General features: G+C 45.3%; 4 protein-coding genes across 4 annotated transcripts in view; 2 read left to right on the top strand and 2 right to left on the bottom strand.

The window, feature by feature from the left end:
• Positions 1–2,612, bottom strand: part of LOC311311218 (glycine N-acyltransferase-like protein 3) — a 5,294-nt gene extending 2,682 nt beyond the window's left edge. Inside the window, exon 1 of the mRNA XM_084440896.1 lies at positions 2,439–2,612. Coding sequence (XP_084297022.1) covers positions 2,439–2,513 — 75 coding nt within the window. The 5' untranslated portion in view covers positions 2,514–2,612. The remainder of the gene's footprint in view (positions 1–2,438) is intronic.
• Positions 2,613–4,437: 1,825 nt separating this feature from the next.
• Positions 4,438–6,496, top strand: LOC311311220 (uncharacterized protein). Its single transcript, XM_084440898.1, has 4 exons — positions 4,438–4,763; positions 5,507–5,712; positions 6,061–6,180; positions 6,293–6,496. The coding sequence occupies exons 2-4, from the start codon at positions 5,527–5,529 to the stop codon at positions 6,371–6,373; spliced, it is 387 nt and encodes a 128-aa protein (XP_084297024.1). The 5' UTR covers positions 4,438–4,763; positions 5,507–5,526; the 3' UTR covers positions 6,374–6,496.
• A 14,789-nt stretch (positions 6,497–21,285) lies between these two features.
• LOC311311217 (nuclear distribution protein nudE homolog 1-A-like) lies at positions 21,286–30,773 on the top strand. The gene is made up of 9 exons (XM_084440895.1): positions 21,286–21,388; positions 21,717–21,835; positions 22,035–22,188; positions 23,303–23,451; positions 23,828–23,964; positions 24,987–25,166; positions 27,800–27,885; positions 28,046–28,191; positions 28,433–30,773. The coding sequence occupies exons 2-9, from the start codon at positions 21,753–21,755 to the stop codon at positions 28,524–28,526; spliced, it is 1,029 nt and encodes a 342-aa protein (XP_084297021.1). The 5' UTR covers positions 21,286–21,388; positions 21,717–21,752; the 3' UTR covers positions 28,527–30,773.
• Positions 30,774–31,447: 674 nt separating this feature from the next.
• Positions 31,448–60,063, bottom strand: myh11a (myosin, heavy chain 11a, smooth muscle; the record flags this gene model as incomplete). The annotated part of the gene is made up of 40 exons (XM_084440891.1): positions 31,448–32,101; positions 33,497–33,669; positions 34,112–34,220; positions 34,483–34,691; positions 34,821–34,944; positions 35,163–35,251; positions 35,462–35,590; positions 35,963–36,124; positions 36,290–36,502; positions 36,807–37,019; positions 37,277–37,525; positions 37,704–37,856; positions 38,058–38,162; positions 38,358–38,564; positions 38,794–38,938; positions 39,295–39,507; positions 39,841–40,012; positions 40,261–40,384; positions 40,543–40,680; positions 40,945–41,151; positions 41,524–41,655; positions 41,891–41,999; positions 42,337–42,497; positions 42,696–42,765; positions 42,925–43,046; positions 43,533–43,726; positions 44,003–44,117; positions 45,068–45,232; positions 46,071–46,244; positions 46,545–46,697; positions 47,024–47,142; positions 47,286–47,381; positions 47,955–48,098; positions 48,202–48,300; positions 49,006–49,069; positions 49,650–49,742; positions 52,191–52,290; positions 55,199–55,226; positions 59,360–59,516; positions 59,725–60,063. The coding sequence occupies 40 exons, from the start codon at positions 60,061–60,063 to the stop codon at positions 31,963–31,965; spliced, it is 5,907 nt and encodes a 1,968-aa protein (XP_084297017.1). The 3' UTR covers positions 31,448–31,962.
• Between the last annotated feature and the right edge of the window lie 885 nt (positions 60,064–60,948).

Consider the following 60,948-nt stretch of genomic DNA (forward strand, 5'->3'; position numbering starts at 1 on the left):
CAGGTGCATCTCAGAAAATTAGAATAAATAGTTTTGGAAGGTTCATTATTTTCCGTAAATTTAATTCAAACAGTGAAACATTCATGTAATCTAGATCCATTACACAAAGTGAAATATTTCACGCCTTTTTTGTTTTAATCTTTATGATTGTACAGTATGTTCATTTATACAGTCAATACTTGGTAGGGGCTCCTTTTACACAAATTACTGCATCAATGTGAACTGTGGCATGAAGGCAATCAGTCTTGAAATATTTCACTACATGTGTAATGAATCTATAATATGTGAAAGTTTCACTTTTTGAATTAAATGACAGAAAAGAATGAACTTTCCACAATATTCTAATTTGCTGAGAAGCACCTGTAGTCACTTGCACTTGTGAGTTATGGCAAGTAGCCTACAGAACACTGATTGCACATTAAATGCAATTATTGTGAGTCGCTTTGGATAAAAGTGTCTGCGAAATGACTGTAATGTAATGTACAGTAACGTAATAGGCAGTACAGACGACCTGTGTTAAAAGTGGGGTAGGTAGTTTGATGTCAACAAGACCTCCGATTGGTCGTCTTTTTCAAAAGAACCTGCCCCTCCCTCCTGTCAATCATGATGTAGTCCCTCCCTCCAAACATGACTGGTAGGTGTGGCGAGATGGAGACCCTGATTGGTCAATACATTCGGGCACGGTGCATTCTTTGAATCCAAAATACAGAGGCAGCAGTAAACACGGAGATCCAAGTTTATTCTCAGAGCACTTCTGTTACTGATAGCTGAAAGGATATTATGCCAATTTTACCAAATAAAGCCAAAAGCAAACTACGTATCCCACCTTTAATGCTAGAATGTCAATCTTGACACACAATAACTGGCCTCAAAAAGCATATTAAATGTCTTGTTAACAACTACAAAGCCATACACAGAGAAATACAGTAGGACCCCACTTATCCGAACCCAACGGGACCGAAGGTCGTTCATATCTCTGAAATGTCCGGATGACTGAAACATATGTTAAAATGCACCAAATTCAATAAGTGGTATACTTGTTTCATATAGACTCATAATAGACCGATACATACCCTTAATTACTTGTGAAAATGCATCAAAATTGCAATCAAATAGCTAGAATAAAATAAACGAATTTCCACTTGAGTGCGTGCTTTGATCTAATATAGTAGCCTACTTTATTCTCAAATGAGGCCTACGCTGCATCGATAGGCTACTGTATTCGCAGAACAAAATGGTATAGCCTAAAAACAACCCAACATTAGAACAATTTGAGCAAATGATAATCAATCAATAAATAAATGAAATGACAGACAAGTTGTCGTGTCTTAGGCTATTGCAGCCTAAAGGAAAGTCTCTAAAACCACCGATGTAGGCTAACGTGGCCTAGGCTGTAGGCTATTATTTAACAAATACAGTAGGCCTAGTAGGCTAATCTACATGCTCACAACACGTCTGTGTTCCTGAAGTCCATTAACTGGAAACGAAAAATGACTCGATACTCCTCTGCTTCAGGTTGCTGACGCGCTTTCTGTTTAACAAGGAATGCAGCTCTCGCGCAGCAGACTCGTTTGCGTTTTGCGCTCGACATTAAAGTAACAAAGAAATTAAACGTGACAGTAGGCTACAGCCTACAGGCAACATGTAGGTCTACATACAGTTCTGTTTTTATTCACAGTAGGATACAGTACGTGTTTATTATGACAGATTTAAATGCAAGTAGGCCTACAGCAGGGACGGACTGGGACAAAAATTCAGCCCTGGCATCTTGGCCCAGACCGGCCCACAGGACTGGACTGGGTGAATATTTCCTACCGGGAAATGTAGCCCCAGTCGGCCCACTAGCCGAGCCGACGCGTGAAATGGAACACCTTCAGTTTCGTTTTGTTGACGGGGGGGGGGGGGGGGGGGGGGTGCTGCTGCGCGATTTGTTGACGGGGGGGGGGGGGGGGGGGTGCTGCTGCGCGATTTGTTGACGGGGGGGGGGGGTGCTGCTGCGCGATTTGTTGCCGGGGGGGGGGGGGGGGTGGGTGCTGCTGCGCGATTTGTTGACGGGGGGGGGGGGGGGGGGGGTGCTGCTGAGGCTCTCTAGCGGCCCACGCAAATGACACCTGAAACTAACAGAGGGAGGGGTGGGGCCTACATATTATTGGGCCAGCCCTGTGTCAGTATAGAAAATGGACCAATGGGCTGCTGTCCCTGCTCTATGGGCCGTTCGTTAGCTCGTTTTTTTAGATCGGCCCACAAGTAGGTCCGGCCCACCGGGCATTTGCCCGGTACGCCACATGGCCAGTCCGGCCCTGGCCTACAGTACTATGAAAATCCCACCAGTAACCAGATAGCAGGCTCAAAAAAAGAAACGTTTTTTAAGCCTGTCCGGTAGACCGGGAGGTTCGTATCACTGAAGTTCGGATGAGTGGGGTCCTACTGTATATAACCTTGATTGCCTCAGGAAAGTACAGTCGAAGAGTATCTTCTGCCATCTTCATTTCCTCAGATCCCAGAACTAACATTGCAGTGGTTGCAGTGCTGCAGTTGTTATAGTGTTACATGTATAACTGCACAAAAAGCACACAGGAAAATCACTAAACTTAAACAATGTACGTAGTGGGCATGTAAAGTTATTAAATCAGGAAGTAGGTAAACTGACTAGTCTGCTTCCCTGTCTGACTCTATACATATCCAATGAGAGTAAAGGCGGTTCGTGAGGTAATAGGATACCTGGGGTGCATTCAAATGCAGTGAATATGGCAAACGTTTGTGAACATTTGCAAACTATTTTTTTCAGTTAGCTTTGTGTTTGCCACAAACGTTTGCTAACATAAGCAGCGGTCTGAAAAGGTTTTTGCAGTGAACAAAAATGGACGTTGGACTGAGGAAAATGTAATTGTATGATTGAATGAATGAATTGAATACCAGAGGCCCTTTGAGCCTACTTCTAACTAGCGTTAAATTAGATTGTACTAGCGGGACTACATCCAAAATACATACAGAAATTCATTGTTGATCACATTAGAGCCCACGAAAAGATCCTCGAGGTTCAAATATAACTGTTCAAAGAAAACTTTTGCCACGGACGTTTGCCTCTGTTCGCTGTTTGAACACACCCCTGCTGAATAGGCTACATGCCCCCCCCCCTGTTACCATGGTTGCCAACTACATGGGAGATCCACAACAACAGTCTAGTGTGTCTACTATCTTGAGGATTACATGATTTACTGGTTGCTTGAAAACACACAAAAAATAAATACATATTAAACTTTTGATAATTTAGTTAGTTATTGAGAGTATACTTGGAAAAATACAAATAATTACAGTTGCTGCACAGCACTGGATCGGGGCCAGGCGTTTTGAGGAAGAGGAATTATTTAAAATTTAAATAAACTCAAATGTAAAATTTAAAATGTAAAAGCTGCATACAGTACTGTTTAAAGTAAAACATTTTGATGCTCTGTGGGCTCAATTTTTGATATTTCAAAAATCAATGAAAATCGTTTGTAGAGGATACTCTGAAGGTGCAGTGTAGCAATTGGGTGTGGGAGGAGTAGGGTTTGATAGGTTTTACAGTTTTTGAGAAAAACAGAGTGATGGACTTCATAATTCCTGCCAGCTCAAAGCATAGCCTATAGAAGTTTCTGTTCACTTGGGCCTACATGTTGGTGATGGTTGCAAAGTGATAGCACTTAAGCCTTAAGCCTAATTTCTTATGATTTTTCTAGTTCTAGATTCTAGTTTTAGACTTTGAACAGTTGCTGTAGCGCCACCATCAGGACTATTGGCCCACAATGCCAGTTGAAGACTTTGGGAAAAGGACTGGCACCTATGTGCAAAGTTTGGTGATTTTTCATGCACCTCAGAATATTGCGAAATACAAGAGGGGCCGTCAGCTGAGGCTGCCCAGCCCCTAAATACAAAGCTGCTACACACTTGATGAAAACAATTGAAATTATCAGAAATATAGTACCTGATCAGTCATTTGAATTGCCCTAATAGCACAAGTTGGTCGACGAAGCGATCCCTGTAATACTCCTCTAGTTATGTTCTAAAAGCCAGATTTAAGTCCCTCTGTGAGTACAGGCTGATAATAGACCTGCTACATCCAGGAAGTCTGCTTCCAGATAAAACTAGCATTAAACAGTAACAGCAGTCATCAGGTGTTACAGTGTATTTCATCAAAGGCAATAAAGACAAATGTATTGGCAACATTTGTCGTGTAGCACACTTTCATTCAAAGCAATCCACAAGTCAAGAGAGGAAAAATGCACATCTTAGAAAGTGATAAACTACAGTAAGTGGTTAGATGACTCCTGAAATGACTCCTGTGGCATAATGAAACAGGGAATGTGTCAGCCTGCCCTCTCTGGGTCCTCACTAGACTGCAGGCAGATCACATGACCAGGATGTTGATCGTGTAGGTCTACAGAAACAAGTCGGATCAAGGCTTGTTGTAACCATAGGAATCACTCAACTCAATGTTTCAATTGTACTGTAGTCAGCAGAATTCAAGACAACTCACGATAGATTTGAAAATGATAGAGAATCTGATGCTATTCGGCTTGAGCAGAGAAGATTGAGCCATGCTAACCATTCTAAACAGAGTTATAGCCTTTTCATTTCATTTTACCTTTATTTAGCTAGGGGAGCCCATTGAGACCAAGTTCTCATTTATAATGGTGCCCTAGTTTCACTCTGACCATTGTAAACAGAGTTGTACCGTAGTTTCAGGATCAAGTAACGTCTAGAAGAAAACAGGCAGATTGTTGGTAAGCAGGTCTATCCTGATTTCATTCACAAAGAAAATATGCACATACTGTACTAATTCACCAACTGTTGTTGGCTATGAATGCTGACTTTGTAATATTGAAGTTTGTATGCAATGTACAGTATCAGCGTACCATTTTCTGAGCACAGGTAGGATAGAGTCCATGAGTTTATATCTTTAGAGACCTGTTATAATTACCTTTGCTTTGTGTTAAAATACATCATACAAGGTAGGCTACTACTGATATTAGAAATACTGTACATCATGCAATGTAGTGTACTACTGACACATTTTCAAATACAGCATACAAACTAGGCTACTACTAACAGAATGCTTACTTCTAAGATCTAGATTGGCATCATACTGTACTTAACAGAAATAGCGTTGTGACAGCAAAAACACATCCCACCTCCTTACTAAGCAAAATTGCCAGCGATATGTTGATAAGAGTTCACACTAATTCAAAACATTGCACGTTTCATACCTTATCATGAAGTTGCTTTATCAGAGAGCATGCTGAAAACAATGTATTCTTGAGGGATATCGTGCTGTTAAAAGGTCACTACCTGCTTTATCAAAGTGAGTGAGCGATATACCATTTAAAACCTGCAAGATTGCTAGCGTTGGCAACCAAAATGCATGTTAAGCTTTTTCTGTTATCTCGACGAATGTCAAATGGAAAAAATCTTGCTGATTAAAATCTTCCTATAAATATGCACTTATGTGTGTTGGTCTTTCTCGCAGACTTAACTCTTGTGGAGAAGATGGCAGCTTTGTGCAGAACTCTTACAGTCCTTGTCGTAATTGCTGGCGTGTTGGGGGCCAACTCTGAGCAGAACTACGGCTCAGATGTTACAGATGCTGCCAACTTCGCCATTGGCTTCCACAACCGCATAAGCCACTACACATATGCCTACAAGGTCACCGCCATCCTGTCCGACACACCACAGGTCTGTAGTCTTTACACTTGTCTATAGACTTCACACTTTGAAGTAGCGATTTGTTATTTGCTTACAAATAGCATGTATTTCCTTTAGCACACTTTTGGTTTTTATCAATCAACAAAAAGTTGTGTAAGTATAAATAAAGGTGTGTTGTATAAAGTATTTATTTACTGCATTCACTTCATTGTGTGTTTGTATATAGTATTTTCATACTTGGTGTCACCCAAGTTGTCACCAGGGCAAGTTCTTTTTTGTTCAAGAGTTCGCTATCACTTACAACATCCACACCATGAAGATTCAGACAAAAATTAATTCAAGACTAAATTAATTAGATCAAATTGTTTTGACCCCTAGATTTACACCCAAGGCCAGATTATGTATACCATGACTGTAGAAGTGGGAGAGACCATCTGCAAGAACACGCCCGATGTCAATTTGGCTGCTTGTAGCTTGCAGGATTCTGTGGATGCCAAGGTAATGCAAGAACATAATTGAACACAAATGTTCACTTTGGGATGGGCCATGAGCTTTTTACTTAAGACGTTTCTGATGGTGGTGTCTCTCTCTCTCTTCTCTCTGTTCTCAGACCATGACCTGCCATTTTGTTGTGCTGGCTGTCCCGCATTCTGAGGTGCCCAGCTATCTACTGGTGGACAAGTGTCACTGATGTTGGACAGTCGGATTTCCAACACTGAAATTGCTTTTTGAACACATATCAGTGCATTAGGTTAGACACTATTATTGAGCTAAACTAATACTGTATTGAATAAACACAATACTTACTCTCAAATTAAATTCCAATCTTTGAATCAGTCACCTTTTCTTGTTCATCTTCTTTTTCAGTTCATATTTGTATTATCCTGTTGCTATCAATCAGTTCCTGTTGATGAGTTAACTTCTGACCATTGTGGTACATTCACCCTGCTTCTGGCTCGGAAAGATGTCTGTTCTCAGAGTTTATTGTTCAAAGTGCAAATTCAGCCAATGAACAAAGAATTTCAGAGCACCCAGAGAGCTGCGTGTGACGAGCATGGATGTATTAAACTAGTTGGCGAGCCATTCAGAGACTCCTTACAGTATATCACAAGTTCGAGCCTCGCACCATGTGCCTGAACGGCAGTCACAGAGAGTACTGCTCTGCACTCTGACTAAACCCCACGGTTGGAAAACATACATATATGACCTAGCCATACTCTATCTCTGATCAATACAATTTGATCGAACGACCTAATTAAGAGCCACCGGACCTATGTTGACAATATAAGTACTATAGCTAATGATAATTGTACCCACAATGCACCTACTGTAACCCCGATACTAACCTATGAGAATACTAACATTTAGGAAAAGCACCAAAAGAGAGCCCATCTACTTTCTAAATCCACATAGCTCAGAGTGTGAGGTGTTTAGTAGTATAGCTCTTTTGGTGCTTGTTCTAAATCACTCTTCTTAGTTGCATCTGAAATGCTAACTGGCAGATGACACAACTTTGTTTTTGAAAAATGTAGAGCAGGTTCCAAATGTTAGGCTATTCAGATCATAGATTTATTTCTCAAAGCTTCTGTCCACTCCAGCGACAGTGCAGGGAGAGAGGTCATGTTTGTGGTGGTGTGTGTGCGTTCATTTGTTCATTTGTTAACTTGTTTGTTTGTTTGTTTGTTTGTTTGTCTGTTAGGAGACTTCCAGACCGATTTTCACGAAACTCGGTAGAAGGGTGTAGCATGGGCCAACTTAGAGTACATTAAATTATGGAGCAGCTGTTTCTTGGTTTGTTTGTTTGTTAGCAGAATTACGCAAAAAATACCAGATTTTCATGAAACTTGGTGGAGGGGTGTAGCATGGGTCAACTAACAACCCATTCAATTTAGGAGTGGATCCAAATCACTGGGTGGGTCCATGACAAACATGGCGGGCCATTCACCTCCATTCATTTTTTGGACTTAAAATGGACATATCTCAACATAGGAAGGTCACAGAGACACAAGGTCAAGTTTGGACTGGCATTAAGCTCTCGACCTAACGAATTAAGCAATATCAAACATATCCTGTCCGCATGCACACAGAGACACCAAATGCATTCATGGGCGGAGGTCTGTGCTTTCTGCGCACCATTTCTAGTTCACTGTCACCTTACAGCAAGAAGGGCCTGGGTTTGATTCCTGCTTGGGACAATGGATTCCTCCCAAGAATCCAATACAAAAAGCATGCAAAGGAACAGATGCTCTACAGTCCTGAACATGTTTTGTTTGCTAGTAGGTGGTATTCATTCTGTTCATAGCTGTCCACCCACAGACAGGATCTCTCGTTGTGGCATGAAGTTTGCAGCTATTGCGAAATGTCAAAATTTGGCAGGGCGCCATGGCAAGGGTGTTTGGTGAAAACTAATTTTTTTTGGATAACTTTTGATCACAAAGGTCTTAAGATGAAGCTGACCGAATATGAAGTTGATCGTTAAAGAGTTCGTTAAAGTACGAGGCATGGAAATGGTAAAAACAAGGAAAAATGGCACATTAAGAGCAAAATGTCTGACTTCCTGTTGGATGTTGGGTATAGCTCCAAAATACATTTTAGTGTGTCTCGATGAACTACATATGCCCACCGAATTTTGTTTGCCTACATCAAACTGAAAGGTGGGGCTCTCCATTTAAAATTTTCCAGGGGGCACTTGAGCCGTTTTGCCACGGCCATTTCCGTCACCCATGAAATATAATTTTTTCCCCGAGACTAATGTATCTGCAAAGTTTCATGCGTTTTCATCGATGTTTAGGCCGCCAAAAAGGCATTTGTTTGGGGAGAAGAAGAAGAAGGAAGAAGGTAGGAGAATAATTCTTCTCTCCCCCTCTTCTCTCCTCCTACCCTCCTCTCTTCCCCACGTCTCCTCTCCCTTCCTCTCCTCTCCCCCCATAGCAGCCCCAGCAGCCAGACCAACACAACACAACACATGCAACACTTTCTCCACAAGATGAACTCGCCATGCTGCTTTATCTCTGCTGTCCCAACACCAGGTTTCTCAAGACACATGTTCAGTCTCTCTCCTCTCCCCCTGATCCCCTCCTCTCCTTTCTCCTCCTCCTTTTCACCCTCCTCTCCTCTTCTCTACCTCTCCTCTACTGTACCTTTACTTTCTGCTCCTCATCCCTCTGTCCTCTCCTCTCATCTCTATTTCTCTCCTCTAATTCCCCCTCCTCACTTTGTCCTCACACACACACTCTTGATACACTCTGGTTTTGGTCATGACTTGGTCTCAGTTTAGGCGGTCTTGACTACAACACTACTCAGCAGTTCGCCTACAGAGTCAGCAGGTCTGTGGACGATGCAGGAACCTAGGCCAGGATCCTGTTTGTGGACCTCAGCTCCGCCTTCAACACCATCTTCCCAGCCTGGGGCCTCATTTATCATTGAGGTACGCCATATTTTACACGGTCTTTTTCGCGATTTCAGGCGTACGCCATTTTCCCCCCCCACATTGCGATCTATCAAGCCGAAAGGGCGAAAATTTAGTCTCCTTTCTACGCGCTTTTGTAGGACACCTCTCAACTTGTCCTACCGATTTACACGGTTTTCTACACCCTTTTTGAACACAGGGGGAACTGACGACGCAGGTGGTGCGTCGGTGAATTACAATGTTTGATGGAGAGAATAAGAGCGACAGTTCATGAACGCACAATCATGTAGGCTAATAGCCCAATTCAGCACCAACATATATCGCAATGCAAGATTAGACGTGTCCTCTAACCGGCTCATTAATGGTCCGATATGGATTTGTTCCCCAAACTGAACCTATGCGCTGTCCCAAACCTTTCCGCGCTATATGTCACACACTTAATGCAGGCACTCCATCAAACGCCAATAATTGACCAATTAGATTGTCATTAATATGTGATCATGTGGAGCTGTTTGCTGTTTGGTAAGCATATAAATGACAGTCCTCCTGTGCGTAATGCGAGCCTAAATGAATCCGGCGCTACTCGGCCTACTGGCCGAGATAGAACTCCAAAGAGGTGACGGCGATGGCGACTGCACCCACATAAGGGCACCATCAGTGAATGAATACGTCTATGTGAATCGCTAAAATGTGCACACTATAAATACTCAAATCATATGTGACGCCGACATGCTCATCACAAGTGTAGTGGCACGGTGGCCTGGCTCCACGCATGACTCATTCATCCTGGCGCACAGCAGGGTAGGGGCTAGACTGGAGGCAGGCGCTGCGCGTGACGGCTGGCTTGTTGGTGTGTGCATAGCCAAGATACATATTCTTTGTCTTATTTACTTTAATCTTTATTAGCATTTTCCATCCATACAACGACAATACAATAAAACATAAAAACTTACAATAACAGCTTATGGGTACTTCCATCCATGCAGCTTTTTTTTCTTACTCAAATATTACAAATTTAATATTAGTGGTATCATCACACTTCCTTCTATAATCCATCCATTTTTCCCATCTCCCTTCAAACTTTCCTTCCTGCATCCTCAATGCATAAATAAATCTCATAAATCTCCTCCACAACACCCACCACTACTCCTTGGTTGGGGGTTCCACCTTATACCAAGCCCTCATTATTGTCTTTTTACTAGCAACCAATAGTACTTTCACTAGGTATCTGTCCCCTCCTTGTACATCATTCTGTTATGTTTGCCAAGATGTATATTCAAAGCTGATAAGAATGAGAATCAGTCAAGACCCCACCACAAAATGAGGACCCAAGCCCTCAGCCCCCTCCCCGTCATGAGGTTTACCAGCGGGGCCAAAGGGCCCACACTGAGGTCATGCGCCAGCTATGAAGACACAAACAAGTAAGGTTCACATTTCTACCATTTTATTGTCTGTTGGTGGGTGACTGTGTGAGTGCGTTTGTGAGTGAATGTGTGAGGTCCGTGAGTGTGGTAGTGAGTGACTGTGTGAGGTCCTTGAGTGTGGTAGTGAGTGACTGTGTGAGGTCCGTGAGTGTGGTAGTGAGTGACAGTGTGAGGTCCGTGACAGCATGTGTGAGGGAATGAAGTGCAGGGAGGATGTCCTGTTGGCTCTGGTGGTGTAGTGTGGTGACCTCCACCAACTGCTGCACAACTGCCCCACAACTGCCCCAATCCCTTCTGCCATTTCCCTCTGGGCCTCTAGGGTCATGAGCCTCCAGCACAGCGTCTGATAGGAAGCCCAGCCCTCAGGGACCCTTGAGGCAGGGACGCTGGCAGCCGGAGGTGGAGGCGTGGGCGGTGGAGACGGAGACGGAGGCGCTGGAGATGGCACTGGAGGTGAAGGCCGGTGCGCTGGAGGTGGAGGCACTGGAGGTCGTGGCGCTGGATGTAGAGGCTGCAACCAGCGGGGGCATGACCGTCAGGTCAAGGACCACTGCAGACTCCCCCTCCTCTGAGTCCCACCCCACGTCAGAGTCTGGAGAAACAATTTCAGTCATTTTCTTTGAGTTTGTCTGTTAACTTGATTATGCATTAAACATTTTATTGTGTAGCCATATTCAATTGATATGTTTTTCTGTTGGCAGCCAAATAAATGCTTAAGTGTGATTTACCGGGTGATTTAGATGAGAGTCTTAATTTCCCAGAGGGGAAAATGTTTAATGTGGTCTAACATTATGAAGTGGTCATCTGTGTTATCGTTCCCTGTTTTTGGTCCTAAATCAATCATAGCCTACCACAGAATGTGTGGAATGTTTGCTTTCCTCACAGCCACATAATACAGCATGTCCGTGTAGCCTACGCCAAATACAGGATGCACGAAACGTACAGTAGGCTACCTAAACTGTAGGAGCAATCAGACAAATGTAGGCTCGTACAAATAGCTTACCTTCCGAAGATGATTTTCTTTCCTCGCGTGGACCTCACCAACAAGCACATGCACCTCCGTCTCCGAAAAGTTTCTCTTCTTTCCGCGTTTTTCCATAAACGTATTTGTCTGTCCTAATGCTCCACGCTATATTATGTCGGTTCCTTCCGGGGTATCCACGTTGTGCGCTGTCATAGTTTTGACCATATATGGTTGAATTTGGGCGTGGAGAGGGCGGAACACGGGGCGCGTGCGTGCTCTCTCCTCCGCCACCGTCGGATTTTTCGTGGAGGAAATGGCGTACGACATTTTTGATAGATCCGAAAAGCGTGTAAATATTCTCGTCGTACGCTACATTTCGCATTTTCCGCGTTTTCGTCGTACGCCCTCTTTTACACCAGAATTTACACGCTCTTTGATAAATGAGGCCCCTGGCTGGAGGACAAGGCCCCAGTCCCAATGTCCCCCCTAAACCCTCAAGCCCTGAACCCTCACAGACTTAATTGACGTCACCCGGTAATTGGTTTAGTGCGAGAGGCTGCAAGGGCTCAAAATGGTATAGAAAGGAATGGGAGGGCACATCGCGACATCATGTTACGTTGACAATGCCAAACCAAACATTATTTCCTACTATTGTGACTTTTTATTTCATGTTTCAATTTTACGTTATGTTTTTCTTTTAGGTCCTACACGTAAATCAATGTTGGGCTGAGTCAAATCCCCTTTAGTATACATCAGGGCTCTTCAGCCTAAGGACCCCTTGATCGATAGAGAAACAGAGAAGGGACCCCCAGGTAATAAATAAATAAATAAATAAATAAATAAATAAATAAATAAATAAATAAATAAATAAATAAATAAGTATTTATTTACCTATTAATATTCTCAGTTATTATGCTTATGGTTGCTAAAACATTTAGCTTCAGGATGACACACCTACCTCAGTGAGATTTCTGACCGTTGTGAGTGGCTCACAGCTTGTCTACTCTGGGGGGATGCAGTCTTCCAAGTGTCCAACAATTGCACGTTTCATGCTTTTATTTGAGAGTGTTGTGGAATACACACCGGCAATTCAATCCCTTCGGTTTCTTTGACAGTAACTTTAGGTCAGAATATTTTTAGGACGTCTCTCTTTGTTTTTCAATAGCGGCCCGTTGGTCAAATACGTTAGGCTTTGCATCACACTGTGGTTGCATCAGGGGAAGCCTGCCTCCCCTCTCCCTATTTTAGAATATTTATATATTTATATATATATTTTTGTCGAAAGCAGCTTGCCTCTTAATGCTTGGAATTTGCTCAATATTATTATTTTAGACTTTTTTTGTGTGTTGGCTATAAGCCAACACACCAAAGAGAGGGAATCCTTTTTGTCTGTGCTTCTTTCTCTCTCTCTTGCTGTCGTGTTGTTGACCTGCAATTCCATTGCTGCTAGCACAAGAGGCGGTAGTCCCAGAACATCAAAACCAAAAGACTCCACAGATTTCCCAGGTCAGCGGTGGCCGAGTGGATAGTGTGCTGCCTATCATGGCGGACATACCAAGGTACCATGACATATTTTGTCACTGGATGTTGTAGAAGTTATGTAACGAGCGTGGGTCATATTTGTTAATTATAGACCCTTTTACAGCCTAGTCAGCACAAGTAGCCTATGCGTGCATTCTTGAAACCGTAGCAGAGGAAGACAGATGAAATCAGCATTATTAAGCGTACGGACTGGACTGAGGAAATCATCAGAAATGCCTGCATTTGCGGTGCCCATTTTATATCAGGTAAGACTATTTGGTTTCACTGGAATGTCTGGTTGAAATGTAGCCCTTCTCAGTCCCTTACCTAAGCAAAAGACTAGTATTTTATATACCATCAATATGTCTGGCTGTTGCGTCTACGGGTTTAGGCTACAAATCGGCGCTCTAGTGACAAACTTTATTGGTTCAAGAGGAAACCGGCCTTTTCAGAAATTGAGTCGCCTGTGGCTAAGCATAGCCTACGGACTGGACTGAGGACATAATCAGGAATGCCCGCGTTTGTGGTGCCTATTTTATATCAGGTAAGTTATTTTCTCGACACGCAACCGTATGCATTTCAGATTGATCATGTTGGTGTAACCTGCGTTGTGTTTTGCTGTACTGGAGGGATTGGGACACTCTCAGGATGGTGGATGAAGCAGTATTTATTGCCTGCACAATGGGTCCTGCACAATGGGTCATGAAACACAGTGAACATGAGCATGAATCTCTGGTCCGCCTAGACAAAATATATTCAACATTAGCTTTTCATCCATCCAATGCAACCGTAGACTACTACGTCAAACAGGAATCGCTAATCAAATAAACGTTACATCAGAGTGTCAAATATCACAATAATGTGATTCATAGGTTGGCTTATGCGTCATACAAAACAGACATTTAAGTAACGTGAAATCCAAAGTTATTATGTATATTTGTAACTTTTTTATGCGGACCCTTTTGTTTGCCCAACCTACCTGCAGCAGCTATTGTCCCTTCTGCTGCAGGACGACAACGATGCCACAACTTATATAGAGGTTTTCAAAATAAAAGTCACAACCCAATGACGCAGGATTTACTATAAACCTCAAGGAACTTCAACTCCGTTACATTGGCAATGTATGTGAATTTGCTGCTATGTGAGAGATAAGGACCTGTTGTCGCATGTCGTTGACAAGCTTCCCCTTATGGTGTCAGAACGATGGCCTATGAATGCAATGTTATTATGTTAAATACAGTAGCCCAGAGATGGTTAGCACTGGCAGGGCTATTTCAGTTTGATAAAAGGCGTTGTGTTGTTTGAGCACGAGTTGTCGTAGCCTAATAGACTTCGTTTTGGTGCGGAGTTATAGTTGTTTACGTTTTGATAGGAACAATTAAATTGTCCCAAGTGTTGCAAATTATTGGTACCCCTACCAGTGGCGATTGCTCCTATAAGTCAGGGTAATCCTGGCTTACCCATACAAATCCAAAGCCATCGTTCTGACACCATAAGGGGAAGCCTGAAATCGACTTTCAGACTGTTTTTGACCTAAATGCGTCTTGTATTCTGCCATATCGCTTCATTTTCATTGCTCCGTCGCCCCCTACTGTAGTCTTCATGAAAATACAGTCCACGTTACGGTCCGTTGACACCGGTCTTACTAGCTCGTTATTCACTTAACATTGTAGGCCAGATAAAATGATTCTAGCTTACAGAAGTCAAGACCAAACCAAATCAAGACCTGGAGCGGTGGGCTAATACGCCTAGTAGGCTAGTAGCCTAAACACTGATTAGTGAAGTAGGGGAGTAGGCTATTGAGTGCTGTGTCCTAAGGGGGTGTATTTTATCGTCCTGTCATTCTCTTCGTGGTGCTTGGCCATTGTTGTCATAATGGCTCTGTAGTTTATTTAGTGTGTCCCTAAAAGCTTGGTTGTTTCGGCCTAAATATTGCCCTCTTATTCGCTCGCTCTCAAATTATTGGCCCTTGTTGATGTGTTTAAAAAAACATCAGTAGCCTGTATGTTTTTACATATAAATGCCAATGCTCAGCGCCCTTCTGGTGTTGTGAAACCCATCAGGGCATGCTTTGACAGCACACCCCCCAAAAAATCGTGTCACATGTTGTTAATATATCTAAATATAATATAATTTTGGCGCCTTAGCTTGACCAGTATGTTTTTCAGTAAGTTAGATATGTCCTTTATAGAATAGAACATGAAAATGTAGGTAATTCAACATTTTTTTTATCCCAAGTTATGAAGTCCATTACTAGAAAACTAGAAAGGGTGCTTGGATAGCACAGACCTCTGCCCATGAATGCATTTCATCAGTATGTGCAGTTGTTGAATGTGTAAGTGGACAAAAATTAACAGACGGTGATTGAGAGATAAGAAAGTGGCAAGGTCTCTCTCTCCCTCTCTCTCTCTCTTTCTCCCTGGGCTATCAGAGCCCATTCAGTAGGCCTAGGGTACAATCAAACCTCAATAACAGATACATGTTGACACTTTTATTAAACTATGTACAAATGTACATCATTTACTAAATACAAAAAGTTTCAGAGGTTTCTGTTAGCAGTCTTCTGTCTTTTCCCTCTGTCTGGTCGCAGTCCCTGGTTTGCTCTGTTTTTAACCTGAGGAGGGGAGAACACAATTACTACTGTAAGTCTTGAAACTTAAAGGAGTAGTAAAGGGAAAATGCATGTTTAGCCCTGTTTTAAGGTTACTTATGATCATATACAATGGTTCAGATCAAAACGTTGACAAAACTAGCACTTTTGAGAAAGTCTGATAATTGCTCTACCACCGTTTTGGTCATACAATGGATGTGGGTGGGCACCTTGAAAAATCATTCAAAAACATGTTAAACTCTCGATTTCAAAGACAAGAAGCTCACTGAGGGGATAATTGGTGTCCGTTGGTGTTCTGACATCAAATTCGCCGCAAAGTATGAATCCTGTAGGGTTTTATTGATCATTTTATGAAATCCATTGACTTGTATTAAACGACCGTTGTAGATGTGTAGATCAATCCGCAGAGGGGATTCAGGAAGCGGAACTACTTACGGTAGCTATTGTTATTGTTTATGTTGCTAGGCTACCTTGTTTGCGGAAGTTTACACACGTATGTGCTGCGACTAAATAGTTCTACGCTAAATATTTAAAAAAGCCTTTCCAGATGAACTAGAATCTTACTTTATGGCGAATTATATGTCAGAACGCCAACGAACGCTAGTCTGCACCCCTTGTATCCTCAGTCCCTTCCATGGTGCCCCAGTCTACCTTTAGGACTGCCCTTAATGAATTCTTCCTAGAAGGCCGAAAATTGTGGCTCCTAGGGCCATAACTCCCACAGCAAGGAGTATTTTAGCTGAGAGGTCCCAGGACTGTGTGCCACTGTCCAGAGCCCTGATCCTGGTCGGTCTTTTGATCATGGGAGTGACCAGGGATACTCTGGTCCTCTGGTGGGCGTTGGATGTCTTTTTCGCTAAGGTCTTAACTAACAGGTCCCAGACCCAGAATCTGCAGATCTCCATATGGTCCCAGACCCAGAACCTGCTGGTCTCCATATAGTCCCAGACCCAGAACCTGCTGGTCTCCATCTGGTGGGCGTCGGTTGTCTCTGTCACAGTTTGAAGACCAGTGAAGGAGGCGAGGTCAAAGTCAAGTGGAAGTCGTGGGTGATGCGGTCCAGGTGGAGAGGCAGCCCACTGTTTAGGCAGTATGGAAGACATCAGGGTATCTCTGAAGGCCTTGATGTCTGAAGGATCAATCTTGATCACCGCCACTAAGAGAGCAACTCCAATAAGAAGCTTTAAATGCTGAAAAGCCATCAGAAAAGTCAGAAATGTTCATAGGAAATTCAATAGTGAATGCACTCCAGGGTGATGTTACTGTATGAATCTATAGCTGTCTTTGTTATGATGTCATAGAAGAATTGTTCTAGATGTCATAGAAGAATTTTGATCATGACAGCCCAGCATTCTAATTAGTCTTTGAGTGTTCCATCTACTGTATGGGATGCTCATCCTAGTTATCTGAACATTTTTTATTAATTGTGCATGTTTGTGTGTGTGTGTGTGTATGTATGTGTGTGTGTTCTGTGTCTGCCATCATTGGCAGTCATTTCATATGGAAAAGACGCTGTTACCTATATCCATAAATAGCTTTGATCTCCCTGCTGGGACTACATTATGTGAATGTGATCTTGCACTGCGTTGTGTGACTCTTGCTACTGTTGGATTTTGATATTGATTTGTATCTTTGATTGAAAATCCAATAAAGAAATTGAAATGTGTGTGGCATACGTCACACTGGGAAGATTACATGACTTCTCATGCCAAGCATGAGTGTCAGAACGATGGCTTATAAATGCAATGTTATTATGTTAAATACAGTAGCCCAGAGATGATTAGCACTGGAAGGGCTATTTCAGTTTGATAAAAGGCGTTGTGGTGTTTGAGCACGAGTTGTCGTAGCCTAATGGACTTCGTTTTGGTGCGGAATTATAGTTGTTTACGTTTTGATAGGAACAATTAAATTGTCCCAAGTGTTGCAAATTATTGGTACCCCTACCAGTGGCGATTGCTTCTATAAGCCAGGGTAATCCTGGCTTACCCATTCAAATACAAAGCCATCGTTCTGACACCATAAGGGGAAGCCTGAAATCGACTTTCAGACTGTTTTTGACTTAAATGCGTCTTGTATTCTGCCATATTGCTTCATTTTCATTGCTCCGTTCGCCCCCTACTGTAGTCTTCATGAAAATACAGTCCACGTTACGGTCCGTTGACACTGGTCTTACTAGCTCGTTATTCACTTAACATTGTAGGCCAGATAAAATGATTCTAGCTTATGGAAGTCAAGACCAAACCAAATCAAGACCTGGAGCGGTGGGCTAATACGCCTAGTAGCCTAGTAGGCTAATAGCCTAAACACTGATTAGTGAAGTAGGGGAGTAGGCTATTGAGTGCTGTGTCCTAAGGGGGTGTATTTTATCGTCCTGTCATTCTCTTCGTGGTGCTTGGCCATTGTTGTCATAATGGCTCTGTAGTTTATTTAGTGTGTCCCTAAAAGCTTGGTTGTTTCGGCCTAAATATTGCCCTCTTATTCGCTCGCTCTCAAATTATTGGCCCTTGTTGATGTGTTTGAAAAAACATCAGTAGCCTGTATGTTTTTACATATAAATGCCAATGCTCAGTGCCCTTCTGGTGTTGTGAAACCCATCAGGGCATGCTTTGACAGTGCACCCCCCAAAAAATCGTGCGCGCTGCACGTGCATGCGTGCTTCGTTGGTCCTGGCTTACTCGGTTCTAGGACCCACCAGACTCCACTGACCCCTACGTGCGTAGTTTCTCTCCCTATCTGCGTGTGTGTAAGGGGTGTGCGGGCGGGGGGGGAGGGGTTTGGGGGGCATTGGGAGTAATAACAATGTTGGAGAAGACCCTGTGCAAGACCCCACGGTACGCTACTGCATTATAGACCAGACCACCTTCCAGTCCCGCACAGAAATTTACTATATAATTACTTTGAATTTTGACAATAAGTGGTGGACCCCCTGCAGTACCTCTGCGGACCCCCTAGGGGTCAACCAACTTTCAACCAACTCAAAACCAGATTTCAACTCGGTAACACCGAAAAAATGCATTCACGGGCAGAGGTCTGTGGTGTCTGAGCACTCTTTTTTTTCATGCTTCTCTGTTTGTTTGTTTTTACTTGCGCCACAGCGAAGTGAGGAGTAATGTTTTTGATGGCGTGTTCGTCCATCCTTACGTCCGTTAACAGTATTACGCAAAAACTACCTGAGCGATTTTCATGAAAGTGTAATGGTCATGGTCGAACTCAGAACCCACAAAATGTTGGAGCAGATCTGAATCACAGGGCTGGCCCACAAGCTGCCCCAACCCGTCCGTCCGTTAACAGGATTACGCAGAAATTACCAGACCGATGTTCATGAAAGTCAGTGGAGGGGTGTAGCATGGGTCAACTTAGAACCCATTAAATCTTGAAGCAGATCCAAATCATGGGGTGGGTCTACGAGCCGTTTCTTGGTTTGTTTGATTGTTAGCATCAATCAATATATCTGCATTCTTGTGAAAGTAGGCTACCTCATTTAACACAACTGGAAAAAGTTAATACCATGTGCTTGCAGAAGACAAACATACTGTAATATAGTTTAAATTGATATGGAACGATAAGGGAGGCTAAAGGTGAACATTTTGGATCAATAGAGAAAGAAATAAAGAGTGAATGATGTATTGACTGAGTTAAAGAACGAGTGGGAGAGAAAAGAGTGTTACTGTATAGTATGAAAAACGTACATCTTCCCGAGAAGGTGGAGAGAAAAAGAGGCAGACATTTAGAGAGAGAGAGAGAGAGAGAGAGAGAGAGAGAGAGAGAGAGAGAGAAGGATGAATGTATTATTGAGATAAAGAAGGGGAGGTTTTATTTTTATTTTTTAGAATGTCCTCTGAGCAAAATGCCAGTCTGGTGCTGGCAGTTCACATCATCACCTTTGTAACAGGCCTTCCCACCAACGCCTTGGCTTTCTACACCTTCAGCAGAAAATTCAACCATTTTACCAAACATTTAGCTGAAAAGAGTCAGCAGAAGTGGACGGAAAAACTGCCCTTTTATAGTCGCACACACACTTGATGCTAACGAACATCTATAATTCATGGAAGTATAACGTTTGCTGGCTACTGCTAATCTCACAGTGGTGAAGCTAGAATAGTACCTGGCAACCCAGCGCGTAGTACCAACGCTGTAATACTATTGGCTGGTATGATATCAACAGAGTCTCATTGTCGGGCCGTCAAAATTTCATAATGTAGTAATTTCAGACAAAATATCATTTTTTATGGAAAAGCAATACTTTTACTCTGCAGCCTTCGCAAAGCCCTATGGATGTATTATTTGAATCCACATATAACATATTATACCTTTAACTTTTTGACTTATCTGTTTGTATGCTTTATTGTTTTTTATGCTCATGTTTTGGTCTTGTTTATTTCCTCTATAGCACCTTGAGATTTATTTCACATGTAAAGTGTCGTGTAATTTAATCCATTTTAGAATAAGGCTGTAACATAACAAAATGTGGAAAAAGTGAAGGCCGTAATACTTTCCGTAGGCACTGTCATCTAGGTCTATATAAGCTACCATACATACAGTACACATACACAGTAACACATACACAGACTGCATGCATAGCCTACTCAAATAAAGTTTTCAGGAGCATACATTTGTATGTGTTTGTGAGGGTGGTATAGCTCTCTCTACAGGTTGAGAACATGTACTGTAGAGCCGAATAGCCTATAGAATGAAGACTCTTAGCAAGATTCCAAATCTAGTCAGATTTACCATTCATGTCTTCAGTCTTATGAGATTGCATCTGTCGCTATATGTGATTTGATTCGATCTCTCTATCTGTCTGTCTGTCTAGTATAGTATGTACTATGCTGCTCCATAGGGCATGGAGTAGGTTTCAGGAGTCTTAGATGTTTTAGATAATGTAGTCATTATATTTAATTGTGTATGTATGAATGTAATATTATATTGTTATATTGTTTAATATTGTTTATGATGTATGCTATGTAACCAGAGTACCACTGTAAATGAGACTTTGGTTTCAGTGGGCTTCCCTGGATAAACAAAGGTAAAATAAAACCAATCAATCAATCAATCAATAAATCTATCTATCTATCTATCTATCTATCTATCTATCTATCTAGCCTACCTACCTACTTACTTTCTGTCTATCTGTATATCTACTGTAGGCTCTGTCTATCTAAAACCGTATATCTATATCTGCCCCGCCGCCCCCCCTGTTCTCTCTGTAGTGTCTGCTCTTCACCATCGTGATGCAGTATAAAATTGCGAGGAAACTCGTGGGAAGGGAAGGGACACTAATTTCCCACCGCACACCTGCTTGAGTTTTTAATTATTCTGGAACTTATCAATGTGGAAAATTATGGTATCCCAACTTTCCAATAAGCCAAGTCCTCAAGGCACCTAGCACCAGTTACACGTCACACACACGCACGCACGCACACACACACACACACACACACACGCACGCACACACACACACGCACACACACACACACACACACACACACACACACACACACACACACACACACACACACACACACACACACACACACACACATACACACCATTTGATTGGTTAATATCGGTTGGTCGCTATGTCATTCAACTATCCACCAATGGCGCGCCGTAAACAGGACGCCGTTTGGATTTGATTGTGATGAGGGCACGGAGTAGTCAGTTCCCCACAACCGGCTATCTTAACTAGCACGATGTCTCTGTAACTAGTTTATGAAAATATAATATAGCGGTGCTGTTACCATTTCCAGATCGAAATAAGTTACCAATATACGTTGGTAAGCATGTTGATTACTTTTGTATTTCGCACTGTTTGTAAAATCTGTTTCTGAAGCTAACGTTAGTAAGCTAAGCTAGGCTAGCACGCTAAGTTCAACTGAATGTCTATCACCACTGTTCCATTAATTTTGTCATTTCTTTTTTGCTGGGTAGTCATTATGACTGCGTGGGTTAACCGGGCGTTATCCAATCTCTGTTGTGAATGAGCAGTGAAAATAAGAGACGACAGATAAGCAGAGAATGTGTAACGTTAGCTAATCCTAGCCCCAATCTGACTCCTGTGAATTGAGTCTTATTATGCAGTTGTGCTTCTTCGTCTTGATTTAGATTTAGTTCGTGCGACGCCACACTATTGTTACAGAGATGGGAGAACGAAATATGAAGTTTGCGTCCATGGAAGAAGAAATGTGCTTTTGGAAGGAGCAGTCAGAGAAACACCAGCAAAGGTAACGTTAACATTCCACAACAGTACGACTGACGACAAGCAAGTTTAGCACCAATTGTGATTCCTACACTAGTAGGCTATATAGCCTCAATCCTGAACTGGATGTAATGGAATGAGATGAAATACTGCTTTACGTTCCTGTATGTCTCCATTAGCATTAGACTTATCTCGTGCGCGTGTCTGTGTTTCTGTGTCTCCAGAGCTGAGGAGGCCCAGGATGAGCTGCAGGAGTTCCAGCAGATGAGCCGGGATTATGAGGCTGAGCTGGAGATGGAACTAAAGCAGTGTGAGGCCCGGAACAAGGAACTGCTGTCAGACAACAACCGCCTTCGATTGGAACTCGAGAACATCAGGGTGGGACATCCTCGGTTCCTGAGAAGATTCAACAGAACTTGAAACTGTAGTCTAGCTTAGCTTCGCCAGACCCAATTGCAGAGTGCAAAGGGTCTGGAAATTCTTAGTTAATTTTCGATTTCCAAGGGGCATTATCAACGGTTGCAGACGATAACGCCTCAGGGTGTAATTGGACAGACCTACAACCAATCAGAACAGGGTTAGTCATTGTATCAAGTGGTTACAGTCATCATATCAAACCCGCCCCACATATTAGATAAACAGATGTGATAAGCCCAGGTCGAGAACAGACCGGGTGGAAATCTGTCTGAATGAGAGTGTTACCAGACAGATCTGTGGAGGGAAACAGAATGGGAGCTCACGTGATCAGGATAGCGATGCCAGGCTAACTCTAGTCATGTTCTGCATGTTGTGAGGACTAGGGTGGTGCAATTTGTGATTTCAGTAACACACACACACACTTTATACCCCTAACAGCTAGCACTGGGGGTCATGGTGGAGCAGCTGACCGCTATTTCAGCTTTAGAGTGCGGAGGGAACCTGGAGAAATTAATAGATTCAGAGAATACTCGGTTGTGTTCAAAGTCTCTTAAAGGAGTAGTAAAGGGAATAAATCATGTTTAGCCCTGTTTTAAAGTTACTTATGATCATATACAATGGTTCAGATCAAAAAGTTGACAAAACTAGCACTTTTGAGAAAGTCTGATAATTGCTCTACCACCGTTTAGGTCATACAATGGATGTGGGTGGGCACCGTGAAAAATCATTCAAAAACATGTTAAACTCTCGATTTCAAAGACAACTTTACTTCGGGGCAAGGGAAGGTGGCGCGAGGAAAGTTCTAGACTGTGAATAATCAGCCCGGCTCCAAAAACAAACTGGGAGATGAAAAGCACACGCAAGACACGCATTCGCTGTGAGAGAAAAAAAGGAGAGACGCGCACCCCCCCCTGCTTTCAACTACAGCGGCTGCGTTGACTATCCACCCTCCTCAAACGACCGTTCTTCCCTGTTGTTGTTGGAAAACAAGTTCAATCAATCAATTTTTTACAAAATTACTTTCAACGTGTCCTTTGCTCTCCCTGTTCTGGTTTGTCGCCGTGCGCGCCCGCAGGAGAGGTTCGAGGAACAGCATTCGGAGGCGTTCAGGCAGATCTCGGCGCTGGAGGGGGGTCTGGCGGAGACGACGGCGGTCCGGGACCACCTCCAGAAGTACATCCGGGAGCTGGAGCAGTCCAACGATGACCTGGAGAGGGCCAAGAGGTCAGTCTTTCTGGCTGGCAGGCCGGCTGTCTCTGGACCACCATTTGACCTCATCTGGGTCCTCAGCCAATGTCTCTGGGATACTGTGTTTTCTAGTTTTGCCTACAAACCAACCACCTGCATAGTTTTGATATTTTGGATAGGCATCTCACACAAACTGCAAGTAGACATGAAGCAGTCCCCCTACCCACCTAAGAGATGCAGTGTATTCAGATTCAATGTATTACTCTCCTGTCTCTCTCCTTCCCGTCTCTCTCGCTCCTTCCTTTCTCTCTCTCCTGTCTCATCTCTCTCTCTTCTGTCTTTCCCCCCTCCTGTCTGTCTCTCTCCTGTCTCCTCTTTCTCTCTCCCTTCTGTCTCTCTCTCTGTCTCCCAGGGCGACCATCATGTCCCTGGAGGACTTTGAGCAGAGGATGAATCACGTGATCGAGAGGAACGCCTTCCTGGAGAGTGAGCTGGACGAGAAGGAAAACCTGCTGGAGTCTGTCCAGAGGCTGAAGGACGAGGCTAGAGGTGAGCGGTAGCACATGCACAGATACACACGCACACACACCAGAGCGAATGTTCGAAGAACTGATGATCGTGCGACTCTAATCTGAAGCTGCGTGCAATTTGATACCGTATTGATTTGACTTGAAACTGTGCCCCAGGCATACAATACAAGTGTTTGTGGAATCTGCTCCAGATCAGGCAGGCACACGCCCACTTGAAGAGGATGAATGTAGTTAATCATAGCGAATCGATCGTCGTTCTCTCTTATCTATAGCTATAGCGTGTATTTTTTTTAAACATGTATTTATTTATTTATTTATTTATGCCCATATTTATAGCATTTACGTGATACATCCACACATCCACACCGGCACCCTATCTTTAGCTTCACATAGATTGTATAGATTGTATTTCTTGTGTAATTTGCACAGAACACATCCTCAACGGCACCTTATCATCAGCTTTAGCTTATATTGTGTGGATTGTATTTCTTTTTTTGTGTGTGTGTGTAATTGTTAACTTTTGCATATTGTAATCACCTGTAACTTTTGAGCACATCACAGAGCTGGCAGTAACATGTCACTATGACTATAGTCTCTCTCCAGACTCAAATATTACGTTGAATTGCTGTGCTCCGCAAACTACATAATAGAGTCTGTGCCACTTCACCCCCCAAGCTGGTATATCGATGGGTCGAATTTAAGAGTGACAGGTCGTAGCAGCAAATGAGAGACGCTAGCCCAGGTTAGATGGGCGGGGCATATCTACTGTATGGGTGGGTACGCCTGATCGCGCAAGTTGTTACTGATTGGTGTCGCCGGGATTCCGGCACTACCAATGAATTGACAGGATTTGAACACCAGATTTTTGCATGAAGTGTCCCAGACCCATAGAAAGATGTGCAGTAGCGTCGTTAGCGTAACTTACATAGTGTGTCAGTGAAAGAACTCTCGTGGGTTTGCCGCTGAGACCTCTGCGATTGTACACTGTTACGTTCGTGACCAATAACATAAATCTGAATCCGGTAACCTCCGTCCCGGCAGACCTCCGCCAGGAGCTGGCCGTGCAGCAGGTCCAGGAGCGGCGGCCGTCGGTGGGCCTCACCAGGGAGGCCGAGCGGGCCGACCAGCCCTGGCGGCCCTCCTCCGGGTACCCCTCCCTCCCCGCCACCCCCTCCAAACCGCTCGCCGCCTTCGCCACGCCTGCGTCCAACATCCGTCGCGGTGAGTCCAGTAGTTGCCATGGCTGTGCCAAAACCATAAGGAAATGTCTGATTCCACGTGGGTATTTATTGATCAGTGTCCTAGAGTTATTCTAGTCTGTGTGTGTGTGTATATATATATATATATATATATATATATATATATATATATATATACGTGTATATATATATATATATATATACGTGTATATATATATATATACGTGTATATATATATATATATATATACGTGTATATATATATATATATATATACGTATATATATATATATATATATATATGTATGTGTGTGTGTGTGTATATCCATCCATCTTCATCCGCTTATCCGGGGTCGGGTCGCGGAGGCAGCAGTTCCAGCAGGGGGCCCCAGACATCCCTTTCCCTAGCAGCATCAACCAGCTCTGCCTGGGGAATCTTTAGCCGCTCACAGGCCAGTGTGGAGATGTAGTCCCGCCACCTAATCCTGGGTCTACCCCACGGCCTCCTCCCAGCCGGACACGCCTGGAACACCTCCCTAGGGAGGCGCCCAGGAGGCATCCTCACTAGATGCCCGAACCACCTCAACTGGCTCCTTTTGACGCAAAGGAGCAGCGGCTCTACTCCAAGTCTCTCCCGGATGACTGAACTTCTCACCTGATCTCTCAGGGAGACACCAACCACCCTCCGGAGAAAACTCATTTCGGCCGCTTGTATCCGTGATCTCGTTCTTTCGGTCATGACCCATCCTTCATGACCACAGGTGAGGGTGGGGATGAAGATAGACCGATAGATCGAGAGCTTTGCCTTTTGGCTCAGCTCTCTTTTCGTCACAACAGTGCGGTAAAGTGACTGCAGAACCGCACCAGCTGCTCTGATTCTCCGGCCAAACTCCCTCTCCATGGTTCCCTCACTCGTGAACAAGACCCCCAGATACTTGAACTCCTTCACTTGGGGTAAGGACTCATTTCCTACTCGGAGCGGACAGACCACCGGTTTCCTGCTGAGAACCATGGCCTCAGATTTAGAAGTGCTGGAGGTCGCAGGCAACTGATGCCATCAGGACCACATCATTTGCAAATGGCAGCGACGCGATCCCCAGCTCGCCGAACTGCAAACCCACCTCCCCACGGCTACGCCTCGATATCCTGTCCATTAAAATCACAAACAGGATTGGTGACGAAGTGCAGCCCTGGCGGAGGCCAACCCCCACCGGAAAGGAAGACGACTTACTGCCGACGACACGGACACAGCTCTCGCTCTGGGTGTACAGGGATTGGATGGCCCTAAGTAGGGACCCCCTCACCCCATACTCCCGCATAACCCTCCACAAGACCTCTTGAGGGACCCGGTCGTAAGCCTTCTCCAAGTCCACAAAACACATGTCGACAGGTTGGGCAAACTCCCAAGCCCCCTCCAAGATCCTTGCGAGAGTGAAGAGCTGGTCGGTGGTTCCACAACCAGGACGAAATCCGCATTGTTCCTCTTCAGACCCTCCTTTCCAGCACCTTGGAGTACAATTTGCCTGGGAGGCTGAGTAATGTGAGTGTGTGCTGAGTAAGGGTGATTAGCACACACCCTCTGGTCCCCTTTTTTGAATATTGGGACCACCACCCCAGTCTTCCACTCCTTTGGCACTGACCCGGACTTCCACGCAATGTTAAAGAGGCGTGTCAACCAAGACAGCCCCTCAACAGTGCCTTCAGCATTTCTGGACACATCTCATCAGTCCCTGGGGCTTTGCCACTGTGGAGTTGTTTGATTACCTCAGTGACCTCCTCCAGGGAAATTGACGATGACCCCCCATCATCTTCCGGCTCTGCCTCGATCATAGAGGGTGGATTAGTCGGGTTCAGGAGTTCCTCAAAGTGCTCCTTCCAACGCTCAACAACCTCCTCAGTTGAGGTCAGCAGTGTCCCATCCTTGCTGTATACAGCTTGGATGGTCCCCCGCTTTCCCTTCCTGAGGTGTCTGATGGTCTTCCAGAAACACTTTGGTGCCGACCGAAAGTCCTTCTCCATGGTTTCTCCTAAGTCCTCCCACACCCGCTGCTTTGCCTTGGTCACGGCCGAAGCTGCAGCCCTCCGTGCCAGTCGATGCCCTGCAACTGCTTCTGGAGTCCCCCGGGCTAACATATCCCGGAAGGCCTTCTTCTTTAGTCGGACGGCTTCCCTGACCACCGCTGTCCACCACGGTGTCCGAGGGTTACCGCCCCTTGAGGTACCTATGGACCTCATGCCGCAGCTCCCAGCTGCGGCTTCAGCAGTGGAGGCTTTGAACACCGACCACTCATGCTCGATGTCTCCAACCTCCACAGGGATGCCTGAGAAGCTCCGCCGGAGGTGGCAATTGAAATCTCTCCAGACGGGCTCTTCCTCCAGACGTTCCCAGTTCACCCTCACTACACGCTTGGGTTTTCCAGGTCTGTCCAGAGGCTTCCCCAGATGGTGATCAGTGGACAGCTCTGCCCCTCTCTTCTCCCGAGTGTCCAAAACACTGTGTGTGTGTGTGTATATATATATATATATATATATATATATATTATATTGATAATACACTATTTGTCAGTATAACAGTTTAATAGTTGGGCTATGCTGTATGGGTTCTGCTGTGTCCTTGTGCTACACATTGTGCTTAGTGTTCAGTGCTTGTGCTCAGGTGATGGCCTGACAGGGACTCCCCTGACCCCGTCGGCTCGCATATCTGCACTCAACATCGTAGGGGAGCTGCTTAGGAAAGTCGGGGTAAGAGAGAGACACACCAAACCATTACCGTTAACTGTATTCGTTCATCGTATTCATAGGGCTGCACACAACCGCATTTGAATAATGGCTCTATGAAATTCTGATAGTGATACTTGGAAACAAATGCGATAATGCTGGCCTGTCCTTTGGTCGTTTACAGAACCTGGAGTCCAAGTTGGCGTCCTGTCGAGACTTGGTGTACGACACTTCGACAAGCAGGCCGGCTCTTCCCGGTAGCCCCTCTGCTCCGGAGGGGGGCATGGGGGTCCATGCCAGCAGCATGAGCCCCCCTCCCCATTATGAAAGGTGAGGAGAAAAGCTTTTACTTTAGTAAAGACTTCAGGAGCATCTCCATGCATCTGCAACATGGCTCACTTGTGTAGGAAGCCTGGGCTTCCTTTGGGCCTGTGCACGTTCATGTCTGTCTGTATTCACTGTGAGTTACTGTAGGTCTGGACCTCATGTGTTCATGTCTGGCAGTGTTCACCGTGAGTTGGGTCTGGAGCTCGTGCTTTTCTCATGGTGGTCTTGTATTTGTGTTTTCCAGCTTGGTGAAGAGGCTGGAGTTTGGACCTGCTCCTCCGCGGGGGGTCTCTCAAGGGCCCCAGTCGCCACAGGGCGGGGTGAAGATCCTGCTATGAGACCAACACACACTTACACCCACACCCTAAAGCCCTGCATCAGACTGTACCAGTGCCCCAGTCCCACTCACTATATACCCAACTGAACAATGTGCTCTTACCACTGCTCCCAACCCCCAGCACCCACCCCCCTCCTCCTCTCCTCGAACCGTCACCGCTGCATGGACTCTGCTGCTGAGAGGGAACGAGGACGTCGTGATGCTATTGGGCTACAACTTTAATCCCACATGAGGCTCGGGCTCGAAGACCCTGTTGCACACCTGCTGTGTTGTCACTCCTGACCCCCCGCTACGGTCTCACTGTCCTAGACTGCTAGCGCTCTGACAGAGCGCCAGACACGCACATGGGGCAGGCTCCTTGACGAGGACAGCTCCCGGGTGTGGTGCCACAGGTTTTCGGTAGTCGTTTCAAATGTTTTGCGCGAGAGAATGAGCTCTTACACTCAATGCTCTGACTGTTGCCCACTATGGTGTCTTGTTTTGGAAACCTCATTGATAAAAGTGGCCATTTGACAAGGTGGTGGAAAAACAAAAACAATCAGTTTATATTTTCTCAATGTTCCCCTCACACTTGCTCTGTCAGAGTGCTTGTAGTCTCACGCCTTGCTCTCCTTGCCATTAACCCCTCTTTGGTACTTTCCTGCTTGTCGTCTGACACTAGCTCAGAGACGAGTAGAGTTAGCTAGCTAGCATTAGCATTTTAGCCGTTGCTGCCTTGGGTCAATTTTATTACCTCATCTAGAGTAATTTTTTTGTGCTTTGTAGTGATTTTACAATGTCTTCCTTGTTGTGTGACGCACAAGTTTAGTTCAGAGAACAGATTTTTAATAAGATTATGGGCATATGTGGCTTTGAGAGAAGTTGGAACTGTAAATTCCAATGCTGCAAAATTGCAGTCTGCTGTAAATATTTTTGGAGTGAGTGCTACTTAACCAGTTTAAATTGGAAGCAATGGTTGATAATGTATGAATTTGTCTTGAATTGAAGTCTGTCTGTAAACTTGAGGGGGAAAATCTTTTGGAAAGAATTGTATTTAGGAACAGAAAAAACAGCCAGACATGGCAAGTTTAGTTTTTACCAATTTTTTTCTGAACAGGATTACCGTTTCCACAGCTGTTTCACACATTTCCAGCTTTTATTTTCAAATCGTCTTTTTCATTTAGACACGGATGCAGCACTTGATTCATGTTTTTATTTTATTTTCTGGGTTTATGAGTTAGACGTTTTTCTGTCTGTCTGCATTACTGAATGTATAGAAATGTTTCTGATAGAGATTGAAGCAAAAGTAATTCCGAAATTCTTGTTCTTTTTCCTGCTACTCAAAACTAATTGGAGGAGAAAAGCCAAGGGAATGTACCTCACATCCTCTCCAATGGGTTTTGAGGAGGCAAACGAGGTCAGGAGGCTTCTAGGTAAGATTAAGGGCCTGTTTGAATTCTCTAGAGATGCAACCTTCCTTCCTCCCTGATTGAGGTCATCTCTGATCTCACACCAAGTGGATTGGTGAAAACGTGCTGCTCCACATGTAATGCCTGTCACCAGTCTCCACGTGTCAGATCAATGACAGACCTATTCCCTCCCGAAGATCGAGGTGTTTTTTCAGAGGGCTGTCGATGATTCGATGACGAAATGGCAATAATAATAGACAATGCTAGATTTTACCAGAGTCAAGCACAGTTGATATTAAACATTGCAGCAACATATTCTTACAGAGTACCCAGCCTGCCGTTGATGGCCTCATGAGATGTGTTGTGTGGGAATGTTACGTATGCCTTGTGTAGGAGCATGTTCTTCTGCAAATCTGTTAATGGGGATCAAGCTAACAAAGGCATAATGGTGTGCTAGCCTCGCCTAGCGCATCACGATGGGTGTGTAGGCTACTGGGCCAGTGTCCCGGACACATTAAGCCTAAAAACATGCCAACGGTTCTCCGTTAAAGGGGAGTTCTTAGTTCTAGACTAGGTTTAATCCATGTCCGGGAATGCTATCCCATCACTACTGCATCTTAACACTGAACCAAACTTCTCTGAGCACTACACAATAATCCCAATGCAGCGTGTAGCTCAGCTGTTAACGTGTCTGTTTGAGCTGTTGTCATGTGTGAACTTTGACCAGGTGATACAGTATCTGTAAGCATCCAGTATCTCCACTGTACTGCTCCTCCTGCTGGACAAGGGCCTATAACCCTTTGTCACAGTAATATGACGCTATTAACCTCATCTTCCTGTTTGGACTTGGGGGGCCTGAAGTGACCTGTGTGTCCTTGTACCTGTTCGTTGGTGATCTCTTTATATTAAAATGGGTAAAAGTATGTTATTTTGTGTCTGAATGTGTTATATTTCATGGGACAAGGTATAAATATACTGTCCTGTATATACGAATCGGAGAACCAAGGTGTTACTTTTTCACTCTTTATTTCTCGTGCAGGTGGTTCCACAATTTATAGATTGAAGAAGTGATATGGAAATGTCAATTGGGTTGGACCAGAGAACAAGATGGTGGCATACATTATTTTGATGGTGACTAGTAGATGAAAAACCCCAAAAAGTAAAATTGTTTTGACTGAAAATGTATCAGGACTTACACATAGAATGAACAGGCCATGATGTTTGGACACCATACCTAGTAAGGAACTGGACAGTCATTCATCATATATATATAAATATATATTTAACTGGCTATTTGACAGTTTGATAACTATTTGGGAGTTATGTTGATATAAGGTTGATTCACTGTCTGAAACAAAAAGAAGCCATTGCTACAGTTGCAGTGCTGTGTGTGTCAATAAAGGTCATTAATAATAGCAATACATTTGGACTACATTCATTTTTCTCAGCTAGGTATACATTTTATTATGGTAGAAACATTTGCATTGATGTGATTTCGGCCAGTCAGAGGTACCAAACCAAATGCATCGCAACAATGTATTTTAGAAGAATCTAAAAAGCTTTGAAAAAAAAAAAAAAAACAGCAGTCACAAAAGACAGGAACAGTCATAATGTCATAGAATCGGATTAGGCTAATAGATTTACATGAACTCTAGATATTAAAATATCTATATTCAGAGATGTGATGCCTCTGATAAGTTTTTGTGGGTAAAAGGCACATTTGATTTTCCTTTAAGTGAAAGATGGATAGAGAGTACATTCGTACCTTCGAGGGCACAAAATAATTAAAAAAGGAAACAACAGTAATTCAGTGTAGCAAAAACAGCAAATCACACAGAACAGACACCAACATTAAACATAAAACACAAAAAAATGTTGGCAATTTATAGAATAGAAAGGTGCTCTGAATAAGGAAATTATTATTAAGGCTTTCAGGTTAAATTATAATATATTTTCTGATAAGCATGTTCGGCCTGGAATACAATTCTCATACAATTCTCATACGAGTCTCATTGGCCGGCCGGGAGCCTGGATTATTTCTTTCTTCGTCTACTCGGCAGGCTTGGTTCCATTAAAGTCGCCTTGCGCGTCGTTGTCTTCTTCAGGGGAGTCATCCACCATCTTGCGCCTGCCCGCTCCTCCCCCAACACGGAGTGGCGCGCCAAAGGAAGAGGGCTCGTTGCCACGCCTGAAACACCGTATAGACGCCCGCGCACACACACACACACACACACACACACACACACACACACACACACACACACACACACACACACACACACACACACACACAGGCACAAAAAGAGACAGACAACAAAAAGACAAAGACGCAAAAACAGACACAAACATACACACAAACACAGGTGAGGGAAACTTTAAAATGTATTGACGAATAGACCACAGATTGTGAGGCCTCTCAACTCGATGGCAATGATGGGAATGTTTTTTTCCTAGTTCCAGGGATTTTCATTACCCACAATGGGAGTAAACCCTGAAACCCTGAAAATATGAACAACCTTTATAAACCTTCATCAACCAATATAAACGTTCAAAATGGATGTCAAACAATACTTGCAGACAAGCTTGATGCCGTTGTGACCACTGTATAGTTTTACCATTCCACTAAGATAACTGTATTTGAATATCAATAACAGCAACTCCATAACTTGTCTGTCAAGTTTTGCTTGGAATTGGATGAAAAATCCAACACTCGTGATCAACACCAGATGAGGTAGTAAATGGAATCGCTGAAAAACAAGAGTGTGGTGATGATGTGTAGTTAGCGTAAGCGGTTATATTCAGAACTCATTGACTCCTGACGTCAGGGAAATGAGTTGGGTTTAGGACAACTAAACCAAGCAGCGTGGAGAAAAATATGGCCACCGGTAGCACACTGCATATTGCAATGTACAATATTTCTGTTTGTATGTTTTCAAATAGACACATTTGAACCATATTTCCCTCATATAGGATAATTGTAGTTGGATACCGATGAGTGAGAGCTTATGGAGGGAAAGATAGGGAAAGATGGTGATGTGATGATCTTCTAAGCTCAGAGGTACCTGTAATGTTACTCCTTGGCTTCTGGGATGCCTCTGCAATAAAGACGGGAGAGGCGTTTGGTTTCCAGAGGACAAACCAAGGTTTTGACATGAGGTGAGGCGATTGCTTACAGGACGATCCTCCCGGGAATTAAATTGGATTTTTATGACCCCTGTCCATTGTACTGTGTGGTTCTCACTGGCTCGTAAGAGGTGGTGTGATCTGACTGCTGAAGTAGTTTCAGGGTAGAATGGCATTTAGATTACATCTGTTTTTTCTGTCCATTACTTAAAATGTGTGTTGCTCATAGGAATGAGGTAGTGAGGTGAGGTGCCATAACAGAGCACACAACACAGAACATCTTAGGACAAGAGAACTAGAAAACAAGAGAACGCTTAACAGAACACACAAAGGACGCAAAAAAATACTAGACATATCTATAAGAACTTGTGAGAATACAAAACAACAGAACACTAAACAGAACACTTACAAGGACACCAGGGAAGACTTAATAGAACTGTTTTTTTTTGTTTTTTTTTACCTCAGTTTATTCTTGAGGGTGTTGACCTCGCGGCTCATGCCGTCATTAGCCTCGTTGGCCTCCTCCAGCTCGCGCTGCAGCTTCCTGCGGGCGGCGGTGACGCGCTGGGACTCCTCCTCCGACTCCTCCAGCTGCCTCTTCAGCTGCTTGACCCGCGCGGTGGACTTGTCCCCCTGGGGAGGGGGCGGAGGGACCAATCAGGCGTTTGTTCGTTCATTCATTCATAGGACTGTCATACACCTACGTCGGCATGACATGGCGTGTGACGTAACGTGACACAGCACGACGTAACACGACAAAGGAGAATGTAGGAGTGCAAGCTCGGCACAAAATGAGGGTAGAATGGCGACCACTGGCGTTACATAACAGCTTAAAAGAGGAGGCTTCAAAATACTTAATAACCCTTCATAATAGCATAGTCTTCTCTGTTATAAGCATAGTCTTCTCTGCATGGGTTTATGAACATTCAGCTTCATGCGTGTTCTGTAACTGGAATTAGCATTAGACATTGTCAGTGTCAAGGAGGGAGCAGGGGGGAGACTTCCTAAGGCTTCGTGAGACCATCCTTAGCATGGCCAGCCTATTCAGTGGTATTACGGTGAAGAGTCTCTGTACCTGGTCCTTGTACTGCTCCGCCTGCTTTCTCTCATCCTCCACCTGGATTATCAGTTCCTTTAGCTTCTTGTCCTTCTGACGCATTCCCTTGGCAGAGGCCTGCTTCTCCCTGCATGCAGAAACCACAAATGGAATCGTAAACAGGCTAGAAACCATACGATTGGTGACCCACCCAGGTAATAGTTGACGCTTTTCTCTTGTTTGAGAGTAAACATGGCAGTTTTGAGAGAAAGTATCTTTGAGAGATACCTTTAGGTCAAGGTCATTACTTTCACTTTGTTCAAACACCGCACACATACTGTACTGTACAGTATACACATACACTGTCTCTCCCACACACATGAACCACACAACACAACACGCGTCCGGACCTGCTCTCCTGCTCCAGCTGCTCCTCCAGCTGGGCCACCTTGGCCTCCAGGGTGGTGATGGAGGTCTTGAACTTGGACTTGACCTCTTTCTCTATCTCCTGGAGCTTGGCCTTCAGCTCCTTGTTCTGCCTCTCCATCTGCTGCCGGGCGCTCTCGTTCTTCTGGGAGGTGGTGCGCTCTGTCTGGAGCTCGTTGGTCAGCTGGTCCACCTGATGCAGGGAGGGGAGGGGTAAAGAGTGGAGGAACGTGTTTGGGATGCAACCACAGTGTGGTAATGTGAATTGAGAACAGAATGGGACCAAGGTTAGAGCCCTGTGGGACGCCGCAGACAGTCGTACCTGCGACACGCTCTTCCTCAGCCTGTCATTGAGGATCTCCATGCTGCTCTGCTCCTCCTCCAGCTCCTCCTCCAACTGGGAGATCTTGGCCTCCAGACGACGTTTCTCATCGGCTAGGAGCATCCTGATGCACGCACGCACGCACGCACACACACACACACACACACACACACACACACACACACACACACACACACACACAGGAATCAGTTGCAATGCCAAACAAACTACGTTATAGTGTGTGCTGTCCAATTAGTTTATTCAATGAGTTCACTTCATACTTGGATAATACAACACAAATGGGTATAGTATCTGTTACATCATTATGTAATTTCTACTGACTTTCCGTTAGCGTTGCCTGCCAGCTCATCGGACAGCTCATCCCTCTCAGCCTCTGCCTGCTTCCGTGCCCTATCAGCAGCAGCCAGTTCCTAAACACACACACACACGCACACACGCACAAGCTCACACACACACGCACACACACACACACACACACACACACACACACACACACACACACACACACACACACACACACACACACACACACACACACACACACAGATCAGCCATCAAAGCCACAGCACTGGGCTAGTTATTATCACACAGTGTTTACAGTAAAGCCTGGCTAGGCTAACCTCCTGGAGCTGCATGAGCTCAGCCTCCAGACTCTTGGCCTTCCTCTCGCTCTCCTTGGCCGTGGACAGCACCTCCTCTCTGGCCGCACGAGTGTCCTCCAGCTCCCTCTGGTAGTCCTTCATCTGGGCCTGCAGAGACCGGGGGAAACGTAGACATTAATACTCTATCTCTATGGGAGGGAATTAGTGATTAAATCAGAATTACATGTGTCATATCACAACGCTGTTATGTCTATGGAATTCTATGAAAGTCGTCCACTGGTTCAATGCACTCAATAGAAAAAGGGGGTTCCAGAAGGCTTCATTAGTCTTCCCTGTTAAGAAAACACTGAAAACCCCTTTAGGAACCATTTTCCCTCTAGGTAGCACCTATTTTTGAAAGAGTGTTGGACTTCAATAGTATTTTTACATGTACAACTCCGACTCCACTCTCCGTGGCTCTGCTGTTTGAGCCCTTCATCCCCGCCCCCCCCCCCCCCCCCCCTCCCTCACGCCGCACACCTGGAGCTTGCGCAGCTGCTTGATGGCCTCGTCCCGGCCCTTGTTGGAGGTCTCGATCTGACCCTCCAGGTCCTTCAGGTCGCCCTCCATTTTCTTCTTGGCTGCCGCCACCGTGGCCTTCTGCTTGCGCTCGTCTTCCAACTCCATCTCCAGTTCGCGCACCTGGTGGGTGTAAAGAATGAATGGACTTTACAAATGATTTCAGTTCAGTATGGTTAAGCACATGTAACTAAAATTCCTTGGGCAAACAAAGTACGTAAATGTTTCTTTTTTTTTATTCAGCTAATCGTTGCCGCGTTGTACGAGTAGTCTGCGGCGTCCCGCTACCTGCTTGATGAGCTGCCTCTTCTTCTCCTCCCCCTGCTCGTCGTGCCCCTGCAGGTCCCGTTCGAACTGGGCCTTGAGAGCCTGCATGTTGACCTCCAGACGCAGCTTGGCATCCTCGGCAGCCTGCAGCTCGTCCTCCAGCTCCTCCAGCTGGGTCTTCTGCTCCTCCACCTGGGCCTCCAGGCCACGCTTGGCCTTCTCCAGCTCGTGGACCTGCCGGATCCGGGGAACAATCAAGTTCAAGTTTATTTGCCACATGCATGAAATACAATGAAAGGGCTGATTTTAGATTGGGAACGGGTTGATAAGAGACTCTGGAAATAAAGGGCAGAGCATAATCGAGATAGATGCTTTGTGGATGGAATGAGCCGTTAGGTTGGTCAGATAGAGTTTAACCAAAGTCACCAAGAAACCAAGAAACAATGACTGCACAGTGTGCTGCAATTCAAAACGGGAACTGTATGCCGCCATTTTAGGAAAATTGGCAGGCATCGAAGGAGAGGCCTGAAAGACTTACGCTCTTGCCCACATCATCCTTGGTGTTGACCAAGTCTTCCATCTCGGCCCTCAGGGCCTTGTTAGCCCGCTCCAGCTCTTCTCTGCTGTCCTGGGCCTCCTCCAGGGCCCGGGCCAGGGACAGAGCCTTGGTCTCCTTCTCCCGGGCCTCTGTCTCTGCACGGTCCCGCTCCTCAGCGTACTTGCAGGAGATGCTCTTCTCTTCCGCCAGCATCTGGGGGAGGCGGTCAGGGAAGATCAGACGACAGCTATAACTTAAAAGCTCCATTATTGTTTGCTTGTCTATTGTTGTGGAGGCCAAGTGATATATATATATATATATACAATATCTGCAGCATACCTATCATTTTTCAATCAACAACACTCTAGTTTAAATGGTCAGAAACCCAAAATTGATTGTCAAAATGTCTATCAAAATATCTCAATGTTTTCTACAAGTGTCAGCCATTTTGAGACGTTCCGCCCTCTAACCTGGTCAAACTTCTTCTGCTTCTTCTCCAGGTTGGCGACGTTCTGCCTCTGGTTGTCCAAGTCCATGAGGATGTCCTCCAGCTCCTGCTGCAGACGGTTCTTGGTCTTCTCCATCTTGTCATAGGCTGCGGCCTTCTCCTCATACTGGGTATTGGAAGCCTCCAGATCTCTCTGCAGGCGTTTCTTGCTCTCCTCCAGGAGCTCGACGTTGCCGGCCAGTTCCTCCAGCTTCTTCTTGGAGTCTGACAGCTTGGGAAGCAGGAGAAGAAAATGGAACTCGGTGGACCTCAACACATCTAAATTACTTATCTCATGGACATATTATTTCTTGTTGACACTGCATTTTCTCAGCCAATTTCATGAACATCATGATCGTGGGCATTCCTGTCGTGACCTCTGGTGTGACCCCGCTCCCTGTGTCCTGTACCTGGACGTTGAGGGTGACGACGTGTCTCTCAATGTTCGTCTTGGCCTCCATCTCCTCCTCTAGCTGCTCCTGCAGGCTGTTCTTGTCGTCCTCCATCTGCCGCAGGCGGGTGGAGAACTGCAGCTTCTGGCGCGTCTCCTCGGCGAGCAGCTCCTGAGGATGCGGTCACATAAGGGTCAGAGGTTAAGAGGTCGCCAACCACCAAACGCCATCCAATCACCGATGAGCATTTGATATAGGGCGCCTGTGGGAGATTGCAAGATATCATTGAAGGATTCACCTGTGAACTATCTGATAGAAGACTATTGGAATTAGTAGACGGTCAAAAGTCGTATGCAGGAGATGTTTGTGTACCTGTGCATCTTGGACTTGGGAGCTCAGAGTGGCGACATCTTTGCTCAGCTTATTGTTCTTGCCCTCTGCTTCATTCAAGATGGCGGTGACACTTTCTAATTCAATCTGTACAGAGAAGAAGAGAAGCGACGTCGATCAGCGTCACCGTTGGCTGAAATCACCATCAGCCTCATTGAATCTTGTCAATATTCGGCGTCTGCCAAAGGCTCGCTGACACGATCGCCAACTTGGGTCATGCTTCTGCTCATCGTCGTTCGCTCCACCCCCCCCCCCCCCCCCCCCCTCCGAACGGAAACTCACCGTGACCTTGGAGCAGCGCTCTCCCAGCTCGGCCTTCTGCTTCTCGCAGTCGCTGAAGCGGCCCTGCAGCTCGGCCAGCTGGCCCTCCACCTTCTTCCTCTTGTGCTCCACCTCTTGCTTGGACTGGTTCAGTGTGCGCACCTCCGCCGTCAGCTCCAAGGTGTCCTTCTCCAGCGCCTGCTTGGCCTTGTCCAGGTTGGCCTTCACCTAGGGAGAGACACACAGAGCATGGAGGGGGCAGTTAGAAAACAGTCATTCAGCTAGCTATGTTGGACACTGTAGTAGAGTAGAGTAGAGTAGAGTAGAGTAGAGTAGAGTAGAGTAGAGTAGAGTAGAGTAGAGTAGAGTAGAGTAGAGTAGAGTAGAGTAGAGTTAAGTGTGTTGTAGTATAGTATAGTATAGTATAGTATAGTATAGTATAACCAAGGTCTCTTACTCTCTTGGACTGCTCCAGCTGCTCAGTGAGCTCTTCCACAGCCTGGCTGTATTTCTGTCTCATCTCCTGGACCTGCGCCTCGTGGGTCCTCTTTTCATCGTCCATGGCCCGCTTCAACACGGCCACCTCCTGCTCTCTCTTAGCCCTGCACACAGACGACTGGATCAGTGGATGGATGGATGGATGGATGGATGGATGGATGGATGGATGGATGGATGGATGGATGGATGGATGGATGGATGGATGGATGGATGGATGGATGGATGGATGGATGGATGGATGGGTGGATGGATGGATGGATGGATAGGTGGATAGGTGGATGGATTGATGGATGCAAGCATGCACTGTTGGATGGGTATGTGGGTTGATAAATGAATGGATGGATGATCAAATCAATAAATCCATCTGTGGGACATCGTCCTAAGCGATGAATGGAGAATGCAATGCCAGAGGGAGCTGGAGAGACGGACAGAGGAATGAATACAAGTCATGAGTTCTCACTTGAGCTCTTGCTGGACGACTGTGTTGTCCTGTTGGTCCTCCAGCTCGGACTTGAGGGCCTCCAGCTCCTCCCCCAGGTCCCTCTTGGTCCTCTCTGCCTTGTTCCTGGCTTGCCGCTCCGAGTCCAGGTCCTCCTGCAGGTCCGAGATGTGGCCCTCCAACTCCCGGATCTTTTTCAGGGCGTTGTTCTTCTGGGCAATCTCGTCCTCCAGTCTGGGGTCGGGGGGAAAAAAAGATGGCGAATGCTGGTTAAGGTGCTTGTGTGTTGACTGATTTAGTCACAGTGGATTTGAAATGAAAGAACCACATCTCTGGTTAAAATAGAGGTGGCATCTTTTGATCACAGATAGATGGCAGTATTGCACTTCTAAGGCACCTACTGCAGTAGCATTTTAATATTCATTAAAGAATGACCATGACTTATCCTGAGATATATCTTGTGAGGCCCCCAAAATATTGCAATAACAACAACAACAACAACAACAACATAGACAACCAACAAACAGGCGTATTGTCGGTGGTGTAGTAGACAGTGTTTCACCCCACCTGGCCAGAGCGGCCTGGAGCTCTTCCTCCTTCTTGGCGAGCTGGGCTTTGAGTTCGGCGATCTGGGCCTGCAAGTCAGCAACCTGCTCCTGGAGGTCGTTCGACTCCGCCTCCAGCTTGCGTTTGGCCTTGTCCAGCTCCTGGCGGCTCTTCTCTTCTTTCTTCAGACGGACTGCGGGACGAACAGACAGAGTCGTCGTTTACACAGGGATTGGGAGGAAATCCTCTGAGTCTTTTGTGATAACCTTTGGTCATGAGTAAAGTCAAAGACCACAGGCCTTAAATTATAATTATCTGTGAAACTGTGAAACTGTGATGCTGACTGAGGTGCTTGATGTTCTTATTGTGGTGTCACTGTGGTGGTTTCTATTATTGCGGTTGATTCAACGTTTAAGTGATGAGCAGCGATTCGGTACCAACCCTCCAGCTCAGAGATCATGGACTCGTGTTTGTTCTTGAGCTTGGTCAGGTTCTTGGACTTCTCCTCCTCCTCCGCCAGGTTGGAGCTGAAGTCTGCTATCCGCTCCTCCATCAGTTTTCTCTCCTAATACAGAAAAACCGAGGACAACCGTCAAAAATGTCCTACTACTACTCGTCAATATTTCCAACTACTCACTACCAGACTCTGCAGAGCCTGCAGGTTGATCACCTTCAAGGTCACTAGATGAACTGATGAGAATTACTCCATGGTTGGTGACTGACCTTCAACAGCTTGTTGTTCTGGTCCTCCATCACCAAGATGTCATCTTCCAGCTTCTTGACCTTGCCTTCGCAGGTCACCTTCTCCAGCTGCAGCTTCTGGCGAGCGTCCTCCTCCTCCTCTAGATGCTCCTCCAGGTCCTGGAGATGGACGGATAAGACCGTTAACAACACTTATTCAGGTCAAAGCTGGACTAGACAGTGATTTAAGATTGATTATGAGGCTGTACAAAACACTGGCGTATGTACCAACCTAATACCGTTGTCAGATCACATAATACCCCTATCACATCAAACTTGTCACATCAAATCTTTTTTCACTTGTTCCTAGTGTATGATTGACTGCAATTCACAACACAGAGACAAGCCAAGAAATCACCAACAACAACAACAACAACAACCCACCTGCATCTGCTGCTGCATCTTCTTCTTCTCCACCTGCAGGGCCTGCGCCCGGTCCTCCTCTTCCTCCAGCCTGGACTCCACCTCGTGGAGGATCTCCTCCAGCTCCTGCTTCTTGGCGGACAGACGCACCCTCATCTCCTCCGCCTCGGCGTACAGCTCCGTCTCCGCCTGCAGCTGCTCCTGCAGCGCGTTCCTCTCCTCCAGAATCTGCCCAGATGCAGCCCAGCAGCAGCAGAGAAAGGTGCTTCAGTTCAGGTGCAGATTTAGAAAACTTTACTGTCCATCAAATGTACATAAGTCAGAAAAAGAAACGACAGGGGGGAATTATGGTGGACCTTGAGTGCAACCTTGGGGTACACCAGTTTAGATTTTTTTCTTAAGCGTCACGCTCCAATGTGCGCATTAGGCTTGTATTGTATTCACTTAATGCTTGATCATATGCTTATATATATCATATAGTTATAGCGTGATATAGTTATTCAGTTATTCTGGTTTTACACAAACACGCAAAACATAAAGTGTAGCCTGTTACATGCAAAGACTGAGCATAGTGTGTGACTGTGGACTGCGTTAACATACCGTTGTGTGTTTCAGGGTGATCTCCTTGAGCTCTGACTCAAACTTCATCGCACCCTCTTTGGCTTTCTGTAGCTCCTCGTCCTTCAGACCCATCTCATCCTCCTGGCGGGTCACTTGCAGCAGAGGCTTGACCTATAGGAGGCAAGAGCCAATCGTATCAATATCCAAATGGCCGCCACTTAAGTTTTCTCGTTTGTACTGTTAGCGAACAGCAAATAAGGATAACTGTACAGCATGTCAACCTATGTGACAACTGACGATTAGCTTCTTGTTGTGGCAATAGATCACAACAGTGTAAATGATGAAACTCATTTTCAGGAAGTATTTTTTTCTTTGTGTGTGATGTGCATTGTCGTCATCATCTCACCTTGGTGAAGAGTCTCCACCACTGCCAGTTCCTGAGTTTGAGGTAGGCGGCGCAGTTCCTCTGGATCACCTTCATGGCTGTGAGCTGCTGCTGCAACTTAGCGAAGGCCCTGTGGAAACACCCAGCAGGTTAACCAACGCTAACCACTGAAGAAACCCAGCAAGTTAATCAACGCTGACCACTGAAGAAACCCAGCAAGTTAATCAACGCTGACTACTCTGATCTAAAAAAAATGCTGTTGTCTGGGTATAAGGTGGAAGACATTTGAGGAATGATGTCCTACAGTATACTTTTCATTGAAACATATCCCTACAGTAATGTTGTCTTTATGTACATAGTATTACCATTGTTTTTATAGCATGTTTTTTTCATTTACTGCAACAACGTGTAATGGTCCTATAAAAAGGAGAGTGTCAGAATCAATCAAACAGTCTGATGATGCTCACCTTCTGGCCAGGAAGCCTCTGGCTTGGGCCTGGAAGGCTATGATGACCACTGTGATCTTCAGGTCTCTCTCCTCCTCCAGTTGAGCCAGCACGCCCGTACGGAAGAAGATCTTACTCTGGCCGATCCTGTACAGGTTGGGGTCCAGGTCCAGGTGCTTGATCTACACGGACAGGAAGGGAATACGGAAAAAAGAGGAGGTGAAACATTCACGGTTCTCTTGGTGTGGAGAAACTAGATGGGCAATACTGTAAATGAGACCACTTTGAAGAGCAAGGTTTCTAAAGATAGATATCTGAGGCTAAAATGTACTTGAAACACATGATGGGAAGGATTGAATGAACCTTATTTCTTATTTTACCATGAGGCAGCAAGCTTGTTTGCCATCCATGAATCCTTTGGGTATAGCATTAGCAGCCAAGATCTCATAACTGTAGAGTGGGAATTTGAGTGGAGAGAAAGTATGATTTAGTTACTAATTTATGATAGTAGCCTACTACTAATACAATACCGTACCATACTAATACCGAACTAAATGGAACAAACATCAGCACCTCTGGGCTACAGGCTAACCAATCAAATCAGCTCACCGCTGTCGGAACTCCTGGAAGACGATACGGTTGGGGAAGCCTTGCCGACAGATACGGATGCCCTCCAACACCCCGTTACACCTCAGCTGTTCCAAGACCAGATTGGCCTCCAGCTTCCCTGCCTGAGCAAAAAAAGAAAGATTTTAGTTTTAATCACACGTTTTATACGAAATACCTGTAACATGAGGGCTATGTTTTCTGAACAGACGATTAAGAACAAATAGGTACTTGTTGCTTAGGTTTATCCTAAAACAACAGGGCCAAAGATGCTGACTTGGTCATAAACACGCTTCATTCAATTAAAACAGCAACCCAAAAGTCCTTTAATTTGCCAGCCAAAATGTCTTGTCTTAATCAAATGAGGTGCTTTTCACATTAAAACAGGAGTTCCACCTTTAACGCGTCAACTAACAGCTACATGTACTAGCTACATCTTGGGAGGAATGTTGATGCACTGAACAATAAACAGCAAATCGGATTAGGGGTTAATTGAATCAAATTCAAATGGAATCCAATTGGAATCAAGAATGGGTTTTTAGAGACACCGGGAGAGAGGTCGGCCACCCGTCGCCACCACCGCCGCCGCCTCGCCGCCACCTCGGACTTACCCTCTTCTCGTGGTTGGGGATGATACAGCGTACGAAGTTGGGCTGGGTGTTGTGCAGTGTGGTCATGAGGTTGGATAGGGACTCCTTGTAGAGCAGGCCCACTGTGCGGAACATGCCCTTCCTGGGCCTGGCGGCATTGGGCATGTTGCCGTCGGTAATCTTGGCGATGGTGTCCAGGCCAACGACCCGGTCGACTGTGTTCACAAAGAACAGGTTCACAGAGTTTTAGTGGAGTTTGTTTTGAATTTTTGAATTAACATGTGATGTTTCCCATTGGGGACAATAAAGTCTAAACTCATTAATTATTTAAACTATAGTACATGTACAGTACTGTATGTACCATTTAATTCAAAATGAAAATACTAACAATAGTTCATAGCTAAAACATATCTTTAAGACAGCTTGAATGGAATTAATTAACTCCCTGTTTTATCGAATATCAAAATGTAAATAGAGAATATGGGACACACCATCTTTCCAGAGGTCTTGGATGAAGGGGTTAACAGAGTTGTTGAGCAGTGCTGTTACGTTGTCATTGAGAGGGTCCATGTTCTTGGTCAGCCAGGCGGTCGCATTGTAGTCCACCTACAACCCCCAAAACACACAATTTTACACGCTCCATAAACTATAAACATATAATAAAATGGTATGATAATTTACTGTATTGTGTTTTTAAGGTTGCATCTTATTTGAAGCATCTGCAATTAACATGTCTATGCGTACAGCAGAATACTGACCATAGTTGTAAGCTATAGTGTTGCTGTAAAGATTGGCATATTTGCCTATAAGTGTTATTATTAACATGTCAGACGGTTCCTGCAAATGTGAAGTGTTCGACCGCTCACACCTTTACTGAAAGGTTCAGTGTAATACGACACATGTAACTTATGAATATTGTGTTTCATTCACCCGTGCCTCACACATACAGTACTCTATCCTCCTGTCAACTCTTTTTTTTACATGTCTGACCGACCGCTTGGGGATAAACGAAAGGCTTCAGTGTAGCGTAGCATGACAGATGTGTAACTGCTGACCGTTGCGTTACATTTCTGCTGCTTCTCGCTTGGAGTGATTCTGTTTAGTGAACAAAGCCGGGCTGCGTGCATTCAAGCCATTCGGAGAGACTCCCTACGTCACAAGCGCAAGCCTCTCACCGCGCGCCTCAATGTCAGTTAAGCTCTGCACTGTCACCAAACCCCCCCCCCCCCCCCCCCCCCCCCCTAACGGCACAACTAACTTTTTCATGGTCGGAAAACATATAAGACTTATCCATACTCTATCTCTGATCTACCCAACATGATTGAACTATCTAAATTAGAGTCACCTGATCTAGTATGTTGTGAATATAACGACTATAACTAATGATAATTGCACCCACAATGCACCTAGCCCCAATACAAAAAATTGTGTTGAGGCTACTTGTGCTGGAGCTCCTACTGTACTTCAGTTTGTTCAACATTTTTATGGCCCGACACCCCAGAAAGAAGCGAATATGCATTGAACTGAATAGAATTGAACTGAATAACAATACACACCTTCCCAGCATAGTGAAGAACGGAGAACTCGGTCTTATCTTTGAGCTGTTTGGGTTTGGCAAACTTGATGTGGTTGACATGGGTGTTCATCAGCTTGTCCACGAAGGTGACGTCTGTGGCTTTGGGGAACCAGCACTCCTCGTCCAGCAGAGCCAGGATGCCGTTCTACAGAAATGTGATAATTATGTGATACTTTAATAAGAGAAATTTAAATCTATCTTTATCATTTCATGTCTGACACCAGTGTAACCAGAGCTTATGTGGATATGTGCGTTTGTGATAACATTTTTACATGAACACCTTTTCTCTTTTTTTTTTTATTATTATTGTAAAACCTCTCTGGTTGGTCATTGTTTATAAGGAAGGGGTTTGCTCAACCATAGCGCGGTTTCCCAAGGCCATAAACAATGGCGTGGGGTCTTCACATACAGGTCAGCTGTTGACCTGTAGGACTGCCCTACTCTCTGGTAACCCTCTCATACAATTGGTCAGTGGATTTTTACATATGCATGTATGGGTTGTACCCACAGTGATATACATGTAATGCAGTGTTTAAGGATAATCATGGCTCTTGGCGGAACTTGTCTCCTACCAAAGAGCCTAACTTTGCAAACTCGTAGCTGTTGGAATAAAAGAAACCAGCTTTGGACTTACAAAGGTAAACCTTGGCATTTCGACTACTCATTTTGAATGATTAGAATCATTAATACCCATGAATAGATCAGGGGCCAAAAAATCAGTTTTCTTTCTACATCCTTGACTGACATTGGTTCAGTGATGCTAAGCAGTTCCAAGTTGTCTTTAGCTGTTTTTCAAGTTTAGATAAGACCCAGAGACGGGCGCAACGCTGCAACACAAATGCAACCAATATCTTTGAGGTATCATGTCATATCACCAGAGTCGGTAGACATGCTCTTAAAGCATGGTCTGGGCAAAACAGAGGAGGCCTATAGTAGCCGGACAGAATGTGAAAAAACAGAATGTCCATGGTTTCTCTGCTCACCGGTCTCTCAATTAGCTCGATGCAGGGCTGCAGGTCCAGGCCGAAGTCGATGAAGTTCCACTCGATGCCCTCCCTCTGGTACTCCTCCTGCTCCAGGATGAACATGGTGTGGTTGAACAGCTGCTGCAGACGCTCGTTGGTGTAGTTGATGCACAGCTGCTCAAACGAGTTGTACTGCAGAGGACGTAGAGAGCACAGCAAAGAGAGTTGGCAGGCCATTGGTTTACGTTTACGACATCATATCCTTTTGCTTCTGTCGGGAACCCTAAGACACGATTTTTGCGTCGTGCTCCTTTAAATGTAAACAAATTTAGAGATGTAAGTTTGCATCACATACTTCCACAGCAAATACAGTAGTATGAAGTGCCAACAGCTAAGGTTTCTGAATGCTACCATCCTGAGCATTTTATCTCAATCAGACAAAGCTGTATAAATAGTGAGTTAAAGAAGAAGGAAGAGCACAACCGCTCTCACATCAAAGATCTCAAAGCCAGCGATGTCCAGGATGCCCAGGAAAGAGGCCCCCTGGCGCTTGGTCTTGTCCAGGGCCTTGTTGACCCGACCCAGGAGCCAACGGAACAGACGCTCGTACATCGCCTTGGCCAGCGCCTCAACGGCAAAGTCAGCCTGGCACACAAAAGAGATTTCAGCAATTTTAACAATAGGAGTTAAATATTTACTAACATGCACACAATTCTGATTCAAAATCACGCACTAAATACTGGGAATAGATGCTCTGGTCTTGGCGATAAAAGTACTGGGGTGTAGTATTGTTTTAAAGACAGATTAAAGATGGGATTCTAGAGATTATGGAATTCTAGAGGGACATAGTCAAGATTCTAGAGACTAAGGAATGCAATTGTGATCTCTTAATATTCCTCTACTGGACTTGAATGTACTGTTGACTGGCTAGGGCCTCTGAGTTCTATAGCCGCCCCAAGCCGGCATCTTACCTGTTCCTTTGTTTGGGCCTTCTGCACCACCTCCCGGCCCACTTTGATGCGCGGCGTGAGGATGGCGCGGGTGAAGTCTGTCACGTTGATGCCCTGCAGATGGCACACCTTCTGGGCAGCTGGTGGAGTTGGGCAACGCATGTTAGAAACACCCAACCCCCCTTCCCCCATTTTCAATGGAAGTAGTACGATCACCAAGCATCTGTGGTAGAAAGGTGATCCTGATGATGGTGGTAACCTCAGTTCTACAGGGCCCTCTCACCTGTGTTGTCAGGCATGGTGGCCTGTTCCTGGTTCCTCTCCTTCTTGAACTCAATGTTCCCCAGCTGCAGGACGGAGGAGCACACCTTCAGGATGCCTGGGAGATGGCAGAGAGGAGACCCGTTACAGTAGCTGCATCCCAGGCCCAAAAAGCCCAAATTACCAAAGTTATGATTATTATAGAATGGAAACCGGCTGTGTTGTAGACAAAATGTCCCAACGTTATGTTTGGTGTTATTAGTCCTCCGTTAACGTGTTGAGAGTTTTTCCTGCCCTCATGGGCTGAACAGGAAACACCCTGATCCCTGGCCGTGGGTTGAGAGAGCATCCAACGCACGATCCAGTGCTTATGGTGCATTCGTTTATAACTGGGAGGTGGCAAATTGCGACTTGCTACTAAGAATTATTAAATAAAACACCGCATGAACTCGCACTTCCTCGTTGCAAATTCGGATATGTTTCTCAGCCCCCAGTTGCTCGAATGCACTAGATATAACTAGGTAACTGTGATATAATGATATATAGCTTGAATGCACACAGGTCGAAGGTAGGTATTTTGCCACTTGCGACTTGCCACCTCTGACCACAAACGAATGCACCATTACAAGCTGCAAGCTGTGGGTTAGATTCCCATGTGCAGGCTTCTCTTGAAGTGAAAACACTACATTACCCATCCTCTCCTCCTCGACGAGGCCCATGATGTTCATGGCCTCCATGGTCTCCTCGTACATCTCGTTGTCCTGCTGGCCGGGGATCTGGACGTGACCTGCGCTCAGGAACCGGTACTTGTTGAAGGCCTCCAGCAGCAGCTCCTCTGGACGAAGGGTAAACAAGAACAAAGTTTGAATAAACAAAGAATAAACGACTGCCAGCGACGCCCAATGTCCTGTAGCAGAGAGATCGCCCCCAAGCTTTACCGCGCAGCTTTTCCGGGACGCCGGCAACCATGTAGTAGAAGATGTGGAAGGATCTCTCCGTGTTGGCCTGGCGGATGCAGCGAGACTTCTCCAGCAGGTCTGACGTCACGCGCTCAGGAAATTCTCTCATATAACTCCCTTTATACTTGAGTGGGACGTTTTCACAAGAAACAAAGTCTCACAACTGACAGCACTATCGTTATATTAGTCATTCTCATGCCATCCATCTTCATTCTCTGCAATGTTTCTTAATTTCCTACTATGCTATCTGAATATGAAGTATGATGGGTACATGATTATGATAAGAAGATGCATGACCAGGGTGGTGGTGGGCTGACCCAAGAGGACCCCCTGTCAAAGTAGGACCAAGATGGGAGTGAGTCATACATATTATTTGACCTAAATACTTGATAGCGTGACTAAAATACATGCATGCACTAGAATTCCAACCCTACAAGTTGGCAAAGTTATTCCCTGGGAATGTGGAGCTGTTGAATCAGTGTCAGGCTATTAATGAGTTCTGTATCTCCAACGTGACACACACTGTGACTCTCGCTCCCAGCGGCCTCCTCTGTGTTTACCCTTGGTCGCAAATCGCAAGGGCGGCCATGCCACTTATCACAGGTATGTGTGAACAGCCCCTCACTGCACATTTGGGACCCGAGTTAATGTTTACTGATTAAACACAGAAGCTTGGAACTTGAAGCTAGCAGGTTTTTTTTTTCCTCCAGTGTGAGAATCTATCTGTGCCCTACCTCCATGATGTGAAATGTACTGCTGTATATCACACAGTGTTAAGGATACAAGTTTCGACGTTGGCACCGACGATGTAGCCTGTCACGTCAAAGTTGATGCGGATGAATTTACCCTATAAGAGAAAGGTATGGGTGATTTATGACACACATTGCACAACAATGACGTTGAGTTCTAAAACCTTAGTATAATTAAGCAATAAACCACGAGAGGCTGTGTGTTATAGTGATTTTATAACAGCTAGGGGGTGTTGTTAGGCACGACACGAAGCGGAGTAGCGGTTCTACAGCTATTAGTGTAAAACAGACACACAGCAATGTAAAATATTCACATTTATTCAAAACGAAGCATCATTCCCTCAATTCCGCCGAGCAAAATAGTTCCCCTAACAAAAGGGTTGCCAAGCAACAACAACAACTACAATGCATTGGATCAAATGGGAGGCGCATTAATACTGAAAATGGAATGATATGCGGTCCCAGGTGTGTGTTACAAAGTATTTTAACACGGCTTCCAGCCAATCAGAATCAAGAACCAGAACTAACCGTTGTATAATTGTTGATAGATCGCATTTTGAATTCTGGCAACTGACCCATACACAGCATTCCCACAGAGTAAGTCATCAATGACCCCCCTGGATGACCTTACCTCAAAAATACCATGAATGTTTACATGAAGTAAAAGAAACAACTCACAAATCGAGACGAGTTGTCGTTTTTGATGGTCTTGGCGTTACCGAAGGCCTCCAGGATGGGGTTAGCCTGCAAAAGCTGCTTTTCCAGCTCCCCCTGGTGATAAACAATGTCACATAAAAATATTAATAAAACATTTACATTCATTTCCATGGTGGGGATGAAAATGAGATATGATAAGATAGGAGGCAAAAGGCAAATAAAAGTAATCCATCAAAAACATCATAACTCCAACATATAATCAGTGGGGGAAAAATAGAGACTTAAATCTACTTTATGTGAAAGTAAGAATTCTAGCAACAGGCTGGAAGGATGATATTGCAGTTCTAGTAATCTCCTGCTATGTTCAATGTACAGTAGACTACTAACTAGCCAACTCATTTCACCATCAATTTGCCTCAAACAGCAGCTAGATTATAGAAATGAGGACAACTTGGTGAAGTTGTGCCAAGGGAGAGGTGGCAAGGAGCGGCAGACAGTTGGTTTGGAGGAGGGGGTTGTTTGTTGAAAACAATGCTTCATAAAGCTTCATGACCCTTTCAAGATCATCTTGTTCATGTCATTATGTTCATGTTAAACTGTATAAAGCTTGAAACCTAAACCTAAGGACCTGTTCTCTCAGGGATGGATTATTGTGTCAATGTCTTCTAAATTATTTGTTAGCCACCTAAGAAGGCCACCTTATGGCACGTTTACACCCATTTAGAAGACAGTATGTTTGGGATATCAGTAGTCTGTGGCTCTTGGCCTGGGTAAGGTACATCACTAGGGAGGTAAGTGAGCCAGACATATCTGGGTTTGGAGCTAATTCCTTTGATCAAAGGCCCCAGAGGAGGGGTCAAAGACAGCCAACCACCGAAAAACACACTCTCTACCTTAGCAAGGATTCTCCTCCTAGCCCCCTGCTAGCATAGCCTCATAGGCTAAAGAAGCCCATTTGGAATAGCAGGGCAAAATAGTTTTGAATACTTTTGAAGGGTTAAACAAGGACCCAATAATGCTCAGCCAGAGGGGAAATCATGGTAAATAACTGAGGTGTGCTTACACGTTTGTGGTTCAGAACAGAAACAGAACATCTGTTTTCTAAACTGTTAATATGATCAATGCCAAATCCCTCTTATTGGCAAATACCTGTAAATACCATTAAAACACCAGCCCAAGATAAACTTTTCAGATCGAAATTAAGGACTTTAAACAGGATGAGGGGAAAATAAGATAGCTACCAGAGAGCTTTCAGCAGTGGCAAGGTCCTGCTGGTTTCAGACACTGAGAGAAAGAGACAGGACAAAAAGGAGGAAAATAGAAAGGAAATGACACGACAGGAGGAACTGGGTTTTAACACGCTGTTGGGAGAAAGGGGGCGAACTGAGGGCTAAGAGACGGGACCGAAAGAGAGACAGAGACAGGGAGAAGTGGAGGAAAAGAAGAATAGGGCCTCTATATTGAACAGGATGATGTATGTCCATGGCAAGCTTTCATAGGACATACGAGGCTCACTACTCAGCAGCTATCTTGAAGAAAGACCCAAGGTCAAAAGTCAATAACAAAGACAAACACAGATATGACCTGGAAGTTAATCCTTTGGCTGTCAAACTCAAAATCTTACCCCTCCCTCCATTTTCTAACTCCACCTATCAACTCCAGCGAACACAATCTTACTCCGGGGTCATTCCATTGTGGTGGAATGACGCCCCCCCCCCCCCAAAAAAAAAAACAACAACTAACAAACAAACAAAAAAACAAAGGTTTTTAATCAGGGCTGAAGGAGAAAGATTTCTACAGGGCCCCTGGTGTATGGTGGTGAAAAGGTCAAAAGTTCACAGTTCATTCTGTTTCCAAAACTCCACACTGTGCAAATCAAAGGTGTCCAACTAGGCGGGCGGAATCTGTGACATATGATGTCATTCAGTAGACAGGAAGAGGAGATGGGCATGCTCACACATGTGCTCGTTGGGTCTTGTGATGGACCTTTTCAATGCCAGGGGTCTCCAAACCCCCATGGCAGTGAAAGGGTGTTTACAGGAAACTGACAACGTTAAAAACAATCAATCTCAGATTGATCCGTTAAAGACTCACACACAATCTACCGTGTAGAACACTGCATTTGGAGAGTTCTGAAAAATCTATGTCATGCAGTCACTACTGATTCTCTATATACACTATTTTTAGCTAAGAGGAATAAGAGGGATACTGTGTTACTGTACTTAGAAATCATGGAACCAAAAAAGATTGGGATAACTATCTGAGGTATTTTTTGTACTTGTGAGCAACTATCGCATGCAGTCCTTAGCCTAGGATGAGCACACACACACACACACAACACGCAAAAAAAAAAAAACACACTCTGAGCATTCCCTTTTACTCACGTAGGCAAAATTTGCTCCTGATTGTTGCTATTTGGAGGAAATGGCGGCACAGGATTAAAGCGAGGCAGTTTCCTGCCCACTGGCCTAGGGAGGTCCCCAAGTTTTTAAAACACAATGGCCACTTTGAAATTACATGAAATGTTCAGTGCCCAATATGGCTTGTTATGTAAATACTTACAGCACTGGTGTCCTTCTTGCCTTTGTGGGAAGAGGCAACTACAGCCAGATACTGGATGACCTTCTTGGTGTTCTCTGTCTTTCCTGCACCAGATTCCCCGCTGGAGAAGGAGGGATGGAGGGGTGGGGGGGGGGGGGGGTGATAAACGAGTGAGGGAGGGAGAGAGACACACACACGAGATGTAAAACAGCAGCAACCGGTTGGTCATAGTTCGAGAGCTCAGTTTAATTGAATCAGAATCACGTGAGGGAGATTAATTCACACCGGTGCCAAGCATAATGTTGTTGTCTGGTGTAACCTTACCTCTGTGCATAAAAAAAAACAATGTGCACTAGATAGATCTATCCTCCTCCGGTGGAATAACACGATAAGAAAGAGGAGAGGTACCGTACAACAAGGCCACTGCTGGTGGGTGCTTTCAAGGTCTTTGATCTGTGATGTTCAGACCCGTTGCTGAACGATTCCCAGCCGACCGGTCGACTCCAGCAAGCCCATAAAAGGCAAGGTGTGTGTGGGATCCACCAGAGCTTCTGTCATGGGGCTGCCTGGCTGGCTGACTAGCTGCCTGGCTGGATGGATGGCTGAATAGCTGTCTGGCTGGATGCTGATTGGCTGACTGGTTGGCTGGCTGACTGGTTGGCTGGCTGACTTGTTGGCTGGCTGGGTAGACAGAGGAATCTCCCCTCCATGACATGTGAGGACACTGCTCTCATCGGGACCGTCAAGTCATACTAAACTAACACGCCCGAGTCCCTCAACCTTAACCCAGCCGTGTGTTCAACTTGTATCACACTGACGCCCTAACACCACACTGTAAAGACTCAGGCCTTAAGTGCATGGATACACTGATCTTATCCCCTCTCAACCAATACACTTAAACCCCAGGACTCACACTGCACTAACACACTAATACCACACACCCTGAAAACTAAGACCACCTAACTTTAAGACTAGGATAACGTGCATAGCCAGGCGTGACATCCCTCTTAGTTGGCTACATGCCAGACCTAGAGCTGGACTACTGTAATACTAGTACGACGACCATCTAGGGCTCGTGCTCGCATCATTGCTACACGCTGTGATGCTCACCAGACCAGGCTTTCTTAGAGTAACACTAAGCAGGCCTCATTTCACACTACACAAACACTCTGACCCCCCCCCCCCCCCCCAAGCCGGTCACATATGTTTGTTGGTACGTCACGCATCATTTCATTGCTACATTTTCTGCGGTGCATCTGGCCAAGAGGTGGTCTCAGCATGAGGTGTGCTGGTAAGTCAGAGGACGGAGGTGGTGGGCAAACGTCCAAAACCGTCCACAGCAAATGTGGTAAACCTATTCTTTGTATATCTTCGCAACCATTCGCCAAAAGAACCAAGCAGCCCTGCCTTATAGTGCACCATCCAAATCTTCCTGAAAACTTGGCATTTTTAGCGTGTAGGCTGCTAGCTCGGAGGCTGTTGCTGTTTCACATATAGCAACTGTGCTGACTGAAATAGTTGCCGCCAATGGCAGGCTCATTCCAAAAAACCTGCATCCTGTGAGTCAGCTACTGTAGTGGAGAGGAAACTGTTGAAGTTAAAATTTTCAGCATTTCAGGAAGTGGCTCAATACGATCTGAGAATGCGTTGCATCCTGGCATCAGTCAGTTTAGAATGAGTAGCTCTGGGTGGCTCCACTGGGAACATCCCTCCCTTCCATTTCCTTGATTGGATTCACTGGAGGCTCAACAGGAAACGTCCGTTGCGGTCCTCAGCCTTTGGCTTACATTGACATGAACACGCCTACAAACATAACTACTGTACAACCTGCACATGTGTAGTGTCTTGTCAAGTGCACAAGTGGTGGCTCTATGTTCCTTTTTCCTGTATGATTACGATTGCTGTGCATGAATCATCCAATGTATAAACAAATAAAGCTCTCTTGGATTGAATTGATCTAATTGGTGCACAGCAGAAATGGACCAGGTGTGTCGCAATGTGCACCCAACACACTCTATTTTAAGCCCAACACACTCTATTTAAAACCCAACACACTCTATTTTAAACATTCTCTATATTGGCTTGGTTATATATTGATGAGTTAAAGTATGCACCATATTTGACCCCGATGCCCAAGGCCTTCAACACACATGAGGAAAAGGCTACTTTATTAGTGACCGATCAACAGTCCAGTCCGGGCCAATCGGGGAGGGGCTGGGACAGGAGAGAGCCCTTTCTCCACAGGAGTCCCTCGTTTTCATCCGAGGATGCTCGCAGCAATTAAGCAAACAAAATGGAGCCCAAACAATCTGGTTTTCCAATCAGGAAAAAGGGCACACTTCCTGTTCGTGCGAGTCTGAAGAGCAGAGGGGGAGAGGAGGGAGGGAGAGAGAGATCAGAGGAACGACAGGAGAGGGGGCATACAGAGTGATAGAGAGGAGAGGATAGGAGAAGAGAGAGGATGTAGAAATGAGGAGAGAGAGGACAGAGACTTAAGAATAGAGGAGGGGAGTAAAGAGAGGGGGCAGAGAGAGAGAGAAGGGAGGAGAGGAGAGAGAGAGAAGAAGGGAGAAGGAGAGGAGACGAGACGAGAGAGGGGGTAGAGGATAAGAAAGACGGCGCTGAGCCCCACAGCCTTCTGGGGACAGTTCCCACTACAGATGACCATCACAGCCACAGTGCCTCATAAAATACCCACCACCCACTTCCTGGCAGATGACCCTGAACCACCAATGACTTCTAACCGCTATCATCCCTCAACACTCCTATGCATTTCCACATCTGGTGGGATGTGGTTTAGATAAAAGGGGGACTGGTATTGAGAGAGAGAGTGACACTGTTGATGTGAGAGAGGTGTCCCATTTATCTCTGTGTGTTTATGGAAGGATTATGTAACTGTCCGCCCCCCCCCCCCCCCTCCACACACACATACACCTCCACCACCCCCACCCCTATCCAGCCAGTCGACGATGGAAAAATTGGCGAGGTACATTCAGGGCTAAAAAGTGTAAAGTAGGATTGTAACTCACGTGCAAAGGATGGACTGGTCCTCACGATCTGTGGAGTGAAACAAGACAAAAATCGTGAGAAACCACGTGGTTTACATACAGCAGCCCCTCAATACTTTTTGGAAATCCTTTACAAATACCATTGGCCACTGGCCATTGGTTCCATTGTGTCAGAGGGGAAAAAGAAGCAAAGAAGCACAAATTAACTGATGTCCAACAGAATTGTGGCCAGTATTAGTTGACTATAACACCCGTTCTCTTTACTGTTGGTGGTACAGTATGGCTGTAGCCCACACATACAGAATAAGCTTTGCTCCAGAGAAGTACAGTCAAGTGTCGAATTGCTACATCAACACAGTAGGCATTGCTTCAAGCCATTGCTTCAAGAGTGTGATAAATTGGAGGGCTTTCCCATGCCGGAAGAGTAATGCACCGCTTCAAAAAAGAAAAATGACTCTGTTAAGCTATAGGTTAGCCGTTGATTCAACGATTATTTTTCCTAGGAATACCCTAAAACAGCACAATCCTTAAGGGAAAATAATGGGTCCATGTAAGGCTGTTTTGAAACCGTATCGCTCCGCGCAGGGTGAGCCTGGGGTGCGGCGCTGAACGAGGGGCCATTTGGTTATTATTAGATCTGTTATCACAGGAAATATTTGGGGACAAGAAGTATTCGGGGGTGAGAGTAAGATTCTCTACAGGCAGAGAGAGAGATACAGAGAGGGAGAGAGAGAGAGAGAGAGAGAGAGAGAGAGAGAGAGAGAGAGGGAGGATGATCACCTGTGTTTGTCACTAACCCCATAGGAAGAGGATGGGAGATTTATACATTAACATTGCATCATCACCCCCATACGTTCTCTGCCTAAAGTGAACCCCAGGCTTCAAAAGAGCTCAGTTCCCCCGGGGTCTAAATCAGTTCACACTGGTCACCAATCACTGGTCTAGCCACTGGGCGTGTGTTGCTACACTACTGTATGTGGTCCTGACTCAACTGTAAACAGCCAGGGATGCTATCCGTCACTCGGGATGTGTCTTGGCCAGGGGCCCCGGTTCCATTAGGTCCGTCGAGTCCATTCCACAAACACACATAGGGTCACGCAAAGCGCAAATGCACACGTGCACGCACACACACACAAACACAGAAAATACTGTCTGTTCCCCTTTTCGCTTCCTAATTAAGGCAGGGGAGAGAGAGAGAAAGAAACAGATCCAAACACAACACTGACACCAAAGGACTACAGATGAGTGGAGGCTGCTGAGAATTAAACTGGAGAACAGAGAGGAGAGCAGAGGAGAGGAGCGGCGAGCCCCTTTAGGTACAATTCACGGGGGCGGGGGGGGGCACTTTCACCTGCGTAGCACTCGACAAACTCTCATGCAAAAAAATGATGCCAAGAGCTCACCCTCCAATCACATCAAAGTGAAAGTATCCCTACATTCGATTAAAACAAAACGAACAGCCCTGGCCTAGACCGGCCCGTCAAGCCACAAATGGAGGGGACATGAAGATCTCAGTCATAACTGGGGCTGGTCCCCCTACATGGGAATGTTACATCTCATTGGTGAAGGCCTCAAAGACCGAGGTTAATCTTTTATGCCCCGTTAGAAGAATGTGATTCTGCCCATGGGAGAAAATAGCGTTTTCTAGAATTGTATGAGACTGCGATCACAGATAACCCTTTGGACGGCAATCACAGCTTCTTAGAGCCTATTATCCAGGGGACAGAGCTGTTGATATAGTTTCGGGCCACTTACTGGATCGACCTTGGGCCATATAAGTGTGGTATATTAGCGTGGGACTGGACTATACAGTAAAATTACTTCGGGCCATACCATTAGCCAGAGAGATGATTCCGTTGTGGGAACTAACAACAATCAACAATAACAACCACCCAGTATTCTAATCCAAACCAAGCCTCCGAGCCTCGGCCGACATGTTTACTCACCCAGCTGGTGGTACTACACTCCATAGCTGTAGATGTAAACACAACTACTTCCTGTGTGTGGATAAACATAAAGTCGAGTCCTACACATGGTACTAATACGTTGCACATACAGTATTTTCTCATACTGAGACACGGGTTATTTTAGGAGCTAAGTATAATTCCAAGTGATTATATCAATCCCAAATTCAAACCAGACGTCTTAAGATGTCTGCCAAAAACAAAATTTGTTATCATACTTGGCTTATGCAGTGACAGTTACTGAATGTACAGTGAGTGCAGCATATCCAAAGGTTTAACTTTCTTGCGATGGCTTAAGTTTAGTTTAACTTGCCCTTTTTCTAGTTCAGAAGATTGAGCCTTGCTAGGAACTGCCAGGGTGAGTTCTTGTCAGATATCGCTGCAGTCCAAAATGTCCAGTCAGAGTAGACTATACATGCACGGTCACTGGGTAAGAGTTAAAGAGCCCCCTTAACTCTTTGGAGACCCTTTAACCCCCCTGAAGCTATTAGTATCAATTTAATACCTAAGTGACTCTTTAAGTAAGCATGAAAGGTAAACTAACAGCGGGATTGATAGTTTTAAGAAGTGAGACTGATGAAAATTGGACATAACAAGAAAAGTCAGCATGTTTTCTCTCTCTAACTTGGACCTACAACTACACATTGCCAAATGACTGCATCGTTGTAAGAACATGAGAAAGGGTGAGGTCATCATTTTGGCATACGAGCGGGGCTTAAATCAGCTCCTCTCCTTAAGGCATGGCTCTTTGAACAACGGAGGGGAGGGAGTTCTTACATCATTCTGATTCCCATGCAAGGTCATGTTCTTTAAAGGAACCCATTGACCAGAAAATAATAGTTTACACTTTGGGTAAAATAAGGTATCAGAAATGCTTTTTTTCCTTCCCGAGGGGGTGAAAGACTCAACAATGTTCGTACTGTACTGTACCACTATTGCAGTGCTATGGTCCCTCACTGTGGTGTACTATAAGTGAATGCTTGGCAAAGGAAGAGTGTAAACGTTTGACTTCTACACCATGAAACCACCATGAGCGTGAGATCTTGTCGCCCTGTATAGATAGTTCCCCAAAACACTGCCATCAACCACCCAAATACTGACCAACTGAACTCTCTCTCTCACACACTCACACACACACACGCACTATACAGAGACAGAGAGAGAAAAGGCAAATTTGGCGGAGGATCAATGTACCCAGAATCCTCAGCTCCTAGGAGGTCAAGTGGGCACAATCCAATGTAACCACTGTGAGAGGATGCCAAAATTATGCATCAGGAAATGAGCCCTTCAAGGGTATTAACAGCTCAGGCTCAGTCGTAGAGAGAGGTTACCGTCCAAAGAGGCCAAGTGCTAGGGCCCATAAGCAGTGTGCAGTGATGCTAAGCACCCCACGCCTGCAATTAAACCCATATACAGTAGCATATGGGTTCCAATGGGCTCTAATGTGCGGTGGAACCCACCAGCTCATGTTCTATCACGAAGGCAAGTTCTACCACGAAGGCAAAGATGAGACATTTCAGAGCTGCCATCATGGCTCAACCACAACATGCTCTTAAAGCTGTCGGGGTGCGCTCGAACCAAACACAAATCACTTCAAACAGGCCTCGCTAGTATCTGCCAACGCAAGAGACAACACTGAGCTCAGCTGGCAACCCTGTCTGCTACTTGAGATCAATAACTCATTGTTAATTTTGGGAATGTCTGAAGAGATAGCTGTCAATGAGCTGCTCCAATTCAACTGTCCGCGTTGATTTGATGACGTCAAGCTATTTGACTCTCTCACCCCAATCACTGTAGAATAGCTGATAAAAATAAAAATAAACCTTTCAATTCACCGAAGGTATTTGCAGACAGACCAGACCAAATACTATGCACAAATACTTTTGCATTTGATTAAGGTTACTGTATACAGTGAAACCAATAGAACAGCCCCCAAATCACAAACTCAAATACTTAGAAATACATATCTGAAATATTTGGAAATACAATGCAGACCAGCGTCAAAAATACATACACTAGTGAAATATGAATAAAGTATTTGATCAATGTCTGTGTTTGATTCAGGTCTGGAGGCTGGGGGGGCAGAGCGAAGGTATCACTGCCCTCTCCCCTGCCAAGAGGTGTATTATGAGAAATGCCGATACATAACAAAGGTTTTTTTTTTTATATGTGTTGAAACCCGTGGGCAGATGTATGCAGTGAGCTGTGAAGAACGCACCTTGCATCATGTTCCTGTAGGCGTTGTCGGCAATGGAGTAGATGTGAGGGGGCACTTCGTGACGTTTCTTCCCTTTGTACATGTCGATGATCTTGTCGGAATAGATGGGCAGCATTTTGTAGGGGTTCACCACCACGCAGAACAGGCCGGAATATGTCTGAGGGGGGAGAGGTGGGTACAGCTTGTCCATAGATTGCGCAGGCCAAGTCAAATCTATTCGAGCTTTATTCATATAGTACGTTTCATACACAAAGTCAACACAATGAGTCACACAAGATCCACTGGGGATAGGTTCAACAGAGAGAGAGAGACAGAAAGAGTGTGTGTGTGTGTGTGTGTGTGTGTGTGCGTGTGTGTATACTCACGTAGATGAGCCCGCAGTAGTACCTCTCCCTCAGGTTGTGCAGCACCGAGGCCTCGTTGAGGCAGGTGAGCTCGGCCATGTCCTCCACCTTGCTGAACTTGGGCGGGTTCATCTTCTGGATGTCGTCCTTGTTGACCGTCACCTTGTGGCTGTTGTTGGCCAGCTCCACCAGGACCTCGTCCCCGTGCTCCTCCTTGATGCTGGCCGCCTCGAAGCCATGCTTCTCCGACGGGACCCACACCAGCTTCTTGGCGGTCCAGTCAGCCTGCGCCACGGGGCTGTTGATGAAGTCCTTGTCCAGGAAGAGGAACTTCTCGTCCTCGCTCATGGTCTTAGTCATGTTGGCGGGTCGGGTGGGTGGGGGCCACCTGCGGAGAGACAGAGGGATGAGCGAGCTGTCGGGTGAGAGGATGACTGACAGATGAAGGGACGGATGAGACTGTCGACGTTTGACCTCTCACGCCAATCACGACGGAACAGCGTATGGAAGGTAGGAAGGAAGGTAGGTAGGAAGGATGGAAGGTAGGAAAGAAGATAGATAGGCTGGCAGTGAAGGGGGGTAGGATTGACAGGAAGGGGGTAGAGAAGGAAAGAGCAGAAAGAATGATAAGGCTGAATTAATAAGCTCCATGTTACAGTAAGCCGATAGGTCCTTCTGACGGTTTGAGGGCCGGCCAGCGCAGGCTGCAAAGGTCATGGGTCAAATTGTCCCGTCGGAGAGAGATAATTCAGCCAAAGACGTAAGAGACAACGTACTTTTCAGTCCAAAACGTTGTTTAGAGCGTTCTCTGCGTTCTCAAACCCCGTTGAGCAGATAGTACTGTGCGAATCTCACCGGTCCTCCTGACAACCTCACTGTACAGTACATCCAGAGGGGGGGGGGGGGGGTACGGAAAGGGTTAAACTGTCAGAAACTCCCAGAGTTCAATCAGTCTCACAGTACCCATCACCCCCCCCCCCCCAAAACCCTCACTCTCCTGCCCCCTCTCTACATTTTCACACAAGCCACAAGGGAGACATCGCCGTTACGGTCCCCTAATTTAGATATGAAGATAGAGGCTGGGAAATGGACTCTTAGCTTCCACCATGAAGCCCCATCAATTCTCCTACAGTCTACGGCTCATGAAAAAAATACCCCACTGAAACGGTCGCTTGCTAAATTCAAGTTTACCCTTCAGAAATGAGATAAAAACAATTTCCTCAAGAAACAACAGTGTCCACATTT

Source organism: Borostomias antarcticus, assembly GCF_949987555.1.
Source record: "Borostomias antarcticus genome assembly, chromosome: 7".
In the NCBI taxonomy this organism is placed as follows: Eukaryota; Metazoa; Chordata; class Actinopteri; order Stomiiformes; family Stomiidae; genus Borostomias; species Borostomias antarcticus.

Bases quoted from the DNA above. Each gene is read 5' to 3' on its own strand.
- LOC311311220 (XM_084440898.1), top strand. From the start codon at position 5,527: ATGGCAGCTTTGTGCAGAACTCTTACAGTCCTTGTCGTAATTGCTGGC. The intron at 5,713-6,060 runs GTCTGTAGTCTT...TTTGACCCCTAG, and splicing joins TCCTGTCCGACACACCACAG to ATTTACACCCAAGGCCAGAT. The intron at 6,181-6,292 runs GTAATGCAAGAA...CTCTGTTCTCAG, and splicing joins AGGATTCTGTGGATGCCAAG to ACCATGACCTGCCATTTTGT.
- LOC311311217 (XM_084440895.1), top strand. From the start codon at position 21,753: ATGGGAGAACGAAATATGAAGTTTGCGTCCATGGAAGAAGAAATGTGC. The intron at 23,965-24,986 runs GTGAGCGGTAGC...CCGTCCCGGCAG, and splicing joins GCTGAAGGACGAGGCTAGAG to ACCTCCGCCAGGAGCTGGCC. The intron at 25,167-27,799 runs GTGAGTCCAGTA...GCTTGTGCTCAG, and splicing joins TGCGTCCAACATCCGTCGCG to GTGATGGCCTGACAGGGACT.